Genomic DNA, 60,468 nt, shown 5'->3' with positions numbered 1-60,468 from the left:
CGTGTGCCAATGTGCCCAGCTAAGAAAGAGGTTTACTGAGCTCACAGTTTGGGAGGCTGAAAGTCCAAGACTGGGTGACTCCACTGAGCCAGCTTCTGGAGAGGAGACTCCTGTGACTGCATCACATCGTGGCGAGCAGCATCAAGGTGGCAGGAGCTCACAGTTCACATGATGAGACAAGAAGCCAGAGCAGAGGGAGTGGCTGGTCTTGCTCTTTATAACCACCCATTCTCACAAGAACCGACTCCCTCCACAAGACTGCATGAACCCTGTCTGAAGGCAGGACTGTGCACCCAGTAACCTAATCACAGTGTACTAATTCTCAAATCTGAAAGATTCCGTACTACTACATACCAGCAGCGCCACACTGGGGAACCAAGCTTTTAACACATGAATCTTTGGTGGATGAACCACATCCAAGCCACGGCACTCCCCAGGGTCTTCCTTGGCGGCGTCATTGGCATTTCAAATTGAACGTGTCCCAAACCAAACTATGAATCCCCTTCCACTCCACGTCCCAGTCTTCTCCATCTCAGCAATTGCAACTGCATCTTCCAGTTGTTCAGATTCGAAGTCTTGGAGTCATTCTATTTTTTTGTAGTTGTAGATGGACAATATGCCTTTATTTGTTTATTTTTATGCGGTGCTAAGGATCGAACCCAGTGCCTCACACGTGCTAGGCGAGTGCTCTGCCTCTGAGCTACAGCCCCAGACCTTGGAGTCTTTCTTGATTCCTCTCTTTCTCTCACCTCTCAAACTCAATCATCATTAGTTATCTAATGCTCTATAACAAATCATCCCAAGCAAGAAGCAGAGAGGAGTGACCACTACACTCAAGTTCCTCCTGACTCACCTGGTTTTCATTAGAGCAGAGTAGGTGCGAGTTCTCCTGGGAACAGGGCCCAGCGACTGCAGCGAAAAGGATCCCAGGAGGAAACTCGGGAATAAAAATGGAGAAAGTCGTGCTTTGGGATGAAATTTCCAGAAATACCCAGGTACTGAAGAAGGGAAAAGAAAACCAGAAGTCGGGAAAGCTCTCAGTTTGGTTAATTAAACCATGGAATAACCAGGAAATCTGGAGTTTTCCTGCAAGAATGGGAATTTCTTGAACATGAAGTATACTTTGGAGTGAAGATACTCATGTAATATCAAGAGCAATTTCCCAGGTCTTAATCAGAGAGGCATAAAGAAGAGTTGGACAAAGTGTTCCCATATGCTGACAAGTTTGTAGGATCTGTACTGGACCCTTCATGAGGCCAACGAGAGACCAAGAAGTGAGCCACTGCCTTGTCCTTATGGAGAGTCTCTACTCAGGAACCTGCAATACAGACAGAAGGACAATGACCTCTCAGATCCTCTCTGTAAAGATGCTCCTGCTGATCTTCTACCTCCTGAGTACCAGCCAGAGGACTGCGGTATCTCCATTTTCTTTGAGGAGCTACTGTGGGTCCCTCCACCTGTGATCTTCATGGAGGAGCTTCAGGTACTTGGATGGGAACCCTGGAACATGAACCTTCCATGGATAATTCTGTAAAAACATCCCGCCATTTCCCCAGGAGCCCCCATCCTGCAACAGAACAGTACAACTCTAACTCTAAAGGTGATTCCTTCCTTTTCCCATCTGATTGAATGAGAATAAAAGATGAAATTAAATGAAAAACGATCACCCCAAGCTTATAGCTTAAGACAGTAAACAATTACCTCATACAGTTTCTGTGGGATCCAGGAGCAGCTTAGCTGAGTGGTTGCTGCTCAGTGTTTTATGAGGGTACAGTCAAGATGTTGGCTAGGGCTGTAGACCTCTGAAGGTCAACTGGGCTGGAGGATCCACTTCCGCATGGTTCACTTACATGGTGCTGGCTGTTGGCAGGAAGCCTCAGTTCTTCCCCACATGTATCTTTCCATGGCCTGCTTGAGGGGACTTATGGGATGGTGACCAGCTTCCTTTAGAGAATGTAAGAGAATGAGCAAAGAAGAAGCAGAAATGCTTTTTATGACTTAGTCTCAGAGGCCCCCACCATTACTTGTGTTTACTGGATGTCAGCCTACCCTGGAAGATTGGGGAATTAGGCTCTATCTATTGGTATCAGGGAATTTTAAAGCTCCATGCAATCCATCAACAAATTGTATCAGCGCTGTTTTTGAAGTAGATTCAGAATTTGATCACTTCTCACTGTCTCAGCTGCTATCCCGTGGATGTAGGCCTCCACCCACCTCTTGCCTGGACTGCTGAGATGGCCTCACTGGCTCCCTATTTCTATCAGTAGCCCATCCATACTGTTCTCTTCCCAGAAGCCAGAGGGATCCTTCTGTTAAATGTGAGTCCTTTCTTGACTCAGAACCCTCTAATAGCTTTTCATTTCACTTAAAAAAATCCCTACCTCTCATTCTTTGAAATTCTTATTTATGCATTTATGGATTTATGTTTGGTGGTACTGGGAATGGAATCCAGGGGTACTTTACCACTGAGTAACAACATCAGCCATATCCTACCATGATCTACAAGGGCCTCCATATGACACTGCCTCCTGCTACTTCTCTGACCCCACCTATTACCACTCTTTCCTTCAATCACTGGGATCTAGCCATTTCAGACTCCTTGCTGTTTCAAGATTTTTGCTGTTGCTGTTCCCTTGGTCTAAAATGTTCTTCCCCAGGCTATTTATATGATTCCCTTCCTCAGTGCCTTTGGGTCTCTGCTTAAATGTCATATCCTCCAAGAGGCACATTTTGACTACTCTATCTAAAGTAGCTTCCTGACTTACCTCTTAAAGTCACAATATTTTGATTTCTTTAGTTTTTTTTTTTTTTTAACAGCACTCTCATTCTTTGAAATTTTTGTTTGTGTATTTACTACTTTTTTTTTTTTTTTTCGGTGGTACTGGGAATTGGATCCAGGGGTACCTTACCACTGAGTTACAACACCAGCACTTTTGATTTTTTATTTTGAGACAGTCTCACTAAGTTGCTGAGGCTGGCCTTGAATTTGTGATCCTCCTGTCTCAGCCTCCTGAATTGCTGGGATTACAGGCATGTACCACTATGCCCAACTATTTACTACCTTTTTTGCAGAATGTAAAATCATTTTCATAAATGTATCCCAGGGATCTAGAACAATGTGGGGCACATCACTCAGTAAGTGTTGACTGACAGGTACTTTTCCTGGTGCCTTGAACTCACAGCTTTCTTTTTGTCTCAGGGCTGTTCACTTTTCACTTATTAAATCATTATTCAAGCTTTACATTATTAAATCATTCTTCAAGCTTTACATCCAATGTTGCTTTCTCAGAGAAATCCTTCCTCTAATTAGGTGTATAGCCTGTTTTTTTTTAATGTCACAGTACTTAACAATTTATAATCATGTAATTATTTGTGATTAGTCAAATATGTTTGCCTATTCTGTGAAGCAAAAAATGAAGGCAGCAGCTGAGTCTGTCTTTATTTCTACATTATTCCCAGTGCCTGGTATTTAGTACCTCCTTAGTAAATATGCTGAAGGATGGAATGAGTCCCTCTGACTGTTCAATTCTTATAGAACCCAGAAATTTTCGTTTACCTCTCTTTGTTCAATAATATTTATTTTATTTTAAAAAATTTTAAGTTGTCAATGGACCTTTATTTTATTTATTTATATGCTGTGCTGAGAAATGTGGTACCTCCCACATGCCAGGCAAGTGCTCTACCACTGAGCTACAACCCAGCCCAATGCTCACTAATAATATTTAAGCCTGTTATTCTCAAAGTGTGACCCACAGTCTGATTTTCATATTACTACCGGTATGATATTTTTCTTTTCACTCTCATTCTTGTTTTAGTGCTGGGGATCAAACTTGGGGACTCATGCATGACAGGCAAGCTGTCTACCACTGAGCTACATGCTCAGCCCCTTCACTCTCATTTTGCTTTTGAATTGATAGTGGTATTTTCTAAAAGTTATGGGAGCATGAATAACTTCTTTTGACAGATTCAGTGCAGAAGCAGATATGAGAATCCAAATGTCTCTATTAAACCAGTCTTTAAACGGTTTTGCGGAAATTTAAAACAATGCTACTTGTTTCACTAAATTTACTTTTGGGATAACAATTATAACTATTTTTCACGGAAGTGTTATTTATGCTGACACACAATAGTATTTTTATCGTCCCCATTCCCATACTGGGGACTGAATTCAGGGTCATTTTACCACTGAGCTACACCCCCAATTTGTTTTTTATGTTTTTATTTTGAGACAGGGTTTCACTAACTTGCTCAGGCTAGCCTTGAACTTGAGAACTTTGTGCCTCAGAACTTCCTCCCGAGTGACTGGGATTATAGGAGAGTGCCACTATGCCTGGCACATAATAGCATTTAAAAAATATATTTTGTTTTAGTTGTAGATGGACAATACCTTTATTTTATTTTTTAATTTATTTTTATGTGGTGCTGAGAATCGAACCCAGTAACTCACACATGCTGGGCAAGCGCTCTGCCACTAAGCCACACCCCAGCCCTATTTTATTTTTATGTGGTGCTGAGGATCGAATCCAGGGCCTCACACATGCTAGGCAGGCACTCTACGACTGAGCCACAACCCCAGTTCCAAGAATTTTAAATAACAATCATTCTTAGAAATTTCTCATATTGATAGATATAACTCACATTAACACACAACCCACATAAATAACGCATACACATTATATGGGTCCTTTCATTTTTAGGAGTGCAAAAGTTGAGACCAAAGAATTTGAGAATAGCTGACCGGAGTCAATCTTTGGTTTTTAATTTTTGTCTGCCACACCAGTAGATTTCTGAAAAAAAAAAAAAAAAAAATTTTTTTTTTTTTTGAGGCAAGGTGCATGTCTGCCTTGTTTAGATGTATACCTAAGGTTTGTCTACTGTGAGGGGATCTATGAATGTCAAAGATTTGAAGACTAGGAAGAATGAGAACATCCAGCCTGTCACATCACTTGGGAGAGTGGAAGGAGAAAACACAACAGACAAACAGGTCTTCCTCTGAGGGTGGAGGGAGAAAAGTATTGGCAAAATGTACGCAGTAGACCGCAGGGGACCATCGGCGCATGCGCGTTCTGAAGACGCGCACGTGCGTGCGTGTGGGGAGGGAGCGGAGCGCGGAGAGCGTTCTTACGTCAGGGGGGGAGGGCGTGAGGGAACCAGCCACGCATGCGCAGGGAAACGGCGGGAAAGGCCGCGAGTGAGCGTGAGGAGTGTCGCGTGAGCGAATCTGACGAGGCCGGAAGGGGCCGGGGGAGGTTGCTAGACGTTGCACTTGATGTTTCTTTACCGTCATTTTGATCTCTCTGACCGGATTGAAGAGCCCTGTAGGGATCCCGAGGCCCGGGGAAGGGTGACTTGACTTTGGGAGACCTGGAACGTTCCCAACCGTGGGGTGCGTGGGGCTGGGCTCGCTTCCTTCCCCCGAGGGGCTCAGGCGGCTGGGAGGGGACCGAAGAGTCGAAAGGATCCTGCTTCCCCCGTAGGACCCAGGAAACTGCCTACAGCCACCTTGACTCTCCTGGTGCGAGTTTGAGCCTGGCCCCGGCCCCGGCCCAGGCCCCAGCCCCAGCCCCGCAGGACGGGCCATCAAGACGGTGAAAACTCCAGTCCAGCCCCACCACCAGCCTCTTGGGGACCGAGACTCGTTTCCTGCTCTTGGAGGAACCTGAACCCTAGCTCCCTCTTCTCCTTTCGGAGGCTGTAGTTCTGGGGAAGGAGGTAAAGCGAGGGAATGGGCGATTGTGCGGGAAAGGCGAGAGGAGCTTCTGGGGGCGAGCAGGGTGGCCCAGGAGGGAGCAGGGGTGCCAACTCTCCAAGGGTATCGCAAGCGACCAGTTGGTCGAAACTCAGTTTTGTCTCTTAAGGGTTAAATTGGCCAATTTGCCAGGAAACTCGTCCGAAGGGCTGCTCTTCTTGAATGTGTTGTAGCATGATGACTCTGGCGAATCTATTTTGCACTTGTACACCTTGCCTTTTTCAGTGGAACACAGAGGTCCGTGTTTACAACGCGAATGCATTCTGGGAATCAGAGAAGGGCTGCTTTGTATTTTGAGGTATGTTCCATTTCAGCTGCTGGCAAACTAGTAGCAGTGAAGATTTGTGCCTCTCAGGTAAGCTGACAACTATTAGATATTTCCAGTTTCCCCAGCTTCATTAACTTTTATATAAGTTGAATGGAGGTTTCTTTTTCTTTCCTTTTCCTTCCTTCCTGCCTGCCTTCCTGCCTTCCTTCCTTCCTTCCTTTCTTCCTTTCTTCCCTCCCTCCCTCCCTCCTACCTTCCTCTTTTTTTTTTTTTTTTTTTTTAAGCCAGAGATTGAACTCAGGGACACTCAACCACTGAGCCACATCCTCAGCCCTATTTTGTTTTTTATTTAGAGGCAGGGTCTCACTGAGTTGCTTATCTCCTCACTTTTGCTGAGGCTGGCTTTGAACTCACCATCCTCCTGTCTCAGCCTCCCAAGCCGCTGGCATTATAGACATGGACTAGGCATGATTCTGTTTTTCTGTTCACCTCCTTTTTCAAAAGAAAAAGAAAAGCCAGACCCAAACTAAAGAAGTAATGGTGGATAATTTTCAGAGTTTATCTTGCTTGATTTTATGTTGAAAATATGAGACTCTTGGTTACTTTCTCTATTTTTAGTCTTTGTGACACCATTCTGAACATTTCCACTAATTCTTTCTATTTTATCTACTTTTATACTTTTATTTTTAAAATTTAAAATTATGGGGCTGGGATATAGCTCAGTGGTAAAGCACTTGCCTCATATGCACGAAGCCCTGGGTTTAATCCCCAACTCCAAGAAAGAAAAGACAAGAAAAAAAAAAGTGAAATGGGTTATGTATCCAGAAAAGTACACGTAACAGAGTTTCTAATGACTAATTACAAATCTTTATTATCTGTGTATATTAGCCTATTTCCTGTTACTATAACAAACTATCTGAAGCCCAGTGTGTATTAAGAGGTTTATTTCTGCTCACAATATTGGAGGTCCAACATTGTGGCACCTGCATCTGCTCAGCCTTAATGAAGGTGCCTTAGCTGTGCCACAACATGTTGATTAGCATATGGTGGAAGAATGTGTGAGAGGGAGACATCATCTGGCTAGACAGGAAACCAGAGAGATTCAGGGATCAAGCTTTTCTCATATAACAACTTAGTCTTGAGAAAACTCCCTCATTCTGTGAGAATTAACCCTTTCTGAGGTCGCTGACTCTAGAGATCTAATTACTTTTAATTTTCTTTGTAGTACTGGGATTTGAACTCGAGGCCTTTGACATGTTAGGTAGACACTTGCTACTGAGCTACACTACCAGCCCCTGACCTAATTACTTTGCACTAGGCCCAGTCTCTTAATACCATCACTTTGGGGACTAGTGTTCAACACATGAACCCTTGGCAACAAACCATATCCAAGCCATAGCAGAGTGTAACTGCCAACCTAGTCAAAAAATAGAACATTACAATTATTCTGCAAGATCTTTAGTTCAAGAAAGTCTGACTTTTGTGGTAATTATTTCTTTTCCTTTATGCTTTTACCATGTATACATGCATCCCTGAATTATGTATTTTAACTTTGCTTAATTTGAGTGTAACTGTATAGTCCCTTTATTTTCTTCTCCTGTATCTAGTTGGAATATTCTATAATTTATTCACTGTGGTTGGGCATTTGTTTTTCAACTTTATGACAATTATGAATAATGCTTCTGAGAACATTCTTGTAAGAAGTAGAATAGTTTAGTTGGTTAAGAGCTGTGTCTATGAAACCAGACCTCTGAAATCCTGATTCTCTCATTCATTAGCAATATAACCTTGGGAAAGTTGTGTAATTTTTTTGTTTCAATTTTCCACCTTTGTAAAATGAAGATAACAGTAGGAGTTACCTCATAGGGTTGTATTTAAAATTATAAAGCATTTAGCTGGGTGCAGTGTTGCATACCTGTAGTCCCAGCGACTTGGGAGACTGAGGCAGGAGGATTGCAAGTTCAAAGCCAACCTCAGAAATTTAGTGAGGCCCTAAGCAACTTAATGAAACTGTCTCAAAATAAAAAGTAAAAAGGGCTGGGGATGTAGCACAGTGGTTAAGTGCCCCTGGGTTAAATTCCCAGTACCAAAATAAAACTAAACAAATAAATAAAATTGTAAAACATTTAGAACAGTGACAAAGTAAGCATAGTGTGTTGTTGTTGTGATTGTTATGACTATATTCTGTTGTATTAGTTTATCTAGGGAATACTCGTAGTTATGGAAATTGTTGCAAGATAGGGTATGTGTGTATTTATTTTTGCTAATGTTTTCCTCTAAAGTGGTTATAATAGTTTATATTACCACTGAGGATAATACTTTGATTGCTCTATATTTCAGCACATAGTATTATTATTATTTCCATTTTAGTCTGGTTGGCTTGCAGTGGTATTCATTGTGATTTTAATTGCCTTCCACAGATCAGTGAGATTGAGCACTTGTTAAAATATTTATTGGCTCTTTGTGAAGTGCCTTTCAAATCTCTTGCCCATTGTATTGAGGTGTCTTTACTTACTGATTTGTAGGTGTTCTTTATAGATATATTTTAATTCTGGTAAAAATACACACCACATAAAATTTACTGTCTTAACCATTTTTAAGTGTGCAGTTCAGTGGTGTTAAATATATTGATAATATTATTCAACCATCACCACCATGTATTCCCACAATTTTTTGTGTTATAAAACTGAAACTCTATACTTATTAAATGATAACTCCTTATTCCCCTCTCCTTCCTACTCCTAACAACCACCATATTTTCTGCCTGTATGATTTTGACTACTCTAACTCATGTAACTATAATCATATAGTATTTGTCTGATTTATTTCACTTGACTTAATTTCCTCATGGCTCATCCCTTGTTATAGCATAGGTCACAATTTTCCTTCCTTTTAAAGCTGAATAATATTCCATTATATATATGTTTATGTATCACAATTTGCTTATCCATTCATCCATCCATGAACTCATAGGTTGCTTCCATGTTTTAACTGTTGTGAATAATAGCTACTGTGTAAATAAATATCTTTTTAAAACCCTGCTTTCAATTATCTCATTTAAACTCATTTGCTGGGGCACATGGTAATTTTATTTTTAATATTTGGAGAAACAACCATATTGTTTTTCTTAGCAGCTGTACCATTTTACATTTCTACCAATAGTGTATAAGGCTTCTAATTTCTCTACATCCTTGCTGCACTTCTTATTGTGTGTGTTTTTTTTTTTTTTTAACATTAGTTATCCTAATGGGTATGGGTGTGAGGTGGTATCTCGCTGTAGTTTGCTTTTTTGGGGGGACGGGTACCAGGGATTTCTGGGACATTCAACCACTGAGCCACATCCCCAGCCCTATTTTGTATTTTATTTAGAGACAGGGTCTCACTGAGTTAATTAGGGCCTTGCTGGCTTTGAGCTCAATCCTCCTGCCTCAGCCCCCAAGCCTCTGGGATTACAGGTGTGTGCCATTGCGCCTGACTTGTAGTTTGCTCTTTTTTTTTTTTTTTTTTTTTGGTAAATGGATACAATATCCTTATTTTATTTATTTTTGTGGTGTTGAGGATTGAACCCAGTGCCCATGCATGCGAGACAAGCACTCTACCACTGAGCCACAACCCCATTCCTGTAGTTTGCTTTTGATTTTTATTTTTTGCAGTGCTGGCAATTTAACCCAGAGCCTCATGCATGCTAGGCAAGCAGTCTACCACTGAGCCACATCCCCAACCCTCACTGTAGTTTTGATTTACATTTCCTTAATGATTAGTGATGCTGAGCATCTTTTCATATGCTTATTGGCCATTTGTGTATCTTCTTTGGAGGAATGTCTATGTGAGTCCTTTGTCCATTTTTGAGTTGAATTGTTTTATTTGTTGTTGTGGTGCTTTGGGAGTTCTCTATATGTTATCAGCAAACATTTTCTCTCCTTTCCATTGCCTTTTAACTTTTCTTTTTCTTTTTTTTTTTGGTGCTGGGGTTTGAACCCAGGACTTAGTGCTTTCTAAGCACACACTCTACCATTCTACTATACTCTGAGCCTCTACTCTGTTGTGTCTGGTGCATCCTTGAATGCACATTAATTTTTTTTTCTGCAACTGGAGGCAGTGGCACACACATATAATCCCAGCTACTTGGGAGGCTGAGGCAGGAAGATCGCAAGTTTGAGGGCAGCCTGGGCAACTTACTGAGTTGCTGTCTCAAAATAAAAAATAAAAAGGATGAAGTCTCTGGTACCAGGGATTGAACTAGGGGGCATTTAACTACTGAACCACATCCCAAGCCAGTTTAATTTATATTTTGAAATGGGATCTCCCTAAGTTGCTTAGGACCTGGCTAAGTTGCTGAGTCTGGCTTCAGAACCTATGATCCTCCTGAGTCACTAGGATCATAGGTATGTACCACCTCGCCTACCTTTCCTTTTATTTCTTTTGCTTGGATAAATTCTTTGACTAGAACTTCCATTACTGTGTTGAGTAGAAGTAGTGAAAGGCAGCATCCTTGACTTGTTTCTGATCTTAGAAGAAAAGCATTTACTCTCTTATAATTTATTATGATGTTTGTTGAGGGTTATTCTTATCTGACTTTATTGTGTTGAGGTATTTTCCTTTTATTCATAATTTGGATGTTTTTTAAATCATTAAAGGGTGTTGAATTTTGTCAAATACTTTTCTGTGTCAGTTGAGATAATTATGTGTTTTTTCCTTTTTTCTGTGAATGTGGCATGTTATATTGACTGATTTTCATATGTTGGATCATTCTTACATTCCAGGAATAAATACCACTTAACCATTTGTATAGTCATTTTAGTGTGCTACAGATTTTGGTTTGCTGGTATTTTGTTGAGGATTTTTGCATCAAGGAATTTTGGTGTGTAGATTTCTTGTAGTGTCTTTAACTTTTTTTTTTTTTTTGAGTGATTTTAGCTTTGTGTAAAAAGTTGCAAAGATAACATAGAGAGTGCTTATATAACCCTTCACCCAGTTTCCTTCCCTTAATGTTAACTTAAATTACCATGAAACATTTGTTAAATCTAAGAAACCAACATCATCTATATTATTATTTCCCAAACTCCAAAATTTATTCATATTTCACAATATTTCACCATTTTTCCATTAATTTCCTTTTTCTGTTCCAGAAGTCAATCTAGGATCCTACAACACATTTAGTCATCATGTCTTCCTGGTCTCCTCCTATCTGTGAGTTTCTTGGTCTTTCCTTGTTTTCCATTAATTTGATAGCTTGGGGCTGCTGATCATATATATATATATATAGCTTTAGGGTATCCCTCTGTATTAGTTCTTTTTCAGTTGCTACAACTGAAAGTTGCTAAGCTGGGTACCTATGAAGAAAAGAAGTTTATTTGACTCAGTTTTGAGCACTGAAAGTGCAAATTGGACTGCCTTATTCATTTGGACCCTTGACAAGGGCCCATGGTGGATGGCATCATTATGGGAATCTTTGTGAGAGGGAAAGAGCACATGCTGGGACAAGAAGCCAGAGAGAAACTGAGGAGGGGCTAGTCTTGGTCCTTTATAACAACCCTCTTCTGAGAATTAAACAGGATCTCATGAGAACCACCTTAATGTCTACAAGGGTGATGCCCCAAATGACTTAACTACCTTGAATTAGTCTCTACCTCTTAAAGATTCCTCCACCTACCTCACCACACTGGGGGCCAAGCTGCCAATACCTGCATCTTTTGGGGACACACTTAAACCATATCCAAACCATAGCACTTTTATTTTGAGTTTGTCAGATGTTTTCTCATGATTAGACTTGAGTTAAGCATTTCGGAAGTAATACTACAGAGGTGAAGTGCCCTTCTTACCATGCCATGTTTTAGGGCACATATGTCCACTGGTTATGTTAACCTTGATCACTTGTAAGTGTCCCAGGAATTTATCCCGTTTCCACATTTCTCAGCTTTTTAAACTTCATGATTCGATGATTACTACTGTACTAACTGGGTGATGGGAAGAAGGGTGATGTGTGAAGTCCAGTTCTGTAGGTCATTGCAGAGGTTTAAGTGGCAATGACATTGAAAAGGACTAGAAATATGCATGGGTTTGTAGTTTAAAAAGATAGGGAAAATCAAAACCACCATACCACTTTACATTCATTAGGAAGACTGTAATCAAGAAGTCAAAGTATGGCTAAGCTTGTGTAAAAATTAGAATTTTCATATATTACTACTGCTAGAAAGGTAAAATGGTGCAGCCACTGTGGAAGAAATTCAAACATATTTACCATTCAGTGCCACAGTTCCACTCTTAAGTGTATTCCCAACAGAAATGAAAGTGTATGTACACACAAAAACTTATACATGGGGGCTTGAATTGTGGCTCAGTGGTAGAGAGCTTACCTAGCACGTGTGAGGCACTGGGTTCAATCCTCAGTATCACATAAAAAAAAATTACTTAAAGTTAAAAAGGTGCTTTAAAAAAATCTTATACATGAATATTCATAATAACATTCATTATAACCAAATCGTGGAAACGACCAAGATGTCCACTAGCTATAAATGAATAGAGAACGTGTTAGAGCCATACAGTGGAATATTATTTGGCACTAAAAATGGATGAGGCTCGAAAACATTATGCCAAGTGAAAAAAGGCAGTTCTGAAAAGTCCCTTATTATGATTAAATTCATTTGAATTGTCCAGAATAGACAAAGTACTGAAACAAAGTAATTAGTGGTTGCTCAAGGCTGGGGTGCATGGTGGTAGTGGTGGTGATAGTGGAAGGATTGGGGCATGATAGGTAAATTATACAGTTTCTTTTGGGGGTCATGGAAATGTTCTAAAATTGAGGTAATGATTGTACAACTCTATTAAAAGCCATGGAATTATCCACTTGAAATAGGTAAGTTGTGTGATATACCAAATATCTCAATTATTACAGAAAATCCTTGAGCACATGACAGAGGAGCTATACTCATTTAAACAACATTTGTTTGAATTGAAATGTTGGTGGGAAATCAGGGAGGTGTAGATCCTGAGAAGTGAGGTTGAGAAGTGAGATATTTATAGGTGAGGTTAGGCTAGTGATAGGGTACCACAGCTCATTAGCATAAAGAATTCTTTCAATAGAAAGACACATTATACATTTAGTCCAGTTTAGTAAATGTGGTAGCTTAAGGTAGGGTTTTAAGTGGGGCACCCTCAGTACTCAATATAATATTGAGTTTTCAGAGGTTAACACAGTTGAGGACCAACTCTCTGGCATTCAAGACAACACTGTTGAGCCTGGCATGGTGTTGCACTCCTGTAATCCCAGTGACTCTGGAGGCTGAGGCAGGAGGATCATAAGTTTGTGGCTAGCCTCAGCAAATTTAGCAAGGTCCTATCTCCAGATAAAAAATAAAAAGGGCTGGAGATGTAACTAGGTGGTTAAGCACCCCAAATTCAATCCCCAGTTTAAAAAAAAAAAAAAAGACAACACTGTTATTGAGACTGGATGATGTTGTTCCTAAATGTCAATTATAACTTTATTTTCTACAAGAAAATGCTTTATCATAACTGGTTATGGCAGTTTTCCTTAAGTATTTTGCAGAGTATTTTGGAATGATGAACATTGAAATTTAAGATTATGATAATTTAAAAAAAAATTTTTTAGTTGTCAATGGACCTTTATTTATTTATTTATATGTGGTGCTGGGGAATCAAACCCAGGGCCTCACACATGCAAGGCAAGTGCTCTACCACTGAGCCACAACCCCTGCTCTGATTATGATAATTTTAATAAAATTATTTTTAGTATAATTTGAAATCTAAGTGAATTTGGACTTAGTTTATTTCCTCATTGAAGAGAATGGATCAGGCCCATTAAAACTTAACTGACTGTACAAGTCATTACAGTTACTCTGCATTACCCTCTATTTTACACTTACCACATCTCTCCATGCCTTCCCCTAACATTATTTGGTAGTAAACAGAATTTCCACACTGAGGATAAGCAGAAGGAAGAAAAGTTATCACCCCACTAGCTGTTTTAATATCCCTTATTCCTACCTTTTTATCCATTTGAAGGGATTTTATCCTTTAAACTCCCTGTATCCCTTGTTTTGCAATAGTAAATGCTTAGTTTTTAAATCACAAAAAAGAGATGTTTCACAAATTAAAGAAAATGTAGTTCTATTTACTCTCTTAATTTGCCAAAACCATTTTAAAAAAAAAGTCATGAAATTACTGGTTAAAAAAACACAAAGCTGGCCAGTAGTTCAAGTGGTAAAAACAGGATTATTGGAATAGGGGAAAGCAACCTCAGTATAGAACCAGGCTGAATTCTGAATACATCATGCAGAAGTGGGTATTTATTTATAACCAAGGAGCAGGGTGGGATCAGCAGATAGAAGTAACTGACTTGGAACTTCAAACATAAGGGGGAATTCTGGCTGAACCAATGCAGCAGAATTCTTGTGGAAGTCAGGCAGGGTGATTAAACATTATCTGAGAAATAGTGGAAGATGAAGAACCTAATTAGGTATCAAGGGTGATCAGATACGGAGGTTGGGAGAATTCTGACTAAATGGACTTAACAGGATTCTTGCTTAAATTGGACAATGCAGAGATGAATACAGAAGTTCACACATTGAGATTCAGTTGAAAAAGGACTCAGGGGATCCTGAGTCAAGTTTGGTTAAGGAAAGAATCTTTGTCAGTAATTCATGAGGTAGTGATTAAATCATTAGTACAATCGACTTAGAGTTTCATTACGGTCTAAATTCTTATCTTATAGCTATGAAATTCTAAGTTTGTGCTTGAATACATGACTGAAAAAAATGGCCAATAGCATATGCCATTTTAACTTTTACTAGTAAAGCAGGAAATTAAATTCATACTACTCTTTTGTTCTTTCATCTAATCTGCTTATATACTTGAGAAATTCTTTGTAAGAGAACTTAGTTGAGTATAATCAAAATACTTGTTCCATCAAAAATCTGAAGATATATCTAAATTTATGCTAATGAAATTTTAAAAGAAGCAAATTGTTACTAATCACATTTGAGGCCTTCTTTAATAGTTTGCAATGTAGTTCATTCATAATCATAAAAAAATCCATTAAGATTGATCATATTGCACAACCCCCAAAGGAAAAAACTGAGGAAATTCATGGGTAATTTTCACAGCTTTATTGTTAAGTCCAAGATCAAAGGGGTGATGTTCTTTAGACTGGACATAAGAAGTGCTCATGATGGTTACATTGGCCATGCTCTTCCAACTACTTGCATGATTCCAGAGATTTCTTCATCAATGAGCTCCATCACTCAATGGTTTCATTTTTCTTTCTCTTTCTGAAACAATAAACATTTTCCCAGTGGGATAAATTCTAGCTTCCCTATGTACTGGTTATGAACTGAGCTGGCCTGCTGGCATGGATATACAACTTGAGCAACTGTGGATGTGTGATATCCAGTGAATGTGTGATATCACATCCACTTGATTGTGGTGTGAACTAGCTGTTTTTTGTTGTTGTTTGTTTTTGTGTACCGGGGATTGAACCCACAGGCACTTAACCACTGAGCCACATCCCCCGCCCTTTTTAAAATTTTATTTATTAACAGGATTTTGCTGAGTTGCCTAGGGCCTTGCTGAATGGGCTGAGACTGGCTTTGAACTCGAAATTCTCCTGCTTTGGCCTCCTGAGTGACTGGGATTACAGGCATGTGCCACTGAGCCCGGCTTGTAGCTGTTTTGAGTAGGGTTTTCAAATACTATATTTATTTTGGAAAGTAGAGTAGATAGTTCATAAATTATTGTTATGATGATTTTTCCTTGCTCATCACCAGGACATTTATATCTCAATTATTATTTGCTTCATCTCTTAATTGATCTTGAGTTTCTGTTTGTTTCTTGGGAACATTACATGTGTGCCAAGATCCAGATTGTGTATGTGGTTTTTTTGTTATCTTTTTGTTTATCCTTAATGAGGATGGTTTGGTCCTAGCATGCTTCCTGCCTCACAATTGTGTGGCATCAACTTTCCTTTTGTGCCTCCTATTGGTCATCTGATTCTTGGTGTGGAATCCTCTGTGCAGATTTTAAGTTTGAAATTTCACAAACTAGATATATATTCCTGTTCAGTATTTAGGCTGACTGACAGGGAAGAAAGAGAGCTGGAACCATGAGTAGACTTAATTCTGTAGTATTCCCCCCACCCCCGGTTTTTTCCTTTAACTAGAGATACCAGTGATAAAGACTGGATTTTCTGTACCAAAATTTTCTCTTTAGGTCTGTGTCCCCTGTGTATTCTTGATTTGACTGTTTCTAACCTCCTCCTTATGACTAAGGAGGCACAGTTTGTCTCAGGGAGAGGCCCATCAATCCATTATTAACCTTCTCTTTGGAGTGACTCACTTGTATTTGCAACCTCTTGCACAGCTTTTGGAAGCCCCTGGTTCATTGTGGAAGATTTTTGGAGAGGAATTGTTTTAATTGCTTCCATGAGTAGCTGGAAAATTTTGACTTCCTGAATCATTTAATCACTTTATCAGGAAGGAGTAATGTGAATTGACTCGTTAGTGACTGTGATTAGATTCTGTTTATTATTTATGCTGTATAAGTTTGTTCATTTTTGGCGTGAGAATGGAACCTATTTTTCAGAAATGATGCAAATATATATATCTCCATGCTTCTAGTATTTTAAAATTCTCTCTCTTTTTTTTTTGTAACTGGATATTGAACCCAGGGGCACTCTACCTCTGAGCTATACCCCCAAAGCCCTTTTTTGTCATAACCTGCATGACTGTTAATTCAGGAAACCAGATGATGGGTGATGGGGGATTGGAAAAAACAGACACATAAATGGAGAAAAAGCTGGTATCAGTGGGCACCACACTTGTATGGAGTTCAATGGCCATGAGTCAACTCAGCACGTTTATTATATAGGTTATATCATTAAAAGAATTAATTGTGAGAAAGTTTCTTCAAAGCTTTTAAAGTGAAGGACAAAGTTCTGTGCAGCCTAATTATAATTATCAGCGTGTGCCCATGACTCTCTACCCTCTGGCAGCTGGCGTTTGAACCCAAGGTTAAGAACCGATAAATTCTGTGACTGGCACAGGATCTCCCTTTGAACAGGGCATCACCATAGCAACTGGACAATGTTTGATAGGTGCCTCTGCACCAAGAAATTCCCAAGAGAGGTATTGCATCTGTCTCTGGGCAGTTCAAGGATGATAATTCATTTGCTGCTCCCAACACTTTTTAAAAAAAAATTTTAGGTGTTGATAACCTTAATTTTATTCATTTATTTATATGTGGTGCTAAGAGACAAACCTAGTGCCTCACACATGCTAGACAAGTGCTCTACCACTGAGCTACAATCCCAGCCTCTGGTTACACATTTTTGGCAAAACAGAAATGGTGTTGGTTTTTTTGTGCATCATGTCAAGAGGCACATGGCATCAATTGACTTTTATCACTTGGTTAAGTTAGTGTCTAAATTGTAAAGGTACTGTTTTTGTTGTTTTTTTGGGGAGAGGATCTTATAGGGAGATATAATGTTGCATAATTATCCTATCCATTAAACTTTCCCATCTCATTAGCAGTCATTGGTGGTTCATGTTGAAATCACTTATTACACTCTTAATTTTCCAAAACAACTATTCTTTTTAAGAAGAGTGTTTTACATGTATGATTGACATGTGAAAGACTGTACATACTTAATGTATATAAGTCAGTACACCACTTTTCTAATTTCATCATTCCTTAAACATTTATTAGTTTGCACTCCTTACTATGTCACTATAAATTTATGCATTCTTATTTGACAGATAAGAGTTAATTCAACCTGATTCCTGTGTCTAGTATCAGTTTTTAATTTTTGCTGCTTTATTTTTGTATTAGGGATTAAACTCAGGGGCACTTGGCCACTGAGCCACATTCCCAGCGCTGTTTTATATTTTATTTAGAGACAGGGTCTCACTGAGGTGCTTAGCACCTTGCTTTTGCTGAGGCTGGCTTTGAATTTGTGATCCTCCTGCCTCAGCCTCCTGAGCTGCTAGGATTACAGGCATGTGCCACTACATCTGGCTTATTTTTACTTATTGATATATATTTTTCTTTTTTAAAAATTTATTATATTTAATATAACTGATAAAGTTACAAATATATCTTGAGGTAACAAAATGTTATAACTGATGTTTACCATCTACATTTTAAAGTATATTTTAGTATAGCTAAAGACTTTACAATTGGATTTTACCCATTTTTTGAAATATAAAATGCACAATTATAATATTCATATTACATATTTTACAGTTTTAAAGTTTTAGCGAAAACATATGAGTCTCTGCAAGTAAAAGCAAGAGTTCTTCTATACCTGAGACAAATAAAATGTGTTACTAATAAAGTGCCAACAAATTAGACAATGTAGTTTCAACTATTTCATTTTGGGAGAGGAGGATGAAAGTACATAAATTGATTGTACAACTAGTCATTTTCATTATGTTAGTATAGAACTAGCAATTTTCATTATGCTTTATAATAAGCAAAAGAATGCTTATAGTAGACATTAACCACAATAAAGAATTTTTCTCAAGAAAGATCACAACTAACTTGACAAGCTGCTCAGACATTGCTGAATAGAATTCAGTGTCAGTGGTTTTAAAAAAGTGCATACTTGAACTAAGATAAAACTAATTCTGCCAATAACAAGAAATTTAGGGACTTCAAATAAATCAGAGAATCTTTTTATGGTAAAATAGGTTTATATCTATTGTAAAGAGAAGGGACTAGTGGTGAATGACAAAGTTTGGCAAAAGTATTTTTCTAGCAGGTGAAAGCTTGGTATGCATTATTATAAGATACATCTTTCACATAAAGAAAAAATGTTTATTAGATGTATATAGCATTTTTCAGGCACTTGCCTCACTTGGTGGTTAAGTTGGTGTTCTGTTTATTTAATGGAAGAAATTAAATTACAAAGTGACTTTAAACCATATTCTAACAGAATATCTGTGTTCTGTAAACTAATTCCAGATATTCCCTGCTAAAATCAAATAATGATGCCAAATACTCAATTCAGAAGAAAAATTTTTAAGAGATGAAGTTATAGATTGAATTTTCTCAATTTTAGGATTTTTCACTGAATTTTTCTTAAATCTTTGTAGCCTTATTGTTTGAATGATAGCAGGGAAAAATAAGCTTGAAACCTATGAAATATGCCTAGATAATATTGGAAAATTTGAAATTATCAGAACTATTAGTACAGCATACTTGTTTATGGAAATATGCTTGTATTTTTGCTCTTATACTTCTTTTTTTTAAAATATTTTATTTTAGTTCTAGATGGACGCAGTACCTTCATTTTATTTAGTTAGTTTTATATGGTGCTGAGGATCGAACCCAGTGCCTCACACATGCTGGGTTAGCACTCTACCACTGTACCACAACCGCAACCCTCTTATACTTCTTGAGAGCCACATTTTCTCATAGGAAATGTGTTCCTAGTTAATATTATAGAATTCAGTATGTAAACATTTTAAGGTACCCAAAAAAGCATTATGAATTTTCAGTGTGTTATCCCTAAATATGTTTGAGAACCACTATATGAATGTTTGGCTCTAAAACGGTCTTTGGGGTACATGCCAATGGAGTGCTATCAAATATATCACTAAGAATAGGGCTCCAAGATAAGACCACCCAATTCTGTTCTAAAATGGAAAATATGGCAAGATTTCAGTATAACTGCTACTAATATTTTCATTTTTCTTAAATAACCTAGCATGTAGTTTAAATATGTTAATATTAAAGTTTTTTACATGTATGTAGTAAAGTGTTACAATTTTGGGAATAATTTGCAATATACTTTCAGGCAGTTACCTTTAAAGTAATGAAACATCAGCTCTTAGCAAAAACAGCCCTGAGAATAATGCATTTAGATTACAGCTCAACTAGAAATGATCTAATTTGAGAAACCTTAAAGTCCAAAAACAAATTCTGAAAAAGTCATAAATTAAAATTTAAAAGTTACCAACATTCAAGGTACTACCAGACTGTAGTACTTTTAATAGTGGGAAGGACTTTGGAAAAAGAACAAACACACAAAACTATGTGTGCACATGTACACACTCATATTGTGCTGCAATGAAAAATTGTATCCCCATGTTTTATAGCCTAAACATTTTATTGCAGCATCTTATGTTAAAGATATCATGGTCTGACTGCAGGAGTTTTGGTAATTAATATAAGGCATGGTATAGAAATTTGTACTATTAAGGGAAACTGAGTCAAGAGCTTGGTTAGCAACAATTTCTTCAGGTGACTGATACCTTGGAGGGGACAGTGAAAGATCATCACAGTTATGTTGTGATGCAAGTGCTGAGTCAAAGCAGTGGTGATTTGAATCTGTCAGAGAGTATACAACTTTGTAGAAAATAAAGTGTAACAAAGTCTGCTCAGTAGAAATAAAACATGTTGTCTTAGAAAGAAACAAATATTCAACCTGTTAATACTGTCTATAAACTCGTGAAGTGTGTATAAACAAAAATGGTGTATCACTGTATAATCTATCAATATGACAGTCTACATTCTACACATGATAACTTGTGATATTTAACATTTGCTACAAAAAATATAACAAATAGAGAAGCATTAGTTGACTTATGTGAAAATAAACAGTCCCATATCTTTAAAATCTATATTATAATTATGTTAGAGTATTTACACTTCATATAGTATTTAAAATGCAATATTTATGCATAAATAGCTTTTGCCATTCAAGGTATGGAGATAGAGATGCATTATCATTTTTATATCCTTTATTGCAGTTGAAAACATACTTATGTGAAGTTTGACAAATTAGGAAGAACAGAGGCATGCTAATCCAGAACTAATACTAAATCAGAACTCTTGTATGGTAACTGGGGCCAGATGAATTACCAGCAAGCAACACAGATTAATAACTTTCTGGAATTCCTGTGGATAATGTCAACCAGTATTACAAAAACTAGAGCAGTATGTAGTAGATACTTAAATAGAATATTGGGAAGAATTTAACCAAATTCCTAATTGTGCTTTGGATGGGCAAAAGTTAATGTCACACTAAAGTCAATTACTATAACATTAATATTGCTTGTGCTTTAGAATCCTCTTCCCTGCATGTCTCTGTAAAGTATCTTGCTTCTTGTCCAAATGGATTTGCTGAGGCCAAGAAAAGATTTTAAAGTGTGTACAAATTAAGCAACTAAAATTTGGAGATCTTATGTTCCTAACACGTTTTCTAGTCACTGATTAGGTCAGTTACATCATCATGTATATTTTTCTCTAGATGATATGAACAATGACCTTTGAGGTCAAGGCATGATGGGAGAGATCTCAGAACTTGTTTTAGAAAATCAAGGCATTACTGAGATAAGTGATTTTAAGTTGCACTTCAGTATAATCATTGCTATGGAGTTAAAGGTCCTCCCAAACTATATGGATGTCTAAAATATTAGAATGAATATATATATGAGTGTATATACACATATACATATATGTGTGTGTGTATATATATAATTTGGCTTACAGAATTCTTTCCTAGTTACATTTCACATTGTACTGAATTAAGACAGAAAACAGAAAAAATACATACACTTAAGTTAAATAATAATTTTAAATTAACATTTCTTCCATGATTGACTTTCATTTCACTTTAGAAAAAATATGCATAAATTTAACAAATTGATATAAAGCCAAGAATTCCAAATCAACTTAAGAATTCCCAGTTTTAGTCTAACTAATATTTTAAGGTCAAAAAAATACTTAAAATGGTTGAAAAGGAGCAATTACTGATAAATACCAACACTATTCAGCATGGTTGCCAAAAAAAGCACTGCATAGTATACTGTAAAGCAGGTCAGTCCTTTCAGTGCCAGGGGGCTAAGGGGACAAAAGTTAAAAGCATAAGTACTTAAAAAGCTACTTTCTACTTAAGGTCTGAAGTCAAAACCTAGAGTTTACCAACCTCCTTTGCTACTGTCCTTTTAGTCTTTACAGTGTGCCTTGCCCATTTTCACCCAACAGTTCGATGTCCCTCTGTCAATGATAAGCGAGTACTAAAACCACCATGTAAAGTTTAAGTCTACCAACAATGTGGCAAAGAATGGTATGACCAAGGTAATGAATATCATCCCACACAACCACCAAGGTAACTGACACTTTGATGACACGGTTTTTGTTTAAAGATTTGTGTTTGCCACACACAAGCTTAAACTGACGATTTCAATCCGTGATCTATGTATTCTATGACATTAAGTCTAAAATTAATGAGCAATTCAACTTAAATGTGGTACTTCAGTACCACCAAATGCTACATTTTCTCTTTTAAAACCCTGATTTACTAATCATTTTATTAAAACTAAGGAATGATTTACTCAGACAAATCACCTTTGCTGAAGCTTTATGTTTCTTGGACTCACATACTGAAAACCACAAGAGTGTTATAGGAAAGACAACGAATTTTAAAAAAGAACTATAACCTTGATTTTTTTTTTACTGACTACCTGCAAAATGAACCAGCACAATTTCAAAACAGTTTTAAAAAATGAGGTTGCTTATGAAGGTCATAGCTTTGGTGACAACTTAGAAACAAACTTTAGATCTGCAATTGATCCAGACCTAAATTGTTTGCTCATGCCTGATGTCCCCATTTATTTGCAGGACTTTATGGCTATAGTATATTCTTCACTTACTACACATAAGACAGACACCTGTACATCTTCACCTGCATTGTACTTTCCTTCTGTTTCTTTGCCTAGTTCACCTTCTGACAGTTTAAGATCCTCACAAACTTCAGTTCTGTCATCAGGGAAAGGTAACCATCCTGAATGCATATCAGTTGATAATTATTTCTCTTAACATTTGGAACATCCATGTTATGAGTGGAAGTTCAGATATCTTCATTTTTTTCCCAGTGAAAATATCAATTCAACAAGCTATATACCTTGGTATGATCATGCTTTCCAGTTTTGGATGTTGACATCTCCACTGTTTTGCATGGTTGTCCTTGGAGCACCGTGAAGCCATTTTTGTGCAGAGCCAAGTGCTGGAAGCTCCAGAATCTGTTTGGTGAAATCAGTTTTGTCCACCATGGTGGGCTGGGGAAATGATAGTTTTTCCAAGGAAACTTTCATTGGGCACAGAGCACCTATAGTCTGTGTACCTGTGCCAGTTCCCTGCAGCTGCTATGTACTTTTCTTTTTTTAAAATTATTTTTAATTGTAGACAGACACAATACCTTTATTTTATTTATTTATGTGGTGCTTAGGATCGAACCTAGTGCCTCACGTGTGCTAGGCAAGTGCTCTACCACTGAGCCACAACCCCAGCCCTGTACCTTTCTTGAGTATTAAAGTAATATGCTTTTTTGTAGACAGTTTACAACTATCTAAAAGTAGAAAGATATAAACATACCAATAGTCCCTTCATCTATTTGTCAATGTATTTTCTTGTCAGTCTTTTCTTCCATTGCATACTTATATATATAGTAGAAATAAATTAAAGACATATCATTGAATTATAAACATTTTCCTGAGCTACCAAGAACTCTGGAAATAGTATGTCTTACAGCTCATTATCAATGTGACCCAGATGTGCCATTGCTGCCTTGAGGCTCATCTTTAATCCCTGATTTTGTGTAGCATCTTCTTCCCTTTAAAATAAAGCTCCACTTCCCTCCCTCTTTTCCACAGCCATTTTTTTTCTTTTATTTTCCAGCTCACTTCTTGCCCATTCTCTTACAGAGCTTTTGAAGCCAACCAAAGGTCAGAGTGGCGGGAGCACAGCAAGCAGAGATGAGAGTGGCCCCAGTTTTGAGGTAGATACTATCTTCTTGCTGGCAATAGGCAGAGATGGACACTGGATACATTCAGTAGATAATAACATTAGGAGGTAAAGAAAGGCTACGAAGAAAAATGAACATAAGTAGGATGGAAAGAGTGGTGGGTAGGTAGCTGCTATTTGAAATAGATAGGCAGGGAAGGCATCTCTGGTGAGGTGCTACTTGTGCGGACACCTGAGTATTTTACAGATGAGAAAGTTCATAGAGGTAAGACAACTTTCCTAAGGTACAAAACTGATTAGGATTAAAATAGTTTCTTTGATTTAAAAAGTCTACCTCAAATGGTACCTCCTTCTGTAGGGAATATATCTGTCTCAGAAATCCTTTGAGTGTGATTCCTGCCTATTAATTTTGGCTAGCTCTACCCCTGTTCCTTGCATTAAAACATTTCTAAGAAGTAAAACTTGCTGTAATCCCAGCGGCTTGGGAGGTTGAGGCAGGAGGATTGCAGGTTCAAAGCCAGCCTCAGCAATTTAGTGAGTTCCTAAGCAATTCTGTGAGATCTTCTCTGTAAATAAAATATTAAAGAAGGGCTGGGTATGTAGCTCAGTGATTAAGCACCTGTGGGTTCAGTCTCTGGTACCAAAAAGAGAAAGGTTATGTAAAAGGGCTATGAGTGCATGTGTGTGTGTGCACGCACATGTGTGCATACTTTGAATGTCAGTGGTAGTAGTGATAGAAAAGAGGTTTGGTTTAAGAAAGTGTTGAGAATTATCTTGGAACTCAATAAATTTTTAACTGTAAAACCTAAAATCTATAGTTTTTGATGTTCTTAAGGTCTACTCAGGAAGGTGAACCCTCTCTTGAAGAAGCCAGAGATGCTCCACACAGTCTTCCTGAGATGGAGATAGAGGTCCACCCTTCATTATCCTTTCTGGAAAATACCTCATCTACATTGACAAAACTTACTGATGGTAACCCAGAAATCCAAATTTTGGAAAGCAAGTACCCAGTCAGCTGGTCTGCTTCAGCCTCTGTTTCAGAGGGTCAGGATTTAGCAACCCGAACTGCAAAGGCTGAGGCCTGGGAGATCCATGCTTTTGAGGCTCAGGCCAGGGCCAGCCAACCCAAGCAAAATATTGTACCAGATGTGACAACCACCTCAGTCTTGAAACAGAAACACCTGAAGGAAAAGGTGAAAGTGACAAAGAAGGAAGATACCTTCCTTACGCGTCCACTCTGGCCCCAAAAATTTCATTATATCCTGACCCTGGTAGGCTACTCTTTGAGGCCATCTCAGCTCTGGAACTTTGTCTACCTCTGGATTCACAAAGGAGGCTGTAAGTAGATTACAAGGGACTAGAAGGACAGAGGACCTGTCCAGGCTTCAAATTTTAATATATCTGAGATATGTAGATGTTGGAGACTTGGTACTCTGGTATGAGGTGCCTGAATACTTAGGGGCATGAGAAGGGTAGAGGTGCGGGATAATGATAGGGCTGGAGTCCTGGTAATGGGTGGAATTGAAATTAGGCATCTGGATCTTCCAGAAATTAAGAATCAGAGGACTAGATGTGGGACTATGAGGTATGTGGAAAAAGATGAGCCCTGATGTTGAGAGATTGCTGGTGGTTATTGTGTCTTCCTGGACCTGCAAATAAGTCTGGGTACTGAAAGCCCAGATGGTTCTCAGAACCCCTCCTAAATCCTTTTCACAGGCAGCTTCTTCATGATCTACATCCTCATTCTGGTCTTTGCTGGGATTCCTCTCCTTTTCCTGGAGATGACTGTTGGTCAGATGCTGCAGCAGGGTAGCATGGATTTGTGGAAGATCATTGGCCCTTGGGCTGGTGGAGTGGGGTACACCAGCTTCATGGTGAGGAGCACCAGGTTCCCCAGGCCTACCTTAATACCCCACTCTCATCCCAGCTTCCATGGGTCAAGTCCCTTCAGTCCCTCAGTGCTCTGTCAGATCCCCTCCTTTTTCCCGTCCCTACTCTTCCTCCCCAGCCACCTCCTCCCTGGTCCCCAGGTGTGCTTCATCACCAGCATGTACACAAATGTGTTCAGTTCTTGGATCCTCTTCTACTTGAGCCACTCCTTCCAGTTCCCTGTTCCATGGGAGAACTGTCCCTTATTGAAGAATGCCAGTGACTTTGGTGAGAAGGAAGTGAAAGAGGAAGAGAAGGGGAAAACAAGTGGAAGGGAATTTGGAAGAGGAGAAAGGAGCAAGGAAGGAGGGACAAGGAAGAGGAAGACAGAAGGAAAAATAATTGGGAGGGTTGAGGAGGAGGGTAGTGAGTGGGAATAAAGAAGAGGGGAGGGGTTACCCTGTCGAGCAGGCATGCCCAAAGCCAGGTCCCTCCAGATCCGGACTGTGCACGGACGACACCCTCCATCTACTTCTGGTACCGGCAGACCTTGAAGGCCTCAGACAGGATTGAGGATGGTGGGCCGCCAGTCTTAAATCTGAGCCTTCCCTTATTTGTGTCCTGGTGTCTTATTGGTGCTTTTATCACCAATGGGCTCAAGTCCATTGGGAAGGTGAGCTGCCATTTTTGTATTCCTTTATATTCTCAGAGGCTCTAAGCCACTCCTCACTTCGTTACATGTTGATCTAATTTTTCACTCCTTCTGGACTCTTACTCCCAGTAGCCCCTGACTCCTACTGAAAGCTTTTTTAAAAACTCCTACTAATTCCTGACTCAAAACTTTTGATCCCTGCTGACTGTTGTTTGACTCCTACTGGCACATGATTGCTGATATTTCCTACTCTCAATTCAGGTAATGTATATCTTGGTACTACTTCCCTATTTCATCCTCTTCTGTTTCCTCATCCGGAGTCTACTGCTGGAGGGGGCAATATATGGCCTTCAACATTTGCTGGTTTCCAAGGTGAGTTATCTCTTCCTCAGTCCTCATCAGGCCTCAAAAGATATTGTGGCTGCCTGTTTTTAAGGCTTTATTTTCCTGTCATCTCATTCTGTGCCTCCCCCACCTTTCCCCAGCATTTCTGCTATAGTTGTTCTCTCCTTTAAATCCTCCTTATACTTGTCTTTTCCCTTTTAGGTGTCAGCTTTGTACAACATACATGTGTGGTCCCTAGCAGGGAGCCAAGTTTTGTTTCAGCTGGGCCTAGGCTTTGGCCCCATTGTCTCCTTAGCCTCGCACATGCCCCAGTCCAACAACTGTCTCATTGACACCTTCATCATGGCTGTGGTCAACGTGGTCACCTTATTGCTTATTACAGCTTTCATCCTCTCAGTGCTGGGCTTCTGGGCTACAAGCATCACATACCGCTGCAGTGAGAAGTAAGACCAGCTCCTTAATTGAGGGTCCCAGCCCCAGGGAACTTCAGAACTCAGAGACCTTAATCCTAAAGATGCTACAAAGACCCATACTTACACATCTCCACCTGAAATGTAATTGCAAATTGTTACTTTCCCCTATAGTGGAAACACACAGTGGAATCGTCTGTCATATTTTCAGAACCCTTTTCTAGCTCTAGAAATAGTGAGACTTAGAGGTTGCTTCCTATCTACCTCAGAGTGGATATGCTAACAGAGATTGATAAAAATGATAAACATTCAAATTACTCTGTTCCCACATACGCAAAATTATGTTTAAGACCACACCTATACAGAGAACCTTCCAGGGCCCTCCATTTCCTGAATTCTTAACTGTGGACTCCTAAATTGAGCAATTTCTGTTCATCTAGCATATTAAATTTAAAAGGATTCTCAGTACTAGAACCTTTATTGCCTGATAACTTCTAGTATTCTAATATTATTCTTAGGCTTTAATTCTAAAAACATCCATGAAGAATTTATGTATTCTAATTTATTTATTTATTTTAAAAGTATTGGAAATTGAATATAGGGCCTCATATGCTGGGCAAGTGCTCTATCACTGAGCTACATTCCTAGCCCTTGTTTTAAATTAACATATACTAATTGTACATATTTATGGAACATAGTGATGTTTTAATATACATATATATAATGTAATGATAAAATCAGGGTATTTACCATACTCAAACATTTATCATTTCTTGTGGTGAGGCCATTCAAAATCCTTTCTTCTAGTTACTTTGAAATAATACAACATTGGTAACTGTAATCACCTTACTGTGCAATAGAACATCAGTAATTGTATACCCACTGACATTTTCCCTACTATAAAAGCATTCTGAATACCACAGAGACTTGAATCAGACAACATTGCTTGTTTTCATTTAGGTTTCAGTTTTGGAGGGAGAAGGAGAAAGAGAAAGGAAGTAGATGCTAAGACAGTTACACTTTGTGATAACTGGTAGTAATAGTGGTGGAAAATCACTACAGAGGACAGAGCCATTAATTTCTGTCTCAGCAGTCAGATAAGGCCTTCCAGAGGAGATGAGATTATAGGTGTGTGTCATTGTGCCTAGTTTAGTGTCATGTTTTTGAAACCATCGCCAAATCAATGGTCCTGAATATTTGCCCCTATGTGCCCTTCTGAGTTCAAAAATAGTTTCAGCTCTTAAATTTAGCCTTTTGATGAATTTTGAATTCCTTTTTTGCATGGGGTGCAATTTAAGGGTTAAAATTCATTCTTTTGTGGGTAGAGGGCTAGTTATCTTAGCACCTTTTGTTGATGAAACTTTTTTTCCCAATTCAGTGATCTTGGCACCCTCGTTGAAAATTAACTGGCCACAGACATGAGGGTTTATTTCTGGCTCTTTATTCTGTTTCATTGTTTTATGTGACGTCCTCAAACCAGTACCATACTGTTTTTATTATGGTTATTTTGTAATAAATTTTGAAATTAGGATGTGTGAGCCTTCAAGTTTTCTTCTTTTTCAAGATGGGCAGGACTACAAGTTTGGGGTCAGTCTGGGCAACATAGCAAAACCCTGTCTCAAAATAAAACTTAAAAAGGGCAGGGAAATGTAGCTCTGTGATAGAGGTGGCCTTGGGCTCAATCCCCAGCACTCCAAAAGCAAACAAACACTAAAAGCACAGGCAAACAAAATAAAAATAGATAAATTGGATTTCATCAAACAACACTATGAAGAGAGTGAAAAGACAACCTAAAGTATGGGAGAAAATATTTGCAAATTATACATTTGACAAGATCTGGGATATATAAAGACAATCCGATCTTTAAAATGAACAAAGTATTAAAAAAGACTTTTCTTCAAAGAATATACACAAATGAACTGTAAACACATGAAAACATGTTCAATCTCATTAGTTATTAGAGAAATGCAAATCAGAGCCACAGTGAGATACCACTTCACATCTTCTAGGTTGGCTATAATTTTTTTTAAAAAGAAAAGTTTTGGTGAAAATGGAGAAATTAGAATCCTTGTACCATTGCTGGTTGTAGTATAAAATGGTAAAACTACTGTGAAGTTTAGCAGTCCTCAAAAATACTTTGTTGACCCAGCAATTCCATTCCTAAGAATTAAAAAGTAACTTGAACAGATACTTGCTGAAAGAAATTCTTCATCACATATCCAAGAGATATGTGAATGTTTATAGCAGCATCGTTTATAATAGCCAAAGGTAAAAACAACCCAAATTTCCATCAAAAAATGAATGGATAAACAAAATGCAGTACATATACACAATGGGTTACTCACCCATAAAAAGGAATTACATTCTGATATATGTTGTAACTCTAATGAATCTTGAAAACATTCTAAGTGAAATAAGCCAGACAAAAAAATAAATATTGTATGTTCATGAAATATTTAGAATAGATGAATATAGTAGACAGAAAAAGTAGATTAGAGGTTGCCAGAAGTTGGAAGGGAAAGCTGAGCATTACTGCTTAGTAAAATTCAAATTCACTCAACAACTTAAAATACTATTTTTCATTTATCAAGGCACAGAAGTTTAAAAGCTTGACAACCCATTCTGATGAGAAAGTAGGCACTCTCATTATTTTATTTTATATCATTTTGGTGCTGGGTATTGAACCCAAGGCTTCAGTAGACTTCAGGCTCTTTTTTTCTGTTTTCTCATCGATTAAACGACAACCCTAGAATTTACAGTATGCATTATTGATTTATCAATGTTAAAGGAAATCAGTACTGTACCCTTTTCTAAAACAAGGGACATAAAAATCTTTTTTTTAAGAATATTCTTTTAGATGTTGATAGACCTTTATTGTATCCATTTATTTTATATGTGGTGCTGAGAATCCCACCCAGTGCCTCACACAAGCTAGGCAAGTGCTCTACCATTAAGCCATATCCCCAGACCCCTAAAACTCTTTATATACATTTATAGTCATTCTTAACTTACATGTGAACTTTATATCATGTATTTTAATATCATATTTTTTTCTGGAACTTACATTGTTTTATTATGGAAAGTTTGATTAGATTTCCTACCTCCTATTTTACCATTTTCTTTTTAGTCTCTCTTGTAACCCAGGCCCTCCATTTATGATTTCCTTCTACTTGAAGAATATCCTTTCAGATTTTTTAGTGAGGGTCTGCTCATGAGAATTTCCTGTTTTTCTCTTTTGAAAATAAAATATCTTTATTTCAAAATATAAATCTGTTGTACCTACCTATAGATTGCTAGTGTGACAGGGCATTTTTACCCCAGCATATTGAAGAGAGACCACTCTCTGAGAGCTTTAATTGTGGTTGTTGAGGATTTAGCTGTCAGTTGGAAGGAAGGTAACCTGTATTTTTATCTTTTAAGATTGTTTATTTGACTTTCTATAATTTCATTATAATGTATGTAAGGGAGAATTCTTTTTATTTTCTAGAGTTCCTTTTGGCTTCTTGTATTTGTAGATTACTGTTTTTCATTTGCTTCAGAAATTCTTAGCCATTATTTGTTTACATTATTGCTTCTGCCTCATTAGTTCCCTCATGTTATTTATTAGACCTGTTCACCATACACACCAGGTCTCATAAACTGGCAATATTTTCTGTTTCCCTTACCTCTAACCCTAGTCAATCACTGTTTTCTAATACTATAGATTAGATATGTCATTAATACAGTAAATGGAATCATATTCTATTCTATGCATTCTCTTTTAAAATATTTTTTAGTTGTAGATGGACAGAATATCTTATTTATTTTTATGTGGTGCTGAAGATCAAACCCAGTACCCTGCTCTACCACTGAGCAACAACCCCAGTCCCATATTGTATGCATTCTTCCCCCCCCCCCCCCCCCAGTACTGGGGATTGAACTCAGGGGCACTTGACCACTGAGCCTCATCCCCACCCCTGTTTTGTATTTTATTTAGAGACAGGTTCTCACTGAGTTGCTTAGCACCTTGCTTTTGCTGAGGCTGGCTTTGAACTCGTGATCCTCCTGCCTCAGACTCCTGAGCTGCTAGGATTACAGGCATGTGCCACCACGCTCTGCTCTATGCATTCTTTTTTTGTTGTTGTTGTCATATAAATTAACCCATTTATTATAGGCCGGGGATGTCTCAAACGGTAGAAAGTGTCAGTTCATTCAGCCTTCTGATTGCAGACTTGACTGTGATGGCAGAAGTGGTGGTGTAGGTCCAGGCACCACCAGCCAATGTTTTCATGCAGGAACCACAGTGCCAGATCCCCACAGCCCATCTCTTTATCTTGGTTTTGCCACAGAAGGAGCAAGTGTACTTGGCATGCTGGTTGATTTCAGTTTTCTTCACCATCTTCCCGAGGGAGGCACCGGAGCGGGCCCCATATTTACTGAGATTCCAACCTTCTTAGTGCGTTTAGTCTATAGTTTTCCAGAAATTCAACCCTATGAAACTGGGGTCCCGTATGACCTCTATGCATTCTTATATCTGACTTTTACTTAGCACAGTGTTTCATTTTTATCTATATTACTGAATGTTTTAGAAGTTTGTTCCTTTTGGGGAGAGAGTTCTGGGGATTGAACCCAGGGGCACTTTATCACTAAGCTATATCCCCAGTCCTTTTTATTTTTTATTTCAAGACAGGGCCTTATTAAGTGGCCTCAAACTTATAGTTCTGCTTCAACCTCCCCATTTGCTGGGATTTTAGGCATGTGCCACCGTGGTTTAAACTTGTTTCTTTCTGCTAATTTTAGTATATTGAAGTACAATAGATTTGTGTGTACGGATCTTGCTAGACTCATTTATTGATTTCTTGTAACTTTAGGTTTTTGTACATACATGATCATGCTTGGCAAAAAACAAAACAAAACAAAACTTTTTCTTTCTAATCTTTTAAAAATTATTTAAATTAAATTTTGCTTTATAGGATTGGCTATAATCTCCAAGTCTGTTGGACAAGAGTAGGAGTAGGATATGTTTGCATTTTGCTATTCTCAGAGGGAAGTACCTGTATGTGTATTGTTGAAATTCCCCCTAGGTATCTTTTATCAGGTTGAAGAACTTCCATTCTGTTCCTAGTTTTCTGTGCTGAGATTTGGTTACATTTTTATTACATAATTATTGAAATGATTGTATATCCAACCATGATTTTCCTGTTTAGATATCTATCATCTTAATATTCTATCACCTTAAGTACATCCCATAAATTTTGATACAAAATAAGTATTAGCTGGATGCAGTGGCACACACCCAGTGGCTCTGGAGGCTGAGGCAGGAGGATGGCAAGTTCAAAGCTAGCCTCAGCAACTTAGTGAGGTCCTAGCAACTCAGTGAGACCCTGTTTCTAAATAAAATACAAAATAGGGCTGGGAATGTGGCTCAGTGGTCAAGTACCCCTGAGTTCAATCCATGGAACCATAAAAAAATAAATAAATAAGGAAAATAAGTACTTTTTTCTTCTAATTTCTTCTTTGCCCTTTGGTTATTTAGAAGTATTTTAAAATTTTTCCCAGTATTTGGGTTTTAACTCTTTTGTTGTTATTAATGATTTAAAATTCAGTGCCATTATTACTGGGTATGATGGTGCATACCTGTAATCCCAGCCACTTGGGGCTAAGACAGAATAACAAGTTTAAGGCCAGCCTCACCAACTTAGTGAGGCCCTAAGCAACCTGGTGAGACCCTGTCTCAAAATAAGATAAAATAAAATATTATAAGATAAAAGATTAGTGAATGTAGCTAAGTGGTAAAGCACCTCGAGTCCAACCCCAGTTGTTATTGTTGTTGTTGTTGTTCATCATCATCATCATTATCATATTTGATGTCATTACAGAAAATAGTTACGATTCCTTTATTTTACTTTATGACTCAGTGTATTGTCTATCTTGGGGAATATTCCATGAGTACTTTAGAAGAACATACATCCTGCAATTGTTGGATGGAGTGTCCTATAAATGCCAGTTAGATCAATATTTTTGATGTTTGTTGTTTAAGTCCATGTATGGAATATTTTGTCTACTTGTCCTTTCAGTTACTGAAAGAAGAGTGTTGACACCCAGCTATCAATGTGGATTTGTCTCTTTTTTTTTCTTTCTCTGTTCTGTCCATTTTTGCTTTACTGATTTGAATCTCTGTTACTATTATATACACATTGGAATTGTTATATCTTTATGACAGATGATTGACCTGTTTTGTCCTGTTTTTGCTTATGGAATATCTCTCTCTTCATCCTTGGTGTTTCTTGTTTGAAGTTTACTTTGTCTGAATATAACCACTTATTTGTGATTACTTGTGATTTGTGTGGCATATATTTTCCATTCCATTTACTTTTTTTTTTTTTTGGCAGTGCTGGTAACATTCTCAGGCTGCTATTAAGACTCTTTCTTCTGTACTGTTTTTCAGAAATTTTACTATCATATGTATTGTTTCATTTTTCTTTCTGTTTATCCTGGGGATGGAACCTAGGGCCTCATACATGCCAGGCAAGTGCTTTACCACTGAACTACATCCCCAGCCTTCCATTCCATTTGCTTTTAATCCATCCATCCATAGTTAGATGTGTTCTTACAGCCAGCATAGTTGTTTCTTACTTTTTTTTTTTTTTTTTTTTTTTTTTTTGCGGTGCTGGGGATTGAACCCAGGGCCTTGTGCTTGCGAGACAAGCACTCTCTATCAACTGAGCTATCTCCCCAGCCCTGTTTCTTACTTTTAAAAATCAGTATGATAATTGAATGCTTTGGTAATTTTATTTATTTTAATTATCAGTAAGGTTGGTTATATGCTTCCCCTCTTGCTGCTACTTTTCTTTTGTCCCATCTCTCCTTTGTTACGTTATTCCTCATTTCCTAAATAGATTGAGGATTTTTGTTTCTTTTTTCTTTCTTTTTTGCAGCAGTTGAGTCTAGCGCCTCATGCATGCTAGACTAGGCAATTGTTCTACCACTGACCTTTGTTCCCAGTCCTTATTTTAACTTTCAGATTCCTTTTAGTATTTGTTCTTGGTTTATTTACTACACCTCTTTGTTTTATGTGTTTAGTGGTTGCTATAGAGTTTGCAGTACACTTGTTTAACACATCAGAGACTTATTTAAGGTAATTTCTTACAGAATTTAAGATGATTATGACAATATACATTCACTCCCTCTTCCTGTACTTTCTATTATCATTGCTGTACATTTTTCTTCTCAGAACATTATAATACATTATTTTTGCTTTAAATAATGTATTTTAAATAAAAATTTTAAATGCGAAAAATGTCTCATATTTACCCAAATATTTACCATTTATGGCAGTATTCATTTCTTTGTGTAGATTCAAGTTTCCATCTGTATCTTCCTTTCTAAGAACTTTAAGACTTTCTGTAGTGAAGATCTACTGACAGTGAACTGTCTCAACTTGAGTGTATCTGAAAAGTATCTGAAAGTCTTTACTTTGTTTTCAGTTATAAAAATACATTCTTTTTTCCTGTTTTTTCTTTTGTTGGGGGGGGGTACTGGAAATTTAACCCAGAGGTGTTTAATCACTGAGCCACAACCTCAACTTTTTTTTTTTCTTTTTTTTGAGACAGGGTCTTGCCAAGTTGCTCAGGCTGGTCTTGAACTTTTGATCCTCTTCTTAACCTCTGGAGCTGCTGGGTTTACAGGTGTGTACCATTATGCTGAGCTTAAAAAATACAGTCTTATGAATATTTGAAGTATTCAGTTATGAAAGACTATTTCAGTGTAGAATTTTGGTTTGACAGTTTTTCCATTTCATCACTGTAATGATATAATTTCTTGTCTTAGTGCTTTGTTTCCGAATGCTTTCCTTTAGACATTCCCTTCTTTGTTGTACTCTAAGGTAAACATTCTCAGGCTGCTATTAAGACTCTTTTGTACTGTTTTTCAGAAATTTTACTATCATATGTCTTGTTTCATTTTTCTTTCTGTTTATCCTGCTTGGGATTTATTGAGCTTCTTGTAAACTGAGGATTTACAGTCTTCATCAATTTAGGAAAATTTCAAATCAGTATTTTTTTTCCAAATATTTTTATCCTATCCTTTTCTGGGAATCCAGTTAAACTTATTTTAGAATGCTTGTGATTGTTACACAGGTATCTGTCCTCTTTTTTTCATTATTTTTTTAATCTCCATATTACCTTTTGGACCATTTCTATGATTATTTTTTTCTTTTTTTTGGTACCATGGTTTGAACCCAGAGGCACTTAACCCAGAGCCACATCCCAGCTCTTTTTTGTATTTTGAGACAAGGTCTCACTAAGTTGATTAGGGCCTTGATAAGTTGCTGTTACTGTTTCTTCAAGATCTTCATTGATCTTTTTCTTCTTTGGTATCTAATCTACTGTTAATCTCATATGGAGAATTTTGCATTTCAGATATTGTATTTTAGTTTCTAGAACTTATATAGGTTCTTATATCTTCAGTTTCTTTACTTATTAGTTTGATGTTCTTCTTTAAATGCCTTAACATAGTTTTAATATCCTTGACTGCTGATGCCATCATCTCTCATTTATTAGTCTGTGTTATTCACTGATTGTTTCCTCTTGATAATGAATTACATTTTCTTCCTTCTTAATTTGTTTATTAACTTTTGCCTGAAGAATGAACTTTGTGAATTTTACATTTATGAGTGTCTGATTTTTATCACCTTCCTTTAATGAGTGTTGAACTTTGTTCTAGCAGGTAACATTATTTATGATACATTTTGATTTTTTTTTTTTGAGATAGAGTTTCCCTGTATTATCCAGGCTGACCTCAAACTTCTGGACTGAAGCACTCCTCCCACCTCAGCCTCTATAGTAGTTGGAACTACAGGTGCATATCACCATGCCTGGCTGATCCTTTTGAGGCTGGTTTTTAAGTTTCATTAAAGTGGATCTAGAGATGCCTTTTTTCCCCCCAGGTAGCTCAGTTCTACTGCTGAGACTTGGCCCTTCTGGGATTTCTACAGAATAACTCACTTAGAACTTGGATGTTCTCCATTTATTCTTTACATGCCCTTGGGGATGTTCACCCTATACACGTACATCTTAATATTCAGCAAAGACTCAAGAAGACGTCTTTGAAAATTTCTGAAATATTTCCTCATAGCTATATCTCCTCCAGAATTCTTGCCTGCATCTTCCAGCTTCTTTGGCCTCCCTGTACACCATCATTGTCTCCTCACTGAGACCACCATGCTTTTCTTGCAATCTTTTTTAAAATTGCTTTTTTAGATGTAGATAGACCTTTATTTTATTCATTTATTTATATGTGGTGCTGAGAATCGAACCCAGTACTTCACACATGCTAGGCAAACGCTCTACCACTGAGCCACAGTTGTAGCTTTTTTCTTGCACTCTTGCTTCCTGTTCTGCAGACTAGAATGTGCCATCAGGCAGAAAACTAGGGTGATTGTATGACACATGTCAGTGAATTGCTTTTTTATTTCAGGAATCAAAGTCCTACTATGTGTCTGTTATCTGAGATCTATAAACAGTTATTTTTGTTTAACTGTTTAGTTGTTTACAATGGTAGGGTAAATCAGGTCCCTGTTACTCCACTGTGACTGAAAGTAGTAATACCCACTGAATTTTGCATTACAGTTATTTTATTTCAAGAGGTTCTGTTTAGTTTTTAAAAATCTTCATGATAAATTTATAATTTCTTATTTTCTAAAAAGGTTTTCTATTTGTTAATATAATTTTAATATAATCCTTGATAATTCTAACATTTGGAAGTCATCATAGATCTTATCTTTACTGCCTTGTTCCTGGTGGTTATTGCTCAAGGTGTTTTGTTTTTCTGTATCTGGTTGTCTTGGACTGTGTTCTTCTTATTTGTTTATCTTGGAGGACCACTGTAGAAATTCTTAAAGGCCTATCAAGTCGTATTCTTCCAGAAAGATTTTTCCTTCTACTTGATGCGTGTAGGGGCATTGGAAAGGGACTGCTTGAAACTCAGTTCTTGGGTTAAGCTTTGGTGACAATCAAGGCAAACATTGGGCTTCAAATTTAACAATTCAGAAACTAAAAATTTCCCCTTGTTTTGCTCATTTCTGAAACAACTTTCCTTGCACACCCTGTTGTGTGGAAGGACTGGATGCAAGCTCCTAGGTCATTTTTATACTGAAGGTGTAACCCTTTGGATTTAAGAGGGATCTTCTGATGTGGGCAGGCTCTGGCATTTGATATCTGGTTTCTGTGCCTTTTATATCTAAAAGGTCATGAAAGTGGAAAATGCAGGTACAGTTTCATGTATTTAGCATATGCCTTCAGGATAAAATGTCTTAAAATGTCTTTGGAAGTCCTTCTGCTCTTTTCTGTACTTCAGTTTTTATCTGACAATTTCTTATTATCCTGTCAAAAAAAATTTTTTTTGGTACCTGGGATTGAACCTAGGGGCACTTACCACTGAGCCACATCCCCAGCCCTTCTTTTATTTTTTATTTTGATACTGGGTCTCCTTAAGTTCTTAGGGCCTTTCTAAGTTGCTGGGGATTACTTTGAATTTGAGATCCTCCTATCTAGCCTTCTGAGCTGCTGGGATTTACAGGCACGTGCCAACACATCTGGCTGTCAACATTTTTTTATTATTTTAAGAAGATTAAAAATATTTTGCATCCTTCCTTTTGGGGTATACTGAAGGTTCAAACCAGGGGCACTTTACCACTGAGTCACATTCCCAGCCCTTTATTTTTTATTTTGAGACAGAATCTCACTAAGTCACTGAGGTTAGACTTGAACTTGAGATCCTACTGCCTCACAGCCTGGGATATACTCTGGTCACAGTTCTTCAGACTCACACAAACTAATTCATGGCTGTGAAGTTGGGTGCCTTTTGGTTTCTCCCCAGACTCTACCTTGCCTAGATCAGTAATGCTAGGCTAGTGAATACCTTTCTCATCTGGAGGACAAGGGAAAAGGGGAGTTCATCTCCTAAGGGGCCAAAGGATTCTATTTGATTCAATCCCCTGTCCTTAGGAATGTGGAAACACTTATAAAGCTGATAAAACTGGGGAAATTGCCTCCTGAGGCTTCTCCCCCTGCTGATCTGCGGGATAACCCAGCCTCCATCTATAACACCTGGCTCAACAGCCTTCCCCAGGATATCAAGAACATGGTCCTCAGCTATGTACCTGAGTGCAACATCAAGGATCAGTTTTTGCAGGTCAGTAGAGATATTTGAAGGCATGGCATGTGTTCTTCAAAGTCTTCTGCACAGTAGAAATTTCAGCTTTTATTAACACCAGAAAAAAAAAAAAATCCCAGAAGCACCAAGATAACCTGCAGCCCTGTTAATGCAAAGAACTATGGCTCACAAATACTTTTCTATTGGTAATGCTAGGTGGATTGGTTTTCCATGTTAGAGGGTTAGCTTGGAGATCTGATTTTCTCAGTGATTCAGGGATTTCAGGCAGTTTTCCAGAAAAGGCAGAACATATCTTTCTCTATTTTTATGGTCATTGTTAAGTTCAAGGACACTAACTTCTGCCCTTTTTCTCCTTGCAGATTAATGAGAACCAGAACTTTGCATTTGTGGCCTTTGCTGAATACACATCATTTCTTCCCTGGTCTGCCTTTTGGTCTCTCCTCTTCTTCCTGTTCTTGCTGTTTCGGGAGCTGGGTGTCATGGTAGGATTCATGCAGGGCATCATTATCCCACTCCAGGACACCTTTTCTTCCCTCAGAAAACATACAACACTGCTCACAGGTACTCTGACCTATGTTCCTATTCCCACCCATGACCCTGACTCCATTGAGACTTATCCAGTTTTGGTCTATGACCACCTTTTAGCCCTTGTCATCTAGCAAGACCTTTGATCTTGATTTAGACCCAATGTTTCCTCCAGTGGGTATCTCTATGCTCCTGTACCTGTGTGGCCTCTTCTTCACTCGACCTCCAGGCATCTACTTCATGAGACTGCTGAGTGAATACTGGACAGTTCTCCCCATCTTCTTCATTGTCATATGTGAAAACATTACTGTAGCCTGGGCTTATGAGGCCACGAGGTGATGTCCTAGCCCTAGGCTCCTATAGGGTGGGTCTGTAGGGAAGGTGGACCCCCTTCTGGTTGCCTTTGCTCTCACCCAACTAGAGTGACATAGGGATCCTTAATTTCAGGGTCTTCTGAGAAATCTGTTCATTTTTTCATTTAACATATCTTTTGAGTCCTTCATGTGCATCAGACACTGTTTTAGTTACCAGGGATAGGCATTGAATAAAACAAACTTCCCTGTCCTCACAGAACTTACATTCTAGTGCTATCTAGTATTATCTAGATAGGCGATAACCAAATAAGGTAACAAAAATAAGTGACAGGAGGAAATCAAAGGATAAGGTAAGATGATCCAGAGTAGGAATGCATGTGAGCACAAATTCAGATAGGACTGCAGGGAATGCCTTTCCCTTCCCTGCAATGTAAGATGACATGTGAGTAGACTCCTGAGTGAAATGAGGGTGGGAACCATGACAAGGTTTTGAGAAAGAGTATTCCAGGCAGGGAAACAATAAATACCAAGGCCTGAGGAAGCATCATGCTTCAAGTTTTTGTTGAAAAGGAGGTCAGAGAGGCTAGAATAGAATGTTAAGAGATGAGACCAGCGAGGTAACAGGACGACCTTGTAAGCTATGACAGGACTTACCATTTTATGCAGAATAAAATATGAAGCATTGGAAGGCTTGAGTAGGGCACTAACATTATTAGATTTATTTTTTAAAAAGAGATCTATGACTGGATGTGGTGGTATACACCTGTAATCCCAGCAACTTGGGAGGCTGAGGCAGGAAGATTGCAAAGTTCAAGACCAACCACAGCAACTTAGTGAGGTCCTAAGCAACTTAGCAAGATCCTGTCTCAAAAAAAAAAAAAAAAAAAAGTAAAAAGAACTGAGAATGTGACTCAGTGGTTAATTACCTCTGGATTCAATCCCTGGTACCAAAACTTAAAAACTAAAAGTAAATAAAATGATATCTATAATGTGTGGAGGAGGATAGACTGAATAGTCAAGTGAAAACAAGGAAAAGAACTGGGAGCTATGTAATAGTCCAAGTAAGAACTAACAATGGCTGGGTTAGGGTGGTAAAGGTATAGTTTGAGAGAAGTGGTCTGATTTTGGAAGGTAAAGCTACAGGGAAAGGGGACAAGATAATCAGGGACTGGGACCTAGAAGACATAACTATGGAATGGAAGAGAACAGTCGAAACAAAGTACAAGGGACTCCTGAGGCTGACACGTGGATCATTGAAGTGCAGGGTTTGGGAATGACATGTGCAAGGTTTGGGAATGACATTTGCTGATGATAGTAATTCTTGGAGTTAGTTCACTCACTTATTAACTCATTCAACAAATATTCCTTGAGACAGAAAAGCATTGTACTAGGATATAAATTAATGAGGTTGAGCACAGAGACCAAAGGGGATATAAACAGACAATCCCAGTAAGAGTTGTTAAGTCCACAGTGGAGGTAACTGGAAGCACTTATTAAAGAGTGTAGGTGGTTTTAAGTCTTAAGGAAAACTGGAGCCTTAGGAAAGGTGTTCTAGAAGGGAGGATGCTTGAGCAGAGTCTGAATAGATGAATAGGCAGAGAAAGGTAGATTGGCATTCTAGGCCAAAGGGCCTTATCTGTATATTTATTGAGATCGAGAGTATATACTAAAGGAGGCTGGCTTTGTTACTAGAAGAAACTAGGGTAAGTTCTCTGAGGGCCAATTGTTTCATTAATTTTTTTTCTTTTTTTCTTTTTTGGTTTGTGTTGTTCATTTCTGGGTATCCAGCATCTAGAAAATTTTCTGGCACATATTTGTGGGGTAAATGAAAGGGATGTGGCTTTTATCCTGATAGGACATGGAAGTTGTTTGAACAGTAGAGGGGTGTTTGAAAAGTTTTCTTGGTTTGGGATAGAAGACAGATACTTCTTAGAGGACAAAAGAGGATGAGATTTGAAATAAGCAGGGGATTAGAAGTGGGATAGAATATTTGAAATATGCTAAAGTTGGGCTGGCCTTGCCCCCATGGTGGAGGAAGGCCTGACTGGGCCACCACCCTTTTTTTCTTTTTTGTTCTTCCACAGGTTCCTTGCAGACATGGCTGTCCTGTTGGGCATCCCCATTCCCTCCATCTGCGGTAGGCTGTGGTGCTATGTTTCTCCAGTTGTGCTGCTAATCCTGTTTGTGACCACCCTGGTTGACCTCAGTATGAAGTCTATGACCTACATGGCCTGGGACTCAGTTGGTGTGAGCCTCCCTCCCCAAACCCAGGAGCCCCAGGGAGTGGGGCCAGATTTTTAGTCCCCTCTTGACTGAAGGACCTGGTCATCGCCATTCTACTCCCTGAGGACTCATTAGTCTTCTGCCTTGGTTCCCTTTCCACCTTTCCCCTCCACATTTCTTTCACTTCTTCTGGGAACTTTGATATCCTAAACCCCTTTCCTATCTCTCCACAGTCAAAAGAAGTGCTTCGACAATACCCATCATGGGGACTAATCTTGGTCATCATCCTTTTTCTCATTGTCATCCTCCCAGTCCCTACATACTTTGTATACTGTCTCACCAGTGGGATTCCCTTCAAGTACAAGAGTAAGGACAGGCTCGTGGTATTCTCCAAATCTCCACCCCTAAGTGACAAACCAGTGCCCAGTGAAAAGGTACAAAAGGAGGAAATTCTACAAGACGATGAAACAAAGTGACGATCAACTCATCTTCTCACTTCCTGTGTTCATTTAGCCTGGCATCACACGTCTTTCAAAATAGATAATTACAGGCAACTCTTCATGACATTTTGCTACTGTTGATGTCCATGGGGGAGGGGCATTATTTGAGAGGCAAATGTGACCTGGCTTTGTAGCTCCTCTCCTGGGTCCCATCTTCTCTGGTTACCACTGTCATTGTGTTTTTCCCAGCCCCTTCTTTGACACACACACACACACACACACACACACACCCATGCATAATTCATATACACTACTGGCTTTGCCTGCTAAACCTGCTGCTTCTGGTTTGCTGGTCTCGTGGAATGGAGATGGAAGAGTAGTACTGTTGGTCAATAAATAAGTCCATTGGAACTCCCAAGTGCTGAGTGTGAGATTTTGTTTTTCTATAGATGTTTCAGGTGTTCAGTCTTCCCTTCATAACGCCTCCATTCTTCCTAGAGCTAAATATTTAGCCCCACATTCCTGCCCTCCCCTTTCCCTGGCAAATCCAGCTGCTAGATTACCAAACTTGCCTTATCCAGTGTCTGGTCTTTAGTCAAGGAAAACCTAGGAAGTAATGGCTTCAACAAAGATGGGAAAGATATTAGTACTCTTGCTACTGAGAATGGCAATCCTATCATAGGTCTGAAACTCGTTTATTTGTTTATTAGCACCAGGGATTGAACTCAGGGGGTGCTTAAATACTGAGCCACATCCCCAGTCCATTTTTTTATTTTGAGACATGTTTCACTAAATTGTTTAGGGCCTTGCTAAGTTGCTGAGGCTGGTCTTGAACTTGTGATCCTTCTGCCTAAGCCTCCCAAGCTGCTGGGATTATAGGTGTGTCCCACTGTGCCTACCCTAAAACTTATTTTTAAAAAGTTTGTACCAGTGGTTCCAACACTGTTGTGTCTAGGTGCATCTGTAAGTCAGTGCACACTTTGGGGAACGACTAAGTTGTATTGCTGAGCCCACCAAGGATCTCATAATTACTTAATAAGAGTCATCACTGATGGTTTTACCATGGGGATAAGTCAGATGAATTTGCCTAGCAGATGATAACTGGGTGGGTCTACTGGAACTTGTGGGAGGGACTCCAAAAGGAGACTGAACCAAAAACGGGATGGGAGCTGTGGGTAGAAGTAACGGATTCCCAGAGATCCAGGAAGTAGATTTCCCTCAAATGCTTAAAGATCCCATGATTTTGGGTTGCTCAGGATCCACAGGTAAGTTTCTGAAGGAAACGAAGATAGCTCCAACCATTGTCCGGTGGGACTCCAGTGTGGGCCCAGTATGTGCAAGGAGAAGGTATTAGAAGTCTCTAGATCTCTTAAATTTCAATCTCAAGCTGAAGATGGGAGGGCTGGAGGGTATGTGAACTTCTGCGTCCCCATCCGTCGGTTCCTGTAGCTTGTAGCCCCGCCCCCATTTCATCCCCTCCCCCTTGAATCCAAACGATTTGTGTGCTTGGAGACTCTTGAGTCGGGTAAGGTGGGGATGGGACAGAGAAGGCAGTGGTGACCTCCTAGTCACATACTCTGGGCCTTCAGCGTCCTTCCTTTTGGGAAACTAGGCACTCCTCACCTTTTCTGCCCCACCCATATCCATTTCCAGCTTTGGGGATGGAACCTTTAGGAGCGGTATTGAAAAGTAGGGGTTTACCGGATAAAACAATCAGTGTAGAATGAAGACCTTGATGTAAGTGTCTCTTCCACTGAATTTTTCTTTCCTCAAAGCACGTGTTCATTGTCTTTTGGCACCTAACCACAGGCTGTGTGGGAATATCCCACATTGCTATAGGGCATACTGATTGAGTGATAGGAAGGCAGATTTCCATCACAGGTACCTCTCTGTATAGCTCTGGGGATCCACATTGTCTACAGTTGGTTTCTTGTACCCTGAGTTGATTAGAGGATTTTCTTTGGGATCACATGGAATCTCTAGCCTTGTTAAGCAAGATGGAGCCAAATACTTTGGTAGGATGTTATTACACGTCTTCACTTTATTCACACAATGGTATTATCATCCTCAATTTTCATTAGGGGCCCTAGCAGAAAGGGGGGATCACACACAGTGAGTCAGGGATAGAGTCTGACAAGAATTGGTATATTCTGTCTTCCCTTTTTATTTTGAAAATTTCCAATACATGAAAAAGAATAACATAACAAATTTCTATGTTCTCATCACCCAGCTTCAATAACTCATCACCAATCTGTTTTCATCTTTCCTCTATCCACTGTATGTCTCCCCATTATTTTGAAGCAAATTCCAAATTAATCATTTTGTCTATAGATATTTCAGTATGTATCTAAAAATTAAGAACTTATTTTTAAAAATCCACAAAACTATTATCACACCCAAAATAATAGCAATTATTTAATGTTGTCAAATATTACCACAGCAGTATTTGGATTTTCCTGTCTCATAATTTTTTTCTGGTTAAACTATTTTTTTAACAGTCTTATTAAGATAATTCACACATCACACCACCCATTAAAGTATACAGTCCTATAGCTTTTAGTGTATTCACCGGGAGTTGTGCATTCAAAACTACAGCCAGTGTTAATACATTTTCATTACCCCCAAAAGAAACTACATCTTTTAGCTATTACCCTCCCATACTTCTTCGGCTTCTTTTCCCTTCCCCAACTTTAGGCAATCACTAATTTCTTTTCTATCTCTATATAGATTTACCCAACTTATCAGGATATTTCATGTAAATTAATATATATATATATAATATTTAGTCCTTTGTGACTGGCTTTTTTCCCTTAGCACAGTATTTTCAGTTTATTTGTATTGTAGCATGTATCAGTGCTTCATCTCCTTTTATTACTGAATTCCATTATATGGGTATACCATATTACTCATCCTTTTATAAATTAATGGATATTTTGTGTTATTTCTCTTTTCAGCTATAATGAATAACATTGCTATGTATGTTCATGTAAGAGTTTTTGTGTGGACATTATTTCTTTTGGGTATATACTTAGGAGTGGAATTGCTGGATCATGTGGCAGCTCTTTTTTTAACTGTTTGAAGAAGTATCTCATTTTTTAAAAATTTGTTTGAATCAGCATCCAAATAAAGTTCATGTGGTGCTATATCTTTTAAGACCCTTTTTATCTATAGGTACCCCCCCTCTTTTTTTCCCCCTTGTAATATATTGTTTGCTAAAACTGGATTATTTGTTCTTTAGAATTTCCAACCATCTAGGTTTTGCTTTTCTTCTCTGTGCGAGGCATTTAGCATATTCTTCTGTCCCTTGTTGTATTTTTTATAAATTAGTAGTTAAATCCAGAAGTTGATTAGTCTTATGTCTAGTGTTCTGACAAGAATATTTCCTGATTGGTTTTATGTACTTTTTTTTTTTTTTTTTTTGTACCGGGGATTGAACTCAGGGGCATTCAACCACTGAGCCACATCCCCAGCCCTATTTTGTATTTAATTTAGAGACAGGGTCTCACTGATTTGTTTAGCACCTTGCTTTTGCTGAGGCTGGCTTTGAACTTGTGATCCCCCTGCCTCAGCCTCCCGAGCTGTTGGAATTATAGGCGTGTGCCACTGTGCCCCCTGGTTTTATGTACTTTTAACAGAAGGTAAAAAATGTCTGACTGTTTCTCTCTCTGATATTGGCAGCCACTGATCATTGTCTAGCCCAGTGTGTTTACTAGAGATGATACAGTGGTGGTACTCTAAGTTTTTCATTCCTTGTTTTATATTACTGATTGGAATACTTAGAGAAGAGAAACGTCTCATTAAACATTTGTTACCCTGGCATGCAGCCTGCACAGGAAAGGCATGAAATGTTGATTCTTTACCTTTAGTTACCAGTTTAAAAAACTAGGTTTGTTGCCTGATACCATCCAAATATGATTAGTAATATTTCCCTTTTTTTAGGATCTTTATGAGCTCAGAGATTTAAACATTTGGTGTGTTTTGGTCCATTGCAGATGTTCTGTTGATGCTCAAATCATCTCATCTCTTGCCTATGGGAGTCTCTTCACATTGATTCCTGAGTCCTTTTGACAAGTTTCCAGTAGTCTTTAATAATTTCTCTACTTTCTGACATAACTGTATGTTCCAGGATTAATTTATACATTTTGTACGCCAGATCTGAATTTAAGTATTTTTCCAAGGACACCTGGTTCCTTTTAGTGGGAAGTGGTAAATGGGAGAACACCGTTATGTGCCTGAGGTATTCATTGCTACTATGTTGATCACTGTTTCTAAGCCTTTTCAATAAAGCTAGATAATACTTTTTCCCCTAAAATACAATGTATCATAAATTTATACTTTTTAGTTTCAAGTTCTGAACTATGAGGTTTTATTTAGTCTCTTCAGTCTTACTTTTATGTATATTTTTCTGTGGTGGTTTGGACTTCTCATATTTCAGCTAGAAGTTAGTGCCCATAGACTTCACTTTCATCATTCCAAAACTGAACTTATCATTGTCTCTATTTTCATCTCCAAACCTGCATGCTCATCTGTGTTTCCACTTAAAGTTAGGGCAAGAGTTTTAATTTGGTGGACCTAGAACCTAGGCAGGAAAATTGAGGCAAAGATATCAGCTTTAGGACTGTTTGTGGTTGGATTTGTGGAGATCTAAAGGGGAAGTACCCACATGTGCTCTTACTGATCAGGGGTCCCTGGGCTAGTATGATTAATTTCAGATCTACCCACTTACTGACTTGTAATCTCTGTCTTGAGGGACTTTTGTGGCCTAGTGGGAGAACAAAGCACTTAGAGAAAAACTAGTATGTGTTTGAATAGTGTATTGATTTCCTTATCTTAGGTTGTCCTGTGACACTCTGCTAGTCACTCTCTTCTTAGCCTTAGTTTGTGTCTACACATAGACATGGGGAAACAATTTCATAGATTTGCTAGGAAAGTTAAATTGATAATCCCAAGGGAATCATCCCAAGATAAAAGAACCAATATAGTTTTAGTGTGCTGAGACTATATAATTTTTCTCTAAATCTCCATGTTTATTTAGATTTTATAAACAGAAATTATAACCCAAATATTACCCACTATCTGTTTTAAGTTGCTAGGGTTTAACTCATTCAGAATTATTATGTCTTCCTGGTGAATTAATAATCCATTTTACATCCCTCTTTATCCCTGGAAATTTTTCTTATTTGGAAATACACCTTGTATGAAATTAATGTAACCATCTAGATTTCTTTTGACATTTGCATGGGATATATCTTTCTATACTTTAGCCTTTGTGTGTGTGTGTGTGTGTGTGTGTTGGAAGAGTACTGGGGATTAAACCTAGGGTTGCTTTACAACTGAGCTACATCCTCAACCCTTTTTACTTATCTGTTTATTTTTTAGTGAGAACCTGTCTCTAAGTTTTTTAAATACCTGATTTCAGATCCGGAGCACAAAATGTATAAATGTATAAATTAATGTGAGACAAGAGTCTCACAGAGTTGCAGAGGCTGGCCTTGAACTTGGGATCATCCTGCCTCGGCCTTTTAAGTTCCTGGGATTACAGGGGTACACCACCATGCCCAGCAATACTTTAGTCATTTAAATAGCTTTGTGAGATATAATTCACATGCCACAAAATTCATCTGTTTAAAGTGTACAGTTCAATATGCCCTAATTATTTAAGCTACCTTTTTTTCTGCTATTCAGCAGTATGATAGGTCTGAGCATGTTTTTTTTTTTTTTTAAGTTATCCAGCTTAGCACTTGATGAGCTTCTTAAATCTATAAATTTTTATCTTTTACCAAATTTGTGGAGTTTGGGGTATTTAATTATTTTTCTTCACCAGTCTCTCCTTGTTCATTCATGAGCTTTTGATACCATCCCATAGGTCCCTGAGGTTCTGCTTTTATTTTTAATCTTTTTTTTTCTCTGCTGTTCAGATTGGATCATTTCTAATGATCTCTTCAAGTTTCATCTAATGCATTTTTTATTTATAATATTGTATTTCTTAACTCTAAAATGTCCATTAAGTTATTTTTTAATAGCTCTTCTTTCTTTGCAGAAAATTTTTATTGTTCCAATAAATTCAAGAATTTTCACTTTTGATTCTTGGAAGATGGTCATGAATAGTTACTTTAAAGCCTTTGTCTAATAATTTCATCATCTGAGTCACCTCAGGGTTGACATCTATTGATTATCTTTACATTGGGAATTGGTCATATTTGTGTGTGTGTGTGTGTTTATTTAAAGTGAGGTGTAACTTTAGATTGTAATCTGAGAATTTTAAACATTTATATTGTGAGATTTGGAATCTCTTAATATCCTCTGGAGAATGTTGACTTTTTGTTTATTTTTTGTTTTTGTTTTTGTTGTTTGGTTCCTGGGGATTGAACTCAAGAGTGCTTAACCACTGAGCCACATCCCCGCACATACACACACACGCACATGCACGCACACACACACACATAAAGTTTTTTTTTTTTTTTTTTAATTTAGAGACAGGGTCTCCACTAAGTTGCTTAGGGACTTGCTAAATTGCTGAGACTGGCTTTGAACTTGAGATCCTCTTGCCTTAGCCTCCCAAGATGCTGGGATTATAGGTATGCACCATGGTGCCTGGCTGTTTATTTTAATAGTCATTCAAGCTGATCAGATTCAGGTGGCGAATTTTGTTGTTTTCCATGGGTGTTGGTTATGATATTAATTCAATTTTTAAAGCCTATGCTGTGCTGTTTGGGTTGGCACATGCTACCCTGGTTTTAGTCTGTGACTTGGGCCATTTTATATCATAGTTTGGTTTTCAAAATCTTTGATGTGCTTCTTTGCATTTGTTCCATGTATGTGTAGTTCAAAGAAGAGCCTCAGAAATGAGAAGAAAGAATCAGGATTCCTTGCACACTCTTGGTGCACACAAACTTCTTCTCCTGCTTTTGTGGCTCTAAAAAGGGAGTTTCTCCTGGAGATTCTGCTTTTGGTGCTTGTTTCACAGTCTCATGAGTTGACTTATTCTTGTTTTGGAAGACAAAGGAGGAAAAAGATGTGAAACTCATCCCATTACAAGTCACTAGTCAGGTTTTGACTTAAGTCTTCATTCTGACCACCATTGTTTACTTTTCAGAGACCTCAGATCATTGATTTTGGTCTTCTATTCAGAGATGAGCAGTATTCAGTGGGAGAACTACTCTACATGTATTTCACTTATTTCATCTTGCCCAGCAACAGAAGTCTAGTGCATTATTCTTGGCAGTTTATTCTTTTATGTAAATTATAAAATTCTGTTAACTTTCATTAATAATCCTGTTGAGATTTTAAGTGAAATTGTATTGACTATATAAATCAACCTGGGAAAAAATTTTCGTCTTTAGAGTATTAAGTATTTTTCTCACGAACATGAAGATATTTCTGCATGTATTTAATGCAGAAATAACAATCATTTCATGAAGTTGAACTTCTTTTCAGATGTTTATTGACCATTTGTGTGTGTTTAGAAATGTACCTGTTCAAGTTTTCTGTTCCCACTCTTCTACTTTTTAGTTTGTGCCCTTTTTCATTTTATTTGTAGTTGTTTCTGTTTTAAAATGTAGTTTTGTAAACAGCCCCTTTTTTGGTTATATATTTTATTAGTTCCTGTTGCTGCTGAAACAAATGACCATACACTAAATGGCTTAAAGCAACATTAATTAATTATTTAACAGTTCTGGAGGTCAAAAGTCTGAAATCAGTTTCACTGGGCTAAAATTAAGGTGTTGGTAGGTCTGACCTCCATATATAGCATCTAAGGGAAAATCCATTTCCTAGCCCTTTGGCTTATTTAGGCCATCTCTTTCCTTAAATCATGGCCTTTCCTGCATATTCAAAGCATGTCATTCCAACCTCTTCTGCCATCCTATCTCCTTTTCTGACTCTTAACTTTTCTATGTCCTTATTTCTCCTATGAGGGCCCTGAAACTACATTGAGCCCATCCAGATAATCCAGGAAAGTCTTCTCATTTTAAGACCATAATTCAACCACATTGCAGAGCCACATACTCACAGCTTCTGGAGATTAGGGTGTGGACTTAGTGGGGAATGGCCATTGTTCTGTCCACCATATATGTTACACGTATTTTCCACTACTCTGTGACTTGTCTGTTAATTAATGGTAACTTTTTATCTTACAGACACAGATTTCTATTTTTAATTTAGGCCAATATGTCAAACTTTTCCTTTACCATTGAAAATTTTTGTATCCTATTTAAGAAATCTTTGCTTACACCAAGTCATGCAGATATTTTCTTAGGTTTTTTTTCAAATAAAAATTTTATTGTGAGGGAAGGGTGGGAAAAGGGTAGTTGGATTTGATAAGTACACACTACATGCATGTATGGAAATATAACACCAAACCCTATTAATATGTATAATTAATAAGTATTAATACATTTAAAAATTTTTTATTGCTTTGTCTTTCACCTTTAGGCTTACAATCTACTCTGAGTAGCTTTTAATATGTGAATTTTGGGGAGGCCATGTTCTTTTATTTCTATATAGATATCTAATTACCCTGACAGATAGTCATTTATTGAAAAGAATGTCCTTTCTCCACAACTCTGCAGTGCCATCTTTGTTGTAAATCAGGTATTCATATGTATATGTGAGTATGTTTCTAAATTCCCCCAGAGGTATCCAGTAGAACTGTCTGTGATGATGGAAATGTTCTCTATAGCTGTCCTTCCAGTGTGGTAGCTTGTGACCACTGAGTACCTGGTATGTGGCTAATGTGACTGAGGAACTTAGTTTTTGATGTTATTTAATTTTAATTAATTTAAATTTATAGTCACATGTGGTTAGTAGCTACATATTGGACAGGGCAGCATATTGCCCCACTGATCTACTTGATCCTTATGCCAATTCGGTGCTCTCTTCATTATTGTAACTCTATAATTCGTCCTTATGTTTTGTTCTTCTCTACAAAATCTACGTTAACCATTCTAGGCCTTTTGATTTCCATGTAAATATTAGAACTAGCTTATCAATTTCCACAAAAATCCTATTATGATTTCAATAGGAATTACATTGAATCTATAGATCAATTTCAGGCGAACTGATTATTGAGGTTTCTAAATCACAAACATTTTTAATCCCTTCATTTATCTAGGACTTCCTTATTACCTCTTAATATATGTTTATAGTTTAATTTGGTTTATAGGTATTAATTTTTAAAGTTTTAACTTTTTAAAGTTTGTGTATAAAGGTCTTATTTTTTTTTTTTTTTTTTTTTTGCGGTACTAGGGATCGAACTCAGGGCCTTGTGCTTGCAAGGCAAGCACTCTACCAGCTGAGCTATCTCCCCAGCCCTTATTCATTTTTCTTAAGAATAATTCCTAGGCATTTTATGTTGTTTGGTATTATCTTTGATGGTATTATTTTTAAATTCTAATTTTCAAGAGGGCTGGTAATGTGGTCAGTGATAGAGCACTTGCCTGGCATATGCAAGTCCTCAGGTTCTATCCCCAGCACTGAAAAAAAATTTAAATTCTTATTTTCTAGAGGTAGGCATATTCTTAGAACTTTTTTCCAGGGTGGAGATTCCATTTTCTTATCCATATATGGTTGGGTTGGGAAGGTCTCAGGGTTTCTTTTATGATTAGCCTTGTCTTTTTTCAGCTTGTACACCTAAAATCTGCAGTCAGTACACTCACTCCTTTAGCCTGCAGTCAATATGACTGATCCCTACAGAATTACAAATTGGAATCTACCCTGGATGATATGAATGGTGAAATTATGGAGAACCAGGATGTGAAACCCCAGTTACCTGAATCTTCGTATTCCTCACATGAGAACGCCTGGAAATCCCTCTCCTTGCAGTCTGAGATTCTGCCTCCTGATGAGTCTGGTGGGGAGAGAAAAGAGTTTGATGTTCTGTCCTCATACATTTGGTCTGATGAAGACAGTGAAGAGACTTTGGAGTCCACAATCAATAATCAGTCCATGGATGAAGTCCCCACTGACCGACCATCCTGGGCCAATAAAATTGAGTACCTCCTGGCCCAGGTGGGCTTCTCTTTGGGGCTGAGTTCCGTCTGGCGCTTTCCTTATTTGTGTTTTCACAATGGAGGTGGTAAGCCTGGGTACCAGGACACATGGACCCATGAGGGGGTGAGGAGCCAGAGGCCTGTCCTGACTCCTCTGGAGTCTCAAAATATGTAGAGATGGAGGATTTGGGGTCCTGTTTGGAGTAGGAATAAGGTACCTGAACTCAGGACCTTGGGAGGGTAGAGGAGGGTAACTGAATACTTATGTTTATGAGGATGGTGGGGCTAGAAGCCTGGGTCAGGGGTAGGGGTAGGAACTAGGTATCTGCGTCTTCTAGAAATTGGGAGACAAGGAACTAGATACTTAGGACTTTGAGAGACATGAAAACAAGTGGGTGCTGATGCCTGTGGCCCTGAGAGAAGTTGATGAGCATATCTTCCTGGACCCCTGAAGAAGGCCAAGCACTGAAAGGTCAGATGGTTCTCAGAGCCCCTTCTGAATCCTTCTTGCAGGAAGTTTCATCATTATCTACATCCTCATGCTGTTCTTAGTAGGGATTCCTATCGTCTTCCTGGAGATGGCACTTGGCCAGAGGATGCGTCAGGGCAGCATTGGTGTTTGGAAGGTCATCAGCCCATGGATTGGTGGTGTGGGATATTCCAGCTTCACGGTGAGGAGCCCTGGCTGTCCAGGACAATTTTTAGACCCTACTCCCATATTAACCTTCATCCTGGAATGGGTCCCATGACATGTTTTCACTTCCGTGAGTCAAGTCCCTTTCGTTCCTTAACTGTCAAGTCAAATTCTGTCTCTTCCTCTGGCCTACCTTTCTTCCCCTGTCTCCAGAAATCTTCATGGTCTCTAGGTGTGCATCATCATGGGATTGTACTTCAGTATGCTCATTAGCTGGAATCTCTTCTATTTGGTTCAGTCTTTCCAGTCCCCATTGCCTTGGACATTGTGCCCCTCACTAAGGAACTCCAGTGATCTTGGTGAGAAGAGAGGGAAAAAGAAGGGTAAGTGGGAGGGCTGAGAAAAAGACTGGGGAAGGATGAAGGAAGAAGGATCACTGAGAGAAGAGGGATGAGCTGGAAGATGATGAAATGGGATTGGAGGAGGGGGGTGATGTGAAGAAGGGGGAGGTACCCTGGTCTTGCATTTTCTTCATGGCCAATTCACCTCAGATCCTGAATGCAAAAGGACAAGACCTACAACATACTTCTGGTACCGGAAAATATTGAATACTGCAGATGAAATGGAGATCAGTGGGATACCAGTCTTGCATCTCAGTGTGTGTCTTTTTGTGACATGGTCATTTACTTGCATTTCCATGATCAAAGGGCTCAAGTCAACTGGGAAGGTGAGCAACTCTCTAAGTTACTTATCTGTTGGACTCTCTTCCATCTGCTAGTCCCTAATATTCTTCTAACTTTGATATCTGTAGTCTACGTCTCCAAATTCTCATTCCTTTTAATAGGGCCTCTGATTCTGATTAGACTTTGATTTTACTATCCCCAACTTCTGCCTTTGCTGAACTCAATTTCTGAATCATACGTTCTATTCAGGCGCTGTATGCCTCAGTAGTTCTTCCCTACATCATGCTTTTCTGTCTTCTTATTTGGAGTCTGCTGCTAGATGGTGCATTTTTTGGTCTCAAGACTCTGTTGGCTGCCAAGGTGAGGTGTCCTCCATCCTTTATTTTCTAATCCATATGGGTGGTATCAGAGACAGTGTGGTTATTAGTCTGATAGAGGCCCTCCTAGTTCCTTCTTTCATCCCCTCTATCTTTTTTTCCATCTCCATCATGGTTTACTTCTCCCTCTTTTACATCCCTGTTTGCATGGTACTTCTTCCCCTCAGGTAACAACCCTGTACTCTATGGAAGCTTGGCGCCGGACAGGTAACCAGCTATTTTTGTCCATTGGCCCCGGCTTTGGCAGCTTTACTGCAATCAGCTCGTACATCCCTCGGTCCAACGATTGTGTCAGTGATGCCTTTGCTGTGGCTCTTCTCAACTTGGCTGCCTCATTGATTGCCACGTTGGTTGTATTTTCCATGATGGGCCACTTGGCTACGATGACCACTGAAAACTGTTACCAGAAGTGAGCCCAATTTTCATATGGAGGTCATCACAAAGAAAATCTTAGAAAGATCATCACAAAGAAAATCTTGGAGAAAACCCACAGAACTCTGGTCTAGACCCCCCCATCCCTTAGGAATGTTGCCTCAGTCAATATAGGTCCTCACAGTGGAATATCCTAATCCTTAGAAACACCTGAATCTCTCCAACTCTCTTTTAGAACTTCTTTTTGAAACTAGGAGAGCCCAGATTCAGAGGTTTTCAAAGGTGTGTTCATCCCATTCTTAGCAAGACTGCCATGGAAAAATTAGGGGATATCTTCAGCTCAATTACACCTATAACCACACTTTCTCTGATACAACACTAGAGTCTCCATAGCCTAGTCAGTCCCCATTTTCTTCTCTTGTGACCTCTGTTTCAAAAGTATTCATCAAGTATTTATAAAACATCTATCTAAGAACCCCTGTATTGAGTTCTAGAAACAGCCAGTGGTGAGTCAGACCACCACCCCTGCCCACAGTAAAATCACAGTATTGAGAAATCAGATACTAAACAGATTATCACAAACTGTTAGTTAGGAACTGGTAGTGGTAGTCTGGTGATGCAGAGACAGGAGAGAGGCACTAACTGCCTGGGGCTGTCTCAGACTTCCTAATGAGACACTCAAACCTGAGCTGTGTTTGTCTTCTGACAATAACTGCTGCTAGTATTTTTTCAATATTTCCCCTTCGTAGACCTATATACAAATATAAATACCCTTCAAAAATTAGATAATACCATGGTACTTTGCAGCTGCTTGTATAGTTACCCTTACAAAAATAGATCTTGAACAATTTTTTCATGGCAGTAATTTGAGTTCAGTGAGCTAAGTGAATTAGCCATGTGGAGAATGGGTACTGGGTTCAGGAAGAAAATTCTAAGCAGAAAGAACATCATGTACCAAAGATGCTGAGATGAGAGAGAGTATTGCAAATTAAGGAAGTTGTAACAGTTGAAGGTGTAATAGCTGAAGAATAGGAGGTGAAGAGAATTGTGAAGAAAGTCAATGTTTGGAGAGTCCTGCAGATCAAGAAGCAGAGATATTTTAGTGTTACCTAGCAGGAGGTAAGAGTCCTAAAGCCTTAGTACTGCAGGAAAGACCCCCCAGGGGACCATTTAGGTCAGAAATTCTCCAGTTTCACACAGACAGTTTTGCAATCATGAAAGTAGGCAGCAGGCAGTGTATACTAGGATCCTGAAAACTCAATGTCAGTTCAGGCTCCACCTTAACCAAATAAAAACTCTAGGTTAGAGACTGCCTTCTCACCTAGAGGATAAGGGAGGGACGGTTATCTTAAAGGACCAAATAATTTTATACAATTCTCCTGTCTCCAGGAATGTTGACATAGTGATCCATCTAGTAACTACTGGAGTGCTTCCTGCCCTGGTCCTGCCCCCAGATAGTCTGTATCATAATCCAAGCTCTGCCTACACAAAGTGGATGAACAGCTTACCTACACAACTAAAAAAAGAAATTATACAACATTTGTCTACCTGCAACAAAACTGAACAATTGAGAGAGGTAGGTAAGGGTTGGAGGTGGGGCCCTCAAATTCCCCAAAGGTTCCAGTATATCAGAAACTTCATCTCTCCTTAGTGTGTCTGTAGAATTCAGAAAGGCAATTCTCAGCAGCATCCTGGACAATTAAGACCAAGGTTTATGGTACTCTTTTGTGATAAGACAATGGTAGCCTCTCTAGCACCCAGCACTACAGTTAACATGAACCTACTTACTATACTCCGAGAGTTACCAGGCCTGATTCTTGTTGGAGGAATACCCGCTGCTTCAAGGCCAGAGTGTAGTATGGGAATGGAACTGGGATTCATTCTGAGCTCTGAGTCTTCACCATTCCTCCCTTCATTCATAGATTATGGAGGGTCCAGGTGTGGCCTTTGTGGTGTTTACCGACATCATCTCTGTGTTTTCTGGACCCAACTTCTGGGCCATCATCATTTTCTTGTTGCTGGTGACACTGGGAATGAGCTCCTTGATAGGAATCATGCAGGGCATCATTACCCCTCTCCAGGATGTTTTCTCTTCCTTCAGGAGACATACAAACCTGCTCACAGGTACTCTGACCTATGACCTCAACCCCCGATAGCCATTATCTAGCTTAACCCAACTGGTATTCTTATGCAGCAGCCCAGCTTAAATTTTGACTTTGACCCAAACCTAATGTTTTCCTCCAGTGGGTGTCTGTGTGCCAATGTTCCTGGGCAGCCTCATTTTTGCAAGGCCTTCAGGCAGCTACTTCGTGAATCTTCTGGATGATTACTGGATTTCTCTGCCCATCTTCTTAATTATCATCTTGGAGAACGTGGCTATGGCCTGGATCTATGGGGCCAGGAGGTGATGTCCCAAGCCCAGAAGTCTCATGTCATGCACCCATACAGCCAGGGTCCTAGGGAACTTTGGTCCTTTCCTTCATCCCTCCACTCTCACCACCAGATCTCTGATCTCAGGGCTTAGGGAAAGCCCCAGGAGGGTAGGAAGAAGAACAGCATGGACTGGGTCCTGGATAAAGTATTGTGAAATAGGAAGGTGGTGAGCAGCTCATATCAAGCACAATGGGCTTCTGAACCTTACTTTTAACCAAGGTAATATGCATATCTAAAATGCGTAATCCCTTGCTTCTCAAAATGTGGTCTGTCGGGTAGCAGCATTGGTATCATTTGGAAGCTTATTAGAAATGCAGACTCTTGGGCTCCACCACAAGCCTTCAAATCTGTATCTGCATTTTAACCAGATCCCCAGGTGATTTGTATACACTAATATATGAGAAATACCATGTAACCAAGGGCAGCAGCATTTCCAGGAGGTGGTGGTTCTTGGCATCAGTTTGTTCTTTCATACATTCACTCATTCTCACATATTTCTCAGGGTCTGCTGTGTGCCAGACAAGCCTTATAGTAAATACTGGCAATTAATTGGATGAATTATATTTAGCTTCTTCTCTGAGCCCACAGTGCAGAGTCCAAAGACAAAGACATATGTAAGCAGATGCCTGTGCAGTGTGATTAATCTATGAGAGATGTAACAGAGGGCAATCTGGAACTGCAGATGATTATCTAAAGAAGGATGAAGAGTTGGGTAATGCATCTTAGAGGAGGGGATACTTAAGCAGTATCTGGAAAGATGAGGCATTTGTCAAGGGAGAAAAAGAGAATGAACCCAACTTGCGTTTGTGTTGAGATAAGGAAGCTTATCTTATACCAAAGAAAGCTGGATGTATGCACTGGAAGAAACTTCATTTAAGAACTGAGCCTTTATCCTGAAGTTGATGGGGGAGAGAATTTTTTTAAATGCTTGGGCAAGGAGTACCCAGCTAGTTCAGCCAGTAGAACATCAGTTGCTTAAAAATCCTGGAGCTGGGGCAGACTGAAAGAGGATGAATTGAAGTGAGAAGACTAGTCAAAGAAGGGTTGTGGAGGTGAACAGAAAGGCTCTTTCCTAGTCTAGATTTGAGTTGACCTCTCCCTTCAAGATTGGTAGGCCCAATGTGGGTCTTCTAAAATTCTTGCCCTTCCTCTAGGTTCCTTGCAGACCTGATGATCATGTTGGGCCGCCATATCTCCCCCATGTATCGTTGGCTGTGGTGCATTGTATCTCCAGTTGTGCTGCTAATCCTGTTTTTGTCTACTGTGATTAATCTTTCTATGAGGACCACGACCTACCTGGCATGGGACTCAAGTACTGTGAGCCTCCCTCCCCACCAGAACTCCTGAAGAATGGGGACCAGACCTCTCCGTACACTATTGCCTGTAGGACCAAGTCATATCATTCCCTAATTCCCTTGGGATTCAGTTGTCTAGTCTCTTGACCTGGCTCATCTCCTACCCCTGTCTTTGCCGTCTTTCATTTCAGAGAATTTAAATTTTCCTCCCCTTTTTCCACAGTCAAAAGAAGTGATCCGATCCTACCCATCATGGGCTAATGTCCTGCTCATAGGTTTCATCTTTGTGACCATCTTGCCCATCCCTGCCTACAGCATGCACACCTTCATTCAGGTAGCTGTTGCAGTCACCAGGATTCACAATAGGGAGGAACCTGTCTTCAAGCATGAATCTTCAGAAGCCTCACAGAATTCCCTTTCACTGCTTCAGAAGAGGCAAAACCCAAAGAAAATGAGGAATAAATAACCAGGGGGAAAATCTTTCTACCATGTGAGTAATTCCTCTTGGAAATAAAGAGTTGGTTCATTTGGCATAACATCACTTCTTTTTCAAAGTAGAATTCTGGTAAGCAACTTGACACTAGAAGAAGTAAACTTGGCAACTGTTAACATAACTGGATCTAACAATCTTTTATTTACTTAGACTGGAAACTTTCTTTTTTTGTCTGCTGGAGATTAATATAACATTATTGCCTCCTCCTCCCATACTTGTCCTCACCTGAACCATAAGAATCACATCCTTTGATTTTCAGGATTTGGTGGATAGTGACCCTACTTCTCCTGAGCTACATTTCTCTGGTAATTGATCTGCATGGATCCATATGAAACTAGGGAAAAAATAGTGCAGGTAAATAACCAGTCCAGTGGAACCTTACTTTTGTTAGTAAAAAAGTATCCAACTTTGAGTTGTGTTTGCTACTAGCTCTGTTGAAATTAAATACTGGAATCCCTGGTCCTTGCTGCCTCTTGCTTTCTGTAAATAGATTAGACCAGGTCGAGAGAATTTTCTCAGAAAACGACAGATTCTTTGATTATAGGAGAGTGATTAATGACCTGCTAATTGGTGACGTCCTCACATATCACTTAAATACTTGAAGTAGTTTGTTACTTTACCAAGTGAATTAAAATCTTAACATCATCTGTTTTTACTAAGGTGGTATAAGACCCTGGAGGAAGGGTCTTTGGTAGGGAATAAGGTGAACAAACTGGATAGACTGAAGAAGACCCAGCAAGGACAAGATAGGACAAATAAGACCCTTTAATAAGAAGATCCCTTAATATAATATGAAATATATTTCAGTAATATTCTTAAATGCATAGATGAGCTAAGAAGAAATAAAGGGAAATCTTCAAGACCCAAGCTTGAATTCAGATAGCTAAGCAAGTGCTTTGGGGCAATTGCCACTATCTTGTAAGAGAGATTTGGTTTTAAAAATGAGGCGAAGACAAAGCTTTGGGGCCATACAAGACAGGGATACACACACACACACACACACACAGAGAGAGAGAGAGAGAGAGACAGAAAGCTGAAGGACCATACTCTTTGTGGAAGCATGAAATAGCAATAAAATATATATGTTCTGGTCCTGTCTCTGAGAGGAGGGGAAGTATTCTTTTTTAAAAATTGGTAACCCCAAACCTTCTTTCACAGGATTTCGTATTCAAATTCATACAATTTGCATAGTATGAAAAACTCACCTTGAGAGTTATATAAAACATACCTGGTGAATGACACCCTTCCCCCAGTCCCTGTCATAAGAAAATATAAATAATCTTTGGGAGAAACACAACCTCTGTCAGTCCTCATCTAATTTCCAGAAATAATAAGCTTTTAATGAAGGTCACAGAAAAATATTACAAGGCACACAGAAAACAAGGCACTCTCCTGGAGGATTATCAGAACAGGTAGCAAAATCAGACCCTTAGAGGTACAGTCATGCACACCTGTAATCCCAGCAACTCTGGAGGCTAAAGCAAGAGGCTCAGCAACTTAGTGAGACCCTGTCTCAAAATTAAAAAATGAAAAGGGATGGAGATGTAGATAAGATAAGATGTAAGAGAACCCCTACATTCAAGTTTCAGTACAACACAAAAAATAATATAATAATAATAAAATAAAAACAAATAGGCTGTGGATGAAGCTCAATGGTAGAGAATGTGGTTAGCATGGTCCAGCCTCTGGGTTCAATGCCCAGGACCAGGAAAAAACTACACATATCAGGTCCTTCAACTTGTAACATATCAAGATTACCAGATAGTATAAAAATAAGTATGCTTAATTAATATATTTAAAGACAAAAAAATTAAGAGTGAGAAGCAATAGATTCTCAAAAATGATTAGGTATTTTACAGTTACACTTGATCTTAGCCAAAAGCCTGAGAAATGATAAAGTTATGTGTAGAAAACAAATGAGAAATTGTAATCATTAAAATGAAAAATCTCAACAATAGATTAAGCAACTGATTAGAAAATTATGTAGAGAAAATTAGTGAATTGAAAGATAAATCTAAAAATGTGGCACAGAAAAAGTAGGATTAAAAATATGAAAAAGATTAAGAGACATGAAGGATAGTATAAGAAAGTCTAACAGACTTTGGATTAGTTCAGTGGTTTTAGTATATTGATAGAACTGCTGAATTTTGTCTTTTTGGTGTTCAGTATATTTGTTTATACATGTTTTGATATTGAAACATCCTTGTAGAATCAATCCTAATTAGTTGTACTATATTATTCTTTTGATATATTGGATTCTATTTGCTAATATTTATTTAGTTTGTACATCCAATCATTGTTGGTGAATTTTTCTCTATACTTTTTTTAGATGGTAGCATTAAAGTCATGTTAGCTTCATAAAATAAATTGAAGAGCTCTCCATTTTTTTTTTTTAGTTATGCCAGTACTTCTCAAACTTCAGTATACTAACAATCACAGAAAGCTTGTTACCCATGAAGGGATTCATGGGTTAGGGATGTAGG

General features: G+C 38.5%; 1 protein-coding gene, 1 long non-coding RNA gene and 1 pseudogene across 2 annotated transcripts; 2 read left to right on the top strand and 1 right to left on the bottom strand.

Annotated features, from left to right (window-relative positions):
• Window positions 1-5,174: 5,174 nt before the first annotated feature.
• Window positions 5,175-6,105, top strand: LOC124966956 (uncharacterized). Its single transcript, XR_007105444.1, has 3 exons — window positions 5,175-5,386; window positions 5,478-5,712; window positions 5,975-6,105. It is a non-coding gene; the product is annotated as an uncharacterized LOC124966956 (long non-coding RNA).
• An 18,764-nt stretch (window positions 6,106-24,869) lies between these two features.
• Window positions 24,870-42,108, top strand: Slc6a16 (solute carrier family 6 member 16). Its single transcript, XM_047527219.1, has 12 exons — window positions 24,870-24,906; window positions 24,942-25,115; window positions 25,494-25,651; window positions 25,808-25,934; window positions 26,144-26,319; window positions 26,560-26,670; window positions 26,845-27,086; window positions 38,039-38,225; window positions 38,567-38,768; window positions 38,908-39,067; window positions 41,131-41,293; window positions 41,503-42,108. Exons 1-12 carry the CDS (start codon window positions 24,870-24,872, stop codon window positions 41,743-41,745), a joined length of 1,980 nt encoding a protein of 659 aa, XP_047383175.1. The 3' UTR covers window positions 41,746-42,108.
• Window positions 31,219-35,227, bottom strand: LOC124966981 (60S ribosomal protein L37a-like; annotated as a pseudogene).
• Window positions 42,109-60,468: the final 18,360 nt, after the last annotated feature.

This window comes from Sciurus carolinensis, chromosome 16 (assembly GCF_902686445.1).
Source record: "Sciurus carolinensis chromosome 16, mSciCar1.2, whole genome shotgun sequence".
In the NCBI taxonomy this organism is placed as follows: domain Eukaryota; kingdom Metazoa; phylum Chordata; class Mammalia; order Rodentia; family Sciuridae; genus Sciurus; species Sciurus carolinensis.
The sequence above is the reverse complement of the archived record's forward strand: the minus strand, read 5'-3'. Positions and strand labels throughout refer to the sequence as shown.

Coding starts and splice junctions, on each gene's coding strand:
- Slc6a16 (XM_047527219.1), top strand. CDS start 24,870: ATGCTTTTGAGGCTCAGGCCAGGGCCAGCCAACCCAA. Junction 27,087..38,038: donor ACATACCGCTGCAGTGAGAA/GTAAGACCAGCT, acceptor CCCTGTCCTTAG/GAATGTGGAAACACTTATAA. Junction 39,068..41,130: donor TGGGCTTATGAGGCCACGAG/GTGATGTCCTAG, acceptor GTTCTTCCACAG/GTTCCTTGCAGACATGGCTG.